Here is a 72,089-nt window from a genome sequence, read left to right as displayed (position 1 = left end):
TATTACTGATTAAAAGATTAAAAGGAGTTAGTTAATTTTTAAAAAAGATCATGATATCATGATGAAAAAGACTGTTCCCCAAAAAGGGCAATGGTTAGGAACCGATTGGCTGAGAATGAATATAGCTGATTACATTTCTTATTTATATCCTAAGAAATACACTACTCTATAAACAGTCAAGTTGATATAGCTGAAGGTATCAACAAGTTTGGATGCTTACAAACTCAATTCAAATTTGATGTTTGAGCTCTCAGAATTCACCACTTTTCAGTAGGATTTATATCAACATAGGTCTTGGATTCAATAGAGTTTAATAACAACATCAAGTACTACTTCAAAACAATTTCAAAAATCACCATCAACTTCACAATCATCAAAAGTACTTAGAGGATGAAATTCCGGAATCTTGAGATAATATGTTTTAACTAACAGAAGTGATGATAGATCAATGACAATAATTTCAACTTTCAATATTCAAAATCCAATCTTGATTGGGCAAAATATTTCAGATTGAAGATATTGGATCATTATGGTTTTGGATTTTATTGCCCTGCTTTGATTTAAACGTCATGGTAAATCAATGATATGTTAAAATATAAACAAGAAGCAAGCATTACAAAAATTTAGAAATTGAATCAAAAGCTAATACAACAAAAGGTTATAAAATTGGATCCACTGAATGATAATTCACCAAATATCATTAGTAAATTTCAAGCATGGATATTAACAGATCAAATTATTCATAGATTGGTGAAAGATATTGAATCGAATTTAACAGATTTAACAAATCTAAAGAATTCAACTGATTTAAATAAATAGGTCTTTGAATTGATATTTATTTATGGGTAAATAAGGTTATTTTCTTATAAATAATAAATCAATATTATGTACTTGTTGTTAGAAATTATTTGTATGATGCCAAACTACTGGTACGTGGTGCTATATCAATTCCAATCAATGTATATGGTATAAGTTTAAGCACAAAGACCTTTGACACGAAATCTAGAACAAAATCTACAAATATTAATTTTTAAAATTGAGAAAATGATATTTTAAAAGTATAGAACAAATGATCAAAGATCAATATAGAAATCCATACTAAAATCATTCATTTATTACTGATATTAATCTTTCAATATATAAACAATTGGTATAACGATTTATAATATGAACAAAAGACTTCAGCTAATATTGCAGTTATATTTGATCAATTGATCGACATATTGGATTTATCATCAACAAAATAAGAATAAGCTACTATGAAATATTATATGTATCATTAATCAGCACATTAGGGGGAAGGTTAAATCATAAGTATCCATATTATAGTATTATAATAATTTATAAGTTTTTAAGTATATACTAATTGACAATTTTTAAAAATTGGGAGTTCTTTGTGACTCTAGGATATGCATATAATTTTTATGATCCATATTACGTTTTGCACACAAATACATAATTATTGACGGCGGCTAATTTTGTGGTTAAAGCATGTACAATCAAAACTGATCAGATCACTAGTGTCAAGTTGACTGAATATTAATGGTTAAGTACTAGATCAACTGTTTATGGCTTAATTATATGAGATCTATTATATAGCCAGTTTGTAGTTATCCACTTCCATAAGTTGATTGTAGATCAATAAACTACTACTTACATACTACAATTGATGGTTTATAAAATGTAAAAATGATTTTCATTATAGATCGACTTGATGTTTCTTCAAGTACTCATATCTATAAATCCAATCAATCATTTATTCTAATTAAACATGAAACGGCCAAAATGTAAATACCTAATCTATATGGTAAAGATCATTATATTAAAATCCATTTTGACTGTCAGTTAAATCATTAGATAATCAGATATCAGGTAACAAAAAAACCACTAGTGAACAATTAGTAGTAGTACTTAAACAACTGTTGATGATGCAGGTAACAAAAAAACCACTAGTGAACAATTAGTAGTAGTAGTTAAACTGCAGATCTGAGCAGATGATGCTGGAGACGGCAAATGTTTCAACAAAATCTTAACAATCATTAATAATAGAATATGAATAAACTACTAGAATTAAATAAATTATAACTATTAGATTGCTTTATATACTAAATATATTATACTCATGCATAACTTTGTATTTGTGGTTGGAAAATTGATTTGAATTGTAGCTCTATACAGTACTATGGCGCCAGCGGCTAATTTATTAATATTGAATATGATACAAATTGTATAGCTGGACGTAATATAATAATGGAATCAATTTATAATCACAGCGGTTGATAAATTATTAACATTTATGTTTTCGATTAAATAAAGCTGATTAATATAGAATGTGTTATAATGTTAATCTACAGATTGAACTCATCAACATATCAGAATGACAGTGCATCAATCTTTATAAAATTGTAGTATAAACAAAAACGTCAAAATCGATACATTATATATTAATTTGATCAACGTTTATTGAATTACTGATATTTATATGTAGAGTAAATGAATTTTTCCTATACTAGCACTACAACAAACATGATCTATAAAAATTAAAATGATCTTCTTAATATAGATTATGACTTAATGGTTATTCAAGTTCACAATATCTATAAATCCAATCAATCATTTATTATATATTGCAAAGTACATTAAACATTTGATCTTGCTTTCAATAGTGTAATTATACTAAAACAAAATACACTTAAAAATGTAGATATTGCACAATAATTAGTTATAAATATAAGATATTCTGGATACCAACAACTAGAATGGATCAAAACTTCCAAAAACTCAATTCTGAAGGCCATAAATACGAAAGATTCAGATGCAAATTATGGTGTATGTGGTAGTTAATATAATCATATATATAATAGCTTGATCAGAAGTCTCATGAATTAGTTTTGGAATATTAATTTTCAAATTATTGAAATTGACTTTGTGGTTGAGCGGCTAAGTATTTGTATGGAAGCTAATCTCAGCGGTTAATGATTTGATCAATCATATAATCAAAGAAATTCTAGTGGAACATAATTGATAATATAGAGCAGAAATAGTGTGGTGATCATCTACATCTTAAATCAATTGAATATTATTGAAATATAAACTGATCTTTATTATTATAGATTGATTGTAGCAGTAACCAAAAACCAAATCTATAACTTGATCAGCATGTATTGATCTCTATTTGAATGTATAAATGATTGAGTATCGACTAACCACCAATAACTCAATCTAAATGATCAAATTGTTTATATTTGGAGCATATTTGGAACAGTTCCAAATGAGTGGAAGTCACACAGTTGAAGCACTTAAACACCAACATTTGAAGAACATGCACTAGTTGAAGAGCAATTAAAGATAAATCAAAGTGTGTCAGCACTCTGCTGAAGAGCCATTAAATAATCTTTTAGACAAAGTTGTGGAAAGGATTATGTTTTTTCAAAAAATACATGAAATATTTAGTACGTTAGTAAAAATTGAATTCAGAAATTACAAGGCCGTAATTAATATTATAGAAATCATAACATCACCCCAAAAGGGAAATGGTTAAGAAGCGATATCAGAATCATGGGTTCAAGACTTCAAGACTTTATATTGAAGTTGAAATTAAATCTGATTCAAAATTTCTAGCATAAGCTATTAAGATCAACTAAAGTAAAAGGGCAATTTATAAACAATCAGTAACTTTATTGAAGATGCTTTTAGGTGAATGCTCATCTTATCAATCAAATTTAATTTTTCATGACTCTTACTCAAATTTCCAGGGGTTATAAATCAATAGTAATGATTCATATTCAATGATTAAATAACATGAACATCAACTACTACAATTCAAAATAATCTCAAATATCACAATCAACATGACAATCATCAAAGGATCTATAATACTAAATGATGGAATCCAAGAATCATGATATAATAGCTCTTTAAGTATTGATGATATTAATGATAGATTCAAGAATCAAAAATTGAAATAAAAGTTCAACAACAGGAATTGGATCGTAATTCTGCAAAGATTAACAATGATACTTGAAAATTTACATTAACAAACCAAACTATTAATAAAGATATTAATGATATTCACTCAAAATTTACAACCGCTCTTGGTTTATATCTATTTATTATTAAATAAGGTTATTTTTTTATAAATAGATTGATATTAAAGAATTAGGGATCTAAAAGACCAATCTCATATTATGAATTCAATTCTTTCCAAAAATTCATCCATTATTTGAATCTAAGTACAATAATATACAAATCAGAGTTATGTGAATCATTAAGATCTTGAGTTATCAACTTGTAAGTTCAATAATATGGTTAAACAGAAGGTATCAGCTTCAATGGAAAGTATCTTTATGGATGTATTGATATTGTAAGTATATGAACAATTACACCTCTAGCTACAACTACAAATATATTTCAAAATTTAAAAGTGATCCACAAGTATAGACCAGATGATCATTAAAGCTCATTATAAATCCATACCAAAATCATCATTTATTATAATAAAATCTTTTGAATATATAAATCAATGTATAACACTGATGATATGAATTCAAAACATCAATTGTACTAAAATCCACAAAAAATCATTAATTATTTTTATGTTGATATATCTATATAATATGTTACAGGTTTTAAACTAATTCAAGTAAACTTACTGGAGCCAACCATATTGATAAGCCGATAGAACATTTATCAAATATATATAAATTTGAAATATATCTTAACCTTTATATATAATTTTTTAATAATTTGACGTACACAAAAAGATCGATGGCGGCTAATCTTTCAATCAATACCCACTTCAATCAATTATAGAAGTTAAATTAAAATGGAAACAGTGTAATTAAGATATTGTTGATTAATTGTACATGATTAAAGAATTTCTTATTTCATTCATATATAAGTTGAGTGTAGATCTATAAATTAATATAATTACTATACTACAATTGATTATATATACTTATAAAAACATCATGATTATCAATATAGATTGACTTAATGGTTAATCAAGCTCATATCTATAGATCTAATCAATCATTTATATATTTGAGATTAAACATATTTCATTAATCTTATAAGGAGGTTAACCAAAATGTAATTAATTTTAAATGTACAGCTTCAAATAATTAATTCAATATCGATCAATTGTATATGAAGTTAGATCAACAAATTTAAACTTAAAGGGATCACATAATTAATGCAGCTATAATTCATGAAAGTTTGATTAAGACGCCATAAAATTTGATCCAGAACTCGAAGTATAATTGAAAGAGGTAGAAATTGGTTAATGCAATAAAATATATAAGTATATTAAGGGGGCACGAATCAAAAATTATAAATTTGATTTTCATTTTGAAATGTTGAATTTTATGGTGGAGATAGTACAGCGGCTAATTTAATCTGATTTAATTTAACCGTGGAAACTAGTATCTTAACTATCAAATACATATGGCTTTATTATATTAATAAAGCTATTGAATGGTATTACAATTAATGAGATTCAATTGACTTAAATATATATCAAAGTGATAACTAGGAGATCCTTATAAAAATTGAACTTTAACTGAATCATAATCTATGAAACTACGACGTTGCTAATTGCTAATGATTTAGCTAGTACAAAGCTAATAATACAATAAATGGCTAACATATAATTAAATCAAATTTCAGAAGATAATCATGTAAGTAAGATCTAATAACAATATTCATGATTATAAGGCTGAACGTTTAACAAATAACAAAACTCCTCTGAAGAAACAAGATATACCAATGGTTAATTATATCGACATTAAATTCTTGCCTTTATATATGATATAATAAAAATGAACAGCTAACGTATAGCGAGGGCCCAAAGTTATTAACACTATATAATGATCAAATTGAATCAAAAATCTGATCAGTTAACTTTTTCAAAAAGACACACTGATCCTTGTAACCGCTATGGATGTATTGATGGTATAAGTGTAAGCTGTATGAAAATCTTTCATCTACAATGGATTACTACAGATATATAATTAAAATTGGAGAATGATTTCAATGTATAGATCAATTGATCATGAAATTGATCAATATAAACCCATACCAAAATCATCATTTATATTTATGATATGTTCCTTTGATATATAAATCAGTGTATATATGACACGCTATATAAGTAAAAAGGGCATCAATATTTATATAGAACCTCTCAATCATAGTGTTCAAATACTCATTCTCTAAGTTATGTCATTGAATGAATATAATGCTGCCACATGCTATAGATATATTGATATTGTATCAAAATATTTACCAATAATTCAAACCAATTGAAAACAGCTAATTATATTTGCAATTAATAGACAAGACCAGCGGATGATATTTATATAACTATCTAGAAAGTATAATTGGGATATCTTAGCCTTTTATATATGATTTTCCAAAATTACTTGTACACAAATAGTTTGATGGCGGCTAATTTTATAATCAGGATCATCATCAAAATGTTAACAAATCATACTTCAAAGCGGTTGGTTTTATATTATGGTTGAATATGTGAGCTATTTTATACCAGCTATTTGTTATTTAACCAACTTCTATGTATTAAATTGTTCTTGTAGATTATAAGTACTAGCTGGATATAGCTTTGAATATTGTGCTACAATTGATATCATATTTATAACTAAAATCAGAGATGATTTTCAAGATAGATTGACTTAATGTTCCCACAAGCTCAAATCTATATCTGTAATCAATCATTTATTATAATTAAACATTAATTAGTTTCTGATGCAATATGAATATAACCAAAACATACACGTACAAAAATGTAGTCAACATCTTGATACTAACGTAATAACCCATCAAAAATATTAAGAATGTTCCATTAATTTGTGCTACCATATTAGTTGAAATACCTTTCACAACCATAGAATACAAAAATGGTTCAAATCTAGAGGTTCTTCCATCATTAAACAAAATGTTGTGTAACAGTAATTGAGTTGAGTAATTTTGTTTTTGGAAAATTATATCATGAAATTTTGACTTCGTGGTAATTATACACAGCGGCTAATTTGTTATATTTTAAGAGTATGCTGTTAATGCCAGCGGTTATAATATGATTTTCATTATTTATTTGAATACAAAGAGGCTCTAATGAAATTATAATGAAGAGCAGAAATGTTGTGATGATAATCTACACCTTTCAATAACTTGTTCAAATTGGAATTGATCTTTTATATAGATTGAATTGTAGTAGTAAACAAAAACAACATCTATATGAATGGATCAACATTTATTAATCTCTATTTCAATATATAAATGATTGATCGTATAGACTAGCCACCAAAAACTCTCAATCAAAAACTGAACGATCAAATTATTTGCAAAAAAGGTTTGGAAAACCAGATGAGTCTAGCAGTGAAGTACCATTTGAAGCACTCATGACATTTCAAGAACTAACAATATTTGGAAAACCAACAGTTGAAGAACACCAGCACTAGTTGAAGAGCAAATATTCATCAAAAATAAATATCAGCTTATCAGTAATTAAGCTGAAGAACCATTAATGAACCTTCTTAACAATGTTATCACTTGTGGAAAGGATTATTTTTTCAAAAAATACATGAGATATTGAGACGCAATTAATAATAAGACACAGTTCCCTAAAGCGGTAATGGTTAGGAAGCGATTAGAGTTATTTTATATTAATGAATAAGGAATTTAAAATAAATTTATCAGCTTATACAAGGTTAAACATCCATTAAACAATCCACGGTCAAGTTGCAGTCATAACTTAAGGTGAACAGTAATCATGCTTATCTCATCAATAGAAATTTGATTAATTTTAGACGTTGTTAATTTTCCAATTCTCAAAATTAATATAGAACTAGTATTATATATTAACAAAGAATTTTCAAATTCAAATAATTCAATAATTACATCATGCAACAACTAGCTATTCAGATCATTTATTATATTCAGTCTCAACTCTCAACATTGGCATCACAGTAATGTTTTAAAGTGATACCTAACGATGTGATTCAAGAGCCATCGAATAATAGTTGGCTATTAATAATAAGTATTACATGATGATAAGTCAATAACGTTCAATATTTGAAACCCAATTATTTGAGCACTATATACATTAAAAATTAGGTATTATGGTTATGACTCTTATTATCTTTTCCCTATTTTTAGAACTCATGATAGAACACTGATGCAAGAATCTAAGTATGAAAAGAAGGATTACCAAAGTTATAAAACCTGATTTTAAATGATGATTTACCATTTATTTATAAGCACCATGTTAATTCAAGAGCTTACTATAGCAAATCAAACTATTATTATACCAATTGAAGATATTCAATCAAACTTATTTAAAAAACTTTTAGATTCATATCAATTTATCATCAACTAAGGTTATTTTTTCATAGAAAATTTAAAGCTCAATTATGCTCTTTAAACAATACAGATGTGATTTTCATTCATCAAAAATATCAATCATGTGAATGTATTGATGGCATAAGTATATAAGTGCAACTACAGTTTGATGTTAACATCTAGAAACATCTACAAATAAATTTCAAGATTTAAAAATGATTCAATGTATAGATCAAATGATCAATGATCAATTATAGAAATCCATACCAAAATCATCATTTATTATAATAATCTTTTAATATATATAAAACTTAATCCAATAATGAATTCGAAAGACATTAATGATATATATAAAGTATATATACTAATCAAATATCATAGTTTTATAATTTTGAACGTCAGGATAATAATTTTCCTAACCTCCATTAGAATATGTCAGCAATTCACATCTGATCATCATGAATCAAAAAACAATATTAATATTGGTATTTCAAACCCAATCAAATTACTTTTTATGACTCAACAAATTATTATTATCAGAAGAATTGGGATTTCTTCATGACCTTAATATACTATTTTAATCCATTAATAAATCTTTACACAAATACATGATTGACTGCGGCTAATTTTGTAATTCAAAGGATCAGTCTAGTAATATCACCAAAATCAAGACAAAGTAAATCAAGGTGGTTATAATGCCATTGATTCATAATTGTCAAGTACTAGTCCAATTATTCATGGTTTATAACTTAGATTATTATTACTACAATGCGTTAACGATTTATAAAATTGAAAGATGATTATGATTATAGATCGACTTGAAGTTTATTCAAGTACTTATATATCTATGAATCCAATCAATCATTTATTTTAATTATTAACATGTAATCAACAACAATGTAAATATCTAATCTACTTATGTGCTTCAGGTCATTGTATGAAGATATAAGTAATTATGATATAAAAACACAATATGCTAGATTGTAGATGCAAATTATCAATAGATTCAAATTCCAATTTTGCAGGTTACCAATACTTTTCAAATCATTTTGTTTACAATAGCTATGTGTAGAATGAACTAGTACTACTTGGTTTTATAGAAAGAAATGCAATAACTGGTCAGATGTCTATATATATTTCTGATAAATTTTCATTAATTTGATTTTGTGGTTGAACATTTGTTTTGTTTGTACACAGCGGCTAATTTGTAATTTGAACATCAAATGGAACTCAATCAAAGCGGCTAACGACTTTAATTAATCCATTCAAAGAAATCCTTTCGAATACAGTTAATATTACAACAGAAGTATGATGATCTACACCTTTCAATAACTTTTTAAAATGGCAAATGATCTTTTATATATAGATTGAATCTGTAGTAGTAAACAAAAACAAAATCTATAACTTGATCAACATTTATTGAATTATAATATTAATGATTATGTGTTAACTAATACGATTCAATAACTTGAATATGACAAAAATGAATCAATAATCAAATTTGTTGACAATATAAGTTTAGTCTAATATAACCATTAATTGATTCAAAATTTAACCCCTTAGCTTTCAAGAATTCATAGAAGATTAGCACAGCAGCTAGCGCATATATCAAAGTGGTAAATCACTTTAGTTGAAGAGTCATCAAACAAATGTACAAAGAGGAAAAATTCTCAAAAAAACTTAACCATGATAAAGAATTTAAACTGTATCAAATATCAAATTAACAAAGAAGTGGTTGATTAAAAACTGAATTCAGATTTTTTTTATAAGAAAATCATAAATCATAAATCATACACTTCTATTCCCTAAAGGGTAATGGTTAGGAAGCGACTGGATATATACTATAAATAGAGATGAATGTAGCTGATTACATTTCTTATTTATATCTTGAAAACATACACTACTTCATAGACAGCCAAAGTGATATAGCCGAAGGTTTGAACAAACTCGATGCTTACAATGTCAATACAAACTTGGTGATGTTTGATTCTTAAAATTTCACCACTTTTCAATAGGATTTATTTCAACATATAATAGGTCTTGGATTCAATTGAGTTTAATAAGAATATTAACTACTTCTTCAAACAATTTCAAATATCATCATTAACTTCACAATAAACAAAGGTTTGAATGCTTTAAATTCCTATAGGATGGAATCTATGAACCATTAGATCTATTTTCATAACTGATGGTACTGATGAGAAATCAATAAAACTTTCGTGACTTTCAATATTCAAAATCCAATGTTACTTGAGCAAAACATCTTAGATTGAAGATATTGGATCTTTATGGTTTTAGATGTTATTGTCCTGATTCAATTGGTAATTAAAGTTCATGATAAAACAATCATACATAAGAATATAAATAAGAAGAAAGCATTTTAAAAATCCAAAAGTTGAGTCAAAAGGGCTAATATAGAACAACAAAATGTTTTAAAATCTAATTCATTGAATGATGATTAATCAAATATCATTGGTAAATTTCAAGAATGGATATTAGCAGATCAAATTTAACAAATCTAACAAAGCCAACTGATTCGAATAATAAGGTTCTCTAGATCTTTATATTTATCATTAAATAAGGTTATTTTCTAATAAATAAGAGATCAATATTATGTATCTGTTATATATTAAGAATTAAATCCATGATTTCAAACTGCTGGTACGTGTATCTGCAATTTCAATCAAAGTATATGGTATGAGTCCAAGACATACAAATACCCTTGATATAAAGTCTAGTGCAATATCTACAAATATGTATTTTAAAATGGAAAAAATGACTTTAATGCATATAAGATCAAATGATCAGAGATCATTATAGAAATCCATACTAAAATCATCATTTATTATTGATATAATGAATATCTTCTAACAATGTATAAACCATCATCTTAATGTCATTGAATTTATTCATAAATCAATCAATTTAATATACTAGCTAAGCTATAGAATACTTTATATATCCAGATCCAAAATGGAGCACAAGAAAAATACAAATTCAGTTAATGTTGTTACAATTGTTTGCGACGTAATATATAATTAGTTCAATTGTATAAATTGTTAAAGATTAGGGATTTCTTTATGACTTTTTATATAATGAATATATTTTTGATCTATTACTTTGTACACAAATAGATAATAATTAACGGCGGCTAATTATAATTATAGATCTAATATAGTACAATCACAAAAGAAAAATTGATCAGAGCTGGTAATTCAATTAGCATGGACTATGTCCAATACTGATAATGGTTGATTAGTACAGTTGATCAATTGTTTATGACTTTATATGAGATTTATTATATAAGTTAGCGTGTAGTTATCCACTTCCAGAAGTTGATTGTAGTTCTAATATATGACTTTATACTTGTGATTATTATTACTACAGCTAATTATTTACTAAAATTAAAGATGATCATCATTATAGATTGACTTGAAGATCTCATATTTCAAGTTCATATCTAAATCAAATCAATCATGTATTCTAATTAAACATGTAACCATGAAATGTAATGTCTATTGTTCAGCTTCAATATTCTAAGGAAAAAAATTCAAAGCAAAAAACAACATATACCACTAGAATATAACTGGTAATGTGAAGTAGACCTAGCTTTCAAGCTGTCACTTAAATCAAAGAAATTCAAGACCGAAATCAGCTCATGATGTAAGCTTTAAGAATTATGAAGACCGTAGTGATGGGCATCCAATCAAATTAAATGAAGTGTCATGTATTTATAAAACTTTCATATCAAATTGATTTTGTGTTTTATGTTTTTATACACCTGTAGTACTTCAGCGGCTAATAATTTGGTTGCAATATCATTCCATACACAGCGCTTAATTATGGTTGATCAATTTGATTTTATGTTGACATGAGTATACAGTGTATATACAAATCACAAATATATAAATCATCATCCAGTTTAATTAAAAGTGTATCATTATGAATATTGTACTGATGGTGTAAGCTTATATGAATAACTACAGATATAATTTAAAATTAAAGAATGATTCGATGTATAGATCAAATGATCATTGAAAGATCAATATGAAGCCATACCAAAATCATCATGTATATATATAATCTATTGATATATAATTGATATAATAAAACACAGCTAATGTATAATATATTATATCAAAAGACATCATGAATGATAACATGTTAGATATAAAGATTTGGCTTTAGAAAGAACATAGATTATTCAAGGTTTGATAAAACTGTAGGACGCACAGCTTGTGTTAGCTTTATAAATCCAACCCATCCTATTAACAGAACAGAAATTAATATCATGTTCGTAATTATCAATTAATTATAAAGATTTAATTTCTAGTAGATGTAGTTTATAGAAATTCATGGGATTTCTCAACCTTTATATAATTTTCCATCAACACGGCGGCTAAATAATTATTTGCAAGAGTACCATCAATCTATTAACATCAAAGGGATTAATACAAAGCTAATAATTTGAACTCATTGATATTATTGACTATGTACGCTGAAGGTAGATCCATATTAATGTGATTAGCAACTATACTACAATTGAGATCTGATTTATAAAAGTTAAAGATGATCTTCATTATATAGATTGACTTGATGTTTCTTCAAGTTCCTATCTAGATTTCAATCAATCATATATTCTAATTAAATATTAATTATCCAAACCAAATTGCAAATATATAGTCTTTAAATATACTTTATTATAGTATGGTGAAGGTTAATATTGAATTTCAAATTGACTGCTGCATTTGATTAAACAAGTATATCATTCATAGAAAATCAACAATATCTAGTTGACCAAAGGATCAATAATAAAACATATATCATTCAAACTTCTACTATCGAATTATCAATAAGATTATCAACATTAGCATAAATAAAGCTGATCGAATTGGAGATATTATAAGATTGATATGTAAACGTCTAAAATTTTGCTTTTGTGGTTGATCAAATTCCCGTTTTTTTGGCATACAGAACACAGTACACAAAATTGAATCGTATAATAATTGTATTGGGAAATGTACTCACAGCGGTTAATGATTTTGGTTATCTAATAGAAGGATTGAAGTAGACTAATAGGACTATAGATCAGAAGTTAAAGTAGTGATGTTATATATAATAGCGCTACAGAATCAGTTAAAACTAAAATGACAAATGATCTTTAAATATATAGATTGAATTGTAGTAGTAAACCAAAACAATATCTATAATCTGATCAACATTTATTGGGTTATATCTTAGTGATTAAGTATCAAATAAGATACTTTAATAACTAAATCAAAAACTAAAAGATAGTGCATGTCTGAGTTCACACTCAAAAAGATTTCACAATCAAATACTAGAGACGTCATGAACAAAACGTTATGTAACCTATTAGGAAATCCACAATATGAAAAAACTAATTACCATTCACAGAAAATATTAAGAACAACACTAATAGTGAACCTGTTGTGTAACAAACATTTTGCTCAATGTTTTTGTATCAAATTAAAAGAAGTTTAAATTTGAAATTTAAAATTTAAAATCGAAGAAATTTATAAATCACTGCTGTTTCTTAAAAAGGCAATGGTTATGAAGCGAGTGATTAGATGTGTTCCTAAAACTGATAATTGCCTGATTAGGTAGTTATCCTTTGGTTTTATTTAAGTACGTGATATTTTCTAATATTACAAAATCGTTAATAATAAAGGTATTTGGATGGGGAAAAAGAGTTGGAAGGTAAGTGATCATTTTATATTTGAATGGGAGGTCAAATTCACTAGGTTACGACCCCCTTCCTGTATTAAATCATCAATTTCCTATTGTTTCATGGTAGCTTAAAATTCTGATCTAAATTTTGCGCGATTTCTGTTTACACAATTTAATTTATAACGGAATTTGATATATGGTCTGATAACGTCTACGTTTTATAAGGTCAACATATCCAGATCAACTAATACAGAAGGGCCATTTATAGACAATCAGTAATACCACTGAACGAGTAACTTAGCTCAATGCTCAATAACTCAATCAAATTTTGGTTTTGGCTCTTAATTTTCCAATTTTCAATAGGAGTTATATCAACAGAGAATATTAATAATGATACATCAACTACGTCAATAACATCAAAACAATTTCAAATACCATTAACTTCACAATCATCAAAGTCTAAAGTACCCAAAGATGAAACTTTTCAGCCCAGAACAAATGATATTATAACTGATACTGATGTTCAAGAAGATCAAGCAACAAAATCAATACATATAGAATATGAAATTAGTGTATCAACTAATTCATTACAATCATTATCATCTAAAGAAATAAGTTATTCTTCAAGTGAATCTATAATATCACCAATATCAGAACCTATAATATCATCAAGCTCAGAAGTTGAATCAAATTTCATTTTAAGCTCATTAATTTCCAGTGAAACTTTATTAACCTCATCAACTTCTGAAGAATTATCAAAACCTACATTACTTAGTACAAATGTTTCAATACCCATAAACCTAGAAACAAATGAATCAATTGAAACAAATGAGACAAATCAATCAATTGAATCAAATGATTCAAATGCTTCATGGTCAGATACAACAAACAACAGTATAGAATTTCAAGAGGAAAATTCTGATAGATTTTTATCATTTGAAGAATGGAAAAAGAAAAAAGGTGTTGATTCAAATAATCAAAATGAATTAAAACCAGAATTAATACCCAATAGAGATTCAAAATTGATCCCCAAAGATTCAATTGGTGAAGAAATGGAAATTGATATTTCAAATTTTTTCAATTCAGAAAATCCAGAATCAACACAACAAGAAGAAATACCAGAACCTGAGGGAAAATTATACAAGAGTAAATTTAATTTTGCTTCATTTGATTGTGCTGCAACTATAGTTAAAACAAATTCTGAAGCTAAAAGTGCAACATCAATTTTATTTGAAAATAAAGAATCTTATCTATTAAATCCATGTTCTGCACAAAATAAATTTGTTGTTATTGAATTATGTCAAGATATCTTGGTTGATAGTATTGTTATTGGTAATTTCGAATTTTTCAGTTCAACTTTTAAAAAAATTCAAATATCTGTTAGTGAAACTTTTCCTGTATCATCACAATCTGGTTGGAAAATTTTAGGACAATTTGATGCAAAAGATATTAGAGATTTTCAAACTTTTAATATTAGCAATCCAATGATTTGGGCAAAATATTTTAGATTAGAAATATTAGATCATTATGGTTCTGAATTTTATTGTCCATTATCTATTGTTAGAGTTCATGGTAGAACAATGATGCAAGAATATAAACAAGAAGAAGCTTTACAAAAATCTAAAGTTGAACAATCAAAACAGGAAGTTATTCAAAAGAAACAAGATATTGATATAGTGGATTCATTAGATTCCAACAATATAACAAATCAAGATTGTATTTTAACAAATCAAACTGTTAATAGATCAATTAAAGATATTCAATCAAATTTAACAAATTTAACACAATATGAATTAAGTTATGATTGTCCCGTATCATTACCACAACTGAGTTTTGATTCATTATTTAATAATACTCAAAATGATTCAAAATGTGATCCAATTGATAATTCAAATAAAACTGTTTCATCAACCACCCAGACTCAAACTCATCATCAACAACAACCGACAACAGGGACCCAAGAATCTATTTATAAAAACATAATGAAAAGATTATCATTATTAGAATCAAATGCAACTTTATCAGTTTTATATATTGAAGAACAAAGTAAATTATTATCAACAGCTTTTGGAAATTTAGAAAAAAGACAAAGTTTAAAATTTGAAAATTTAATTGATAGTTTTAATTCATCAATATATTTACAATTAGAAAATTTATCCAAACTTTATAAATCTTTCCAAACTGAAACTGATGATTTATTAACTTTACAAAGATTAAAACATGAATCAATGTTATCTTATGCAAATCATAAAATTGATTCACTTTCATCAGATTTAAAATTTCAAAAAATTATAAGTTTTATAAATATGTTGATATTATTCCTTGTTTTAATTTATGTGATCTTAACAAGAGATACATATATTGAAGATCAACCATCAAGTCCATATAGAAATACCCCACAACATCAACATCAACAACCTGAAGATTGGGTTCAAATTTCTAAAAAAAGAATTACATCAACTGGTTCATTATTAAAAGCGAATTTGAAAAGAATATATAGTACAAATGGTGAGGTTCATTCACCAAAGAATCATGGTACATCAGATGAAGAATATGAAAATGATAGTACGACATCAACAACAACCTCAAATGAAAGGGGAAAAATTAATGGTAAAGAAGGTAAGAAACCATTAACACCTGATAATAGTGATGATGAAGAATAATATATATAGATTAATGAATAGTAATGTTTAATGAAAACAAAGTAGAACTACATATATTTATGCCAAAAAAGAATACATTAAAAACTTTAGCTATAAAATGATTAAACCAGATCATCTTAAAAACTCTATAGAAAAAACATTAAACAAATACACAAAGCATTAAACTTGAAGAAAGGAAAAAAAGACTCATAAACACATTAAAAAACCTTGAACATTTAGATCATATCACCATATTTAATTTATTTTGTGATCTTTGAGCTAATGGACTACTACCAGTTTCTTCATCATGATAATTTCTTGATCTTTTATTACCAACCCCAGAATTCCCTTGATGATCAGAATCAATATTTGATCTAATTTTAATAAAACTATTATTTCCTTGACTTTGTGAATACATTGAACTTTCAATTGGTGAAGTATTTGGAGTTGGATTTAATGAAGTTGAAGAAAAATTATGATATAAATGATGATCATTTGAAAAAATTGATGATATAGTGGATGATGCTGATGGTGGTGTTAATGGTGATTGGAATGTACCAAATGGTGGAGGGATTTGTAAATTTGTGAATTGTGAAGTTATTGGTGAGTTTAATGATGAGTTTGATTGATAATGATGATTGGCTTGTGATTGGGATTGTGATTGTGTTGAGAATCCAAGGAATAAATCAGTTATTGCAATTAATTGAGTTGGAATTTGATATTCTTCAATTGTTGGGATTGAAGTTGGGATTTGATTTGTGAAAATTTGATATTTTGAAAGGAATGATTGAACTAATTCAATTATATTAAAATCTTCAGTTTTATATTTATTAATTAAAGCTTGTGATAACGTCTTGAATGAATTTATTAATAATATAGTAATTTGACGAATTTGAATTATAGTTTCATCAGAAAATCCACTAAGGAAAGGTTTTATAACATTTGGATAAAGATTTTCTAAATTTTCATCAAAAGTTTCATCATCACTTAATTCATTTGCATAAAATTCATTAATTGATTTTTTAAAAGATTCTAAAGCAGAATTTGAATTCATTATATTACTTGCTAATAAATGTGATGTAATTGCAATTATTGAACTTGGGAATTGTAAATAATTACGTTCATATAATGAAACTTCACAGAAAAATCTTGTTAATTGAGTAATTTTTTCATATTGATCTGATGATGATATAAATTTATTCATTGTAAATTTTTTTGGAGTTGATGTAATAAAATTTAATGAATTTTTCAAAGAAATTTGTAAACAATCTTCTAATGAAGTATGAGTTAAATTCCATTCTAAAGTTGATAAAATATGTCTTTCCATTTGTACAAACATTTCTTGATCATAAACATTTCTACACATTATTGTTAATTCTTTTAAAGTTGGAACTCTTGATTTTTTATCTTCATATTTAGCAGCTAACCATAATGAAGTACAACCAACTAATTGATAATGTCTTTTGAAAACAACTCTCTTAGAGCAATATTTATCAATGATATTTATGGCTAAGAATAATGTTTGAGGATGTAATCTAAATGATTGATGAATTTCCACAATGAAATCTAATAAATAAGGTCTCATATACCATTGAATTTCTGGTTGTAAATCAATCATGGAACAATTAACAATGGAATTATTTTCAATTATTGATAAATAATTTGTTATATCTTGATCATATTCTTGAGTAGCTTTTTTATTTGCTTCAGTTTCTAATAATTCTAAAGTTGGATGATATTGACGAGGTTTTAATTGTTTTGGAGGACCTAATTTTTGTACTTTTGGAGTCCACATGATGGTATTATATTAAATGATATTATGATATATTAATAAAAGTTTGAAATAAACTTGATATGAAAGTTATAGATGGGTATTAAATGATTAAGATGATTAAAATAACTTTTTGAATCTATGAATTGAACATGTAAAACTTTTTTTGAGTATAAAAGAATGAACTTGTATAACGAATGAATGTGAATGAACTTGTGTTGTATATGAGTAAGAACTGATGTGTTAATAGTTTCCTTGTATATGATGGCTATCCAAGAATCAAAGCTCAAGTTGAATTTTGGGAAGTTAAAAGTATAAATATGAATATCAAATCTTTATGGACCTTTGAGAATTTGTTAGTATTCAAATGGACATAAACTTTTTTAAGTAAAGACGCGGTGAGTTTTTGAGCTTACTGCTTCATCAAGTAATCTGGTGAAAGGGCCTTTTAGGAAAATTGGGAGGAAACTTCAAATGCAAAGCGTTTCCAACTTTGTAACAGGTTTTGAAGACCGTGATTTTCCATGCATTGAAACAATTTTTGAAAAGTTTAGGTGTATAATTTAAATTTTTCGTGTCGCGCGCATATCTGATTTTTTATTTTCATTTTTTCCTGAGAAACGCGACGCTAGGCAGGGAGGAAATCTGAACTCCCAGCCTAGATCTCAACGGGAGCTGGGCAGATACTGAGCCTAAACTGGTAAATCTAGACAGAGATTTCCAAAGGGGGTCCATTTGACGCGGTTCACTGCAAAGAGACAAAAGGTTCTTTGGAAGGGGTCCCCAGCTCATCAGCGTGGAAGTTGTTCACTTTGTGCTTTACTGAAAGAAGAAAAAAGACTGTACTGTTTTAGAAGGATTGTCGCAGATTATGGTTTAGTGTATTAAGGCTCAAAAAGTTTAGGTTTACGTTGTGTATTTGATGCGATATTATAAACAGTAGTTCTTATTGTCTTGTAGACATTTCCATCTTTGAATCAAGAGATCAGAAGCTTTTACCTGTTTGAGCTGGGAGTAGCCCCATTTTCAATACACAGGACCTAGAAGCACAACAAATATTATCATTCTCCATTAAAACACACCACCATTTTGTTTACACGAACCACAATCTTCAAAATTCAAACCACAAAATGTAAAACTTGTTTGAAACGCGATCTTTGAATCGTGAAAAGTTTTGTTGAAAACACGCTTTAATGGTCTCCAATTGACACGAATGCAGTGACAGAGAGGTATAAGGGGATCTAGAAGGAGAATTGAAATATTTCATATACGGTGAAGAAAGTTAGAGCAAGAGAGCAAGTGCGCCAGTGTGCATTGGGTAAAGCCAAGGGTAAGTTATTGTTTCACCGTATCACTGGGTTCAATGTTGCCCCATAAAGCCATGTTCAATGCTCATTCTTGATGTTTTCTCTTACAGGAGATTGAACCTTTGATCGTGGTAGACTTAGGTCCTAATTGTTTCTACAGCTCGTTACGACAAGTTCTAAGAAAGTATAGTCGAATATTATGAAAATCGTTAATCAGTTAGCCTTATACAAGCCATACAACTTAGCGTAATAGTACCAACACAATCAATGATAAATCAAGATTCACGTACCTTTAACATCTATATCTTCGCGATGTTTATTATTTTTTTAGATCGCGTGTAAGATTGCTTAAATATGAAACATCGGCAGACATATACAAACCACAAATTACAATATACTTAACGTGTAACTTCTTTGGGTTAAACGTTGCAAAGTGACATGGTTCATTTTTAGAGTTTTACACATCATACATATAACCATTGGTAATAATCGTACCAGGAATCAATATTCCACCTAGATCCTTGAAATTATACTACCTTCGACGTTCACTTCATAAAGGATGTTTAAAAGTCAAATCTGAAGTATCACCAGGGATGATAAGATCCAAATACTCCAACTCACCCAACTCATTCAACTGTTTCAACTTTCTTGCTTTCCTTTTATTACTCCATACATATTGAAATCTTTGCAATACTATAATCACATTCAAACATACAAATAATACCAAAATTGCAATCCAACCTTTAGGATAATTTGGTGAATCATTTGCTCTAAATATTTGAGCTCCAGGGATAGCTGCTGCATTTGCACTCATGAAATATAAAGCTAATACAACAGATCTTCTTTGTGAAGTAATTTGATTCTCTGCAATCCATGCTGCATTGATATTATGCCATGATGGTGCTATTTGATATATGGTATAAAGGGCATAAAAACTCCATCTTTTATAAACTTGTGATTTGGTTTTGATGATGATTGCTAATATCCAAGACCATATGGAACCTATCAACATTGGTAATGAACGATCTTTGAATTTATCACTTATTGTTACCAAGACTAATGTTGTTATTAATCCACCAGCACCCCATGGAATTGCTAATAAGTTTGAATTTATGGTGCTAAACCCCAATTGCTTCAAGATTAGAGAACCATATGTTGTTGTTGGTTGGAATGCTGGTAATCCTGTTAATGCCATAAGGAAATGTGGATATATCCTCCAATCTTTCAAAGTTTCTTTGACATCACCAAAAGTTATTGATTTTGATCTTGATGATGTTTGGTCACTGTTGTTTATAGCTCTATCTTGAAGTTTCAATTGTGCTATAAAACATTCAGTCTCATCATTATTCAATAATTCACCAAACATTACAGTGCTACTTTCATCTATAGATTTAGGTAATAACAAAAATGAAATCAATCCAATGAAAATTGTGAAAATACCTTCAATCAACCATAACCATCTCCAACCTGGCCAATCATGATAACCTCTCATTTTTAAAATCCCACTAGCAATCAAAGGACCAAACATCCCAGCAAATCCATTCCCATAAAAATATAGTACAACTCTTTTCCCATATTCTTCTCTTGTGGTATATGAAGCTAAAAATGCCATTGAATTAGGTATGAATCCACTTTCACAAAGACCCAATAGGAACCTAGTCGCAAGAAATTGTTGCCTTGTCTTGATGAACGCTTGGAATGTTGATACTATCCCCCATAGTATAACTTGTAAAGGGATCCAATATTTAGCACCAATTTTAGATAAGATGATATTTGATGGAATATCACCAATACAAATCGCACCCCATAATATTGCAACAGCTGCATTTGTAACATTTTGAGTTATTTGAAGATCTTCAAGAAAATTATCTGTTAATACTTGAGATAAATTTGCTCGATCTAATGAAAAAACGAAAAATATTAAGGATAATGTTGGTAAGATTGTAAAATCTAGTTTTTTTAAAAGAGTTTGACGTGGGTATAATGATTCAGTTTGTGATAATTGATTTTTATCCTGTGAAATATTGAGATCTGAGTCTGAGTGGGTTATAGATCTTTCATCAATTGTGGGTTCCTTGACAATGTTAGACATGCTGAATTTGATACAATCCAGGAGTGTTAACCCTATGATTTCAACAGTGAATAGTAGACGGCTGTGATGTTATATAAATATAATCCTCAGTATTGATATATTGTTTGTCAAATCATATGGTTTTCAATAAAGGTAATTGAGCCTCAGTTATTTACTGTAACATGAATTTGATGACAAGCAACCAGGATAAGAATCTAATCATTAAAGTGGCGTAATTTCGACGCGTGTGTCTCTGAATTCATCCGCTTTTAGTTTTAGATTGTCTGGTTTTTTCAAAGTCTATTAACGTATTTTATATCATTATTGTTCATTTAACCGGTGAGGTTAAGCCACAATAGAGATCAAGGCAGAAGATCAATACAGTCATGATAACATCGAAGAGAGATATGGATGATAATAATCAAATGAATATAATAGGTTGTAAAGAAACGATCACGCCACAACTCTAGCTCTACTATCTCGTCTTTCGTGGTTCTTGGATCTTTCCAATATAAGAGCATCTTACCCCAGAATAAATCACACAAGAATCTACTTATTTATAGTACACCAACTAACATATCATAATGACAATAAACCCACTTCCAACTTATTTTATAGCACATGGTGGTGTTGGTGTTCTTGATCTTCCTCAAAAAGACCCTTATAGACTACAGCTTCTTTCTATAGGTGATGAAATCAAGTCTCTTAATCCAAAGGGTATAATTGCAACATCTGGTCATTTTGAAAGTCCTTATCAAGAAACAATTCAAGTTAACATTAAAGAAGATCTTGATGTCCTATATGATTATTTTTTCAAACACGATGACCCTAAAAGATATCAATTGAAGTTTAAACATTTTGGTGATAAAGCTATTGCTGGTGATGTTGTTTCGGTATTGAAAGATAAAGGTATACCAGTAGAAACTGTTGAAAAGGACACAGATCATGGGATTTGGGTGGCATTGAAGCTTTTATTCCCAGAAGAACAAAGTGAATTAAAAATCCCTGTTATTAGTGTCTCGACATTCAAACCATCAACTTTCAAAAAACAGGTCGAATTAGGTGAAGCATTAAGTTCATTAAGGAATGAAGGTTTTGTATTGATACATTTTGGAATGCCTGTTCATAATATTTATGTTGGTGATAGAAATCAATCGAAACGTGTTGTCGATTCTTTAAGAAATGATAGTTATGATCCTGTGATACAAATCACAAACCCAAACTATTCAGAGGATTTCACAAAGGAATTAGAGATATTGAATACTATTAAGGATTATGAAGAGAAAAAGAAAGCAGTAATCAGGCTTGAAAATGATAAAGAGTCAAATATATATCAAGCGCATCCAACATTGGAGCATTTCACTCCATTCTTGGCTTATATAGGATCTTCATTGAGATCTGATAGCGGGTATAATTACAAAAGAACAAAGATCACATCAAACATGAGTTTCTCAAACTTTAAACTTGAATCAATTTGAATAATATAATATACATGCACTTATTTCTCCTTTTCATCTTTCAACTCGGCTGATATTTGTTCATTAACTTCTGTAACATCAAGTAATCTATTTTGATTCTTAACAAATCTTGCAACATAATAAGTAATTGGAATTTGTAAAACACCCAATATCAACGAGACAATATAAGCAGCTCTATAGAACGGATATTGACTTGAAGTACTCCAAAGTACAATAGTTGCCCAGATTAAATTTGCAATAGCAGAAGCTTGTGCAATACCTAATGTAAATTTAGCTTCAAATTCTGAACGTCTAAGAAATTCTTGAGTCCAACTAATGAAAATTGGTCCATATGCCCAACTAACACCACTAATCAAATAACCAAACCAGACACAACCTTCAGAAGGTGTAATCAACAGGAAAACACAAGAGACAGCGTTGAAGATCAAAGCAATTTGTAATACCAAATGACGACCTTTATAATCTGCAAGCCAACCAAGAATTATATTACCAATCAATGCAACACCTTGAGCAGAAGTTGGAATGTTGTTAATTTGACTGATGGAATAACGTTCTAATGATTGGATATACAATGTGAAATAACCTGTTGCATTGGTGAAAATCATATAACTAGTGTATGTGAAAACAATAACATAAAATGGCCAATCCAATAACATTGTTTTGATTTCTGATAGTTTAAATCCATGAAATTGAACTCTACTTTTAACAAATCTTCCTTTAGCCACTGTTTTATTTTCATCATTTAACCAAATAGACCAACAATTTGGTTTATAAGGTGTATTTGGAATTGCAATAAGACCCCATAATGCCAAAGGTAATGTAATTGACCCACAAACAATGAATAACCATTGCCACCCAGCACGACCACTAACACCATCTAAATTTTCATAAACTGCACTCTGTAAATAACCAGAAAACATTGAACTAATATTTGATGCACTATATAAAATACATGCTCTTTTAGCTAATTCCTTTTCTGTATAGAAATTTGCAAAAAGGGATAATGCACCAATATAGAAAGGTGATTCAAATAACCCTAGGAAGAATCTAATACAATAAACTTGATTCAAATTTTTTGCAGAAGCTGTTCCAAATGTTAAAACTGCCCAAATGATTTCAATTACAGGGAACCAAACATTTGGTTGGATTTTCAACATCAATACTTGAGAGGGAATGATTCCAACAACATAACCAGCTTGCCATATTGAAAGAGCATAGTTATAATCATCACCAGTCATATTCAAAGCTTGTTTCATACCAGAAACATATGCATTTGTGAAATTTGATTGATCTAAATGACGAATAAAATATCCATAACAACCCCATGTAAGTAAGAAAAAATCTAATTTTGTTACAAGTCTCTTTTCAGGTTCTGGTTTTGGACCATCCCATATAGTTTCTTTGAATTTTTGCCATTTAGTCCTGGTATCTGGTGTTAATGTATCACTTTGAGTATCACCTTTAGATTGGGTATCAATTTCAATTTGATCCTTGGTTGACATTTTGAAACCTTGAATGGAAACTTTCAGCTATTGAATTCGATCTCACCATTAAAACTGTATAGACGATGAGAATTTGTGACACTACTGAACTTTTAAGTAGTCTTTGAAGATCACCATGGCTTTAGCTATTCCAACGGTTTTTTTGTAATTCTTAATTGTCCACATATATGGCCATGATGCCACAATAATGATTTTTTGAAAATCTCAGACTCTTTATTCTGCAGTTGAGTTCTGGGCTCTGGAGCTGAGTTCTTGATTAGCAACCAGCTTAGATGATATCAGGTGTTTACCGTTTTAAAAGAAGCATTATCTTCAATAGTTGTTGTCATCAAATCTCAGGGGTTGTTGTTTTAATTGTCGTGGTCGTGGTGATGTTTTTGGGTCGCGAGAAATTGTTAGTATAACTGAGGCTTTCGAAACTTTATGGTTTGAATAGATTTCTTTCAACGAGATTGCTCAAGAACGTTGAGATTACAATGTGATTTGGTTAGAAACAAGCTTTCGATAGTTGGTGGAGATTACTTGATATAGACAAGCTTTAAACCGGCTGAATGATTCAAAAAATAAACGGATGTGTTGTATTCTTGTGTTGTTATTGTCAATGCACTGTGAATTAATGAAATATGCCACAATCATAAAGAGTCAATTAACCTTATTAGCATCGGGAAAGAATAGAAATACGAATATCAGTCCTAAATTTATCAACTCCTTGAAGGTTCATGTATTGGTATAAATATGTTGTTTGCTTGATATTTTCAGTTCTCAAGTTTTTTTGGCACATAGAAACAGAAGATCAAAGATGAGCACCGTTGATACTTATAGATATTATTCAGATTCACCAGGAACATTGTTGTCTGGAGATGAATGGGAAAAATTAAATGAATCCCATAACCCTGATCCAAATGTATCATTACCAGAAGGATGGCCTCAAAAGCTTGAAGGTCCACTAGTATGGACTGCTGAAGAATTACACAAAGATCCAGAATCATATTTATATATCCTTTCAGAATCTGATTTGAAAGAGATTGATGTTGCTATCAAAAATTATGACTCACCCCTTGATAAAGTTAATAAAGATACTTTTTCATTACCAACATTAGGGCCAAAACTTGAAGAATTTTCATACAAGCTATATTTCGGTAACGGTGTTCATATAATCAGGGGATTCCCAAGGTCAAAGTATGATGAACGTCAATCAGCTATTGCGTTTTTAGGTGTTTCATCATATATTGGAGACTTAAGGGATGCACAAGGTTTGAATAGAGCACTTACACATATTAAAAGTATTGCTCATATTCCACGGAGTGAGAGGGCACCAATTGGAGTTTCTCAACAAACTACTGATCCACAAATGTTTCATAATGATTTTGGTGGTGATGTTGTTTCATTATTTGTCAATGAAGTCCCTAAACAAGGTGGTGAATCACTAGTGACTAGTGGGTATACTGTTTATAATGAACTGGCTGCTAAGAGGCCTGATTTATTGAATGTTTTAGCTAAACCGAATGCGTTCAAATTTAGAGGATCACCTGAAGATGGATCTTCATTAATTCATTACGTTGATGGAAGGTTTTTCACACAATTTTCAACCAGATATTTTATTGGATTTGGTGAGTTAGAAAGAGATACTTCAATTCCTGAACTCACAGAAGAACAAAAAGATGCATTTGGTGCATATCATTGGATAGGATTCCAAAATGCTTTAGTTCATAAATTACAAAAAGGTGATATTGAATATGTAAATAACCTATTCTTACAACATTCTAGACTGGGGTATGAAGAAGATATTACTCAGGGAAGACATGTATCCAGATTATGGTTAAGAAACTCCAAATATTCAGCTCAGATCAAGAAACCAAAAGTTACGCAGGATAAATATGATGCATTTTTCCCTGAAAAGTATGAGCAGAAAATCCCATTGAATGAGATAGAAGAAGATGCGATTAAACTAGAAGCTGGTGCAGATTCTCTTGATAAGGTATATTCCAAGCCAAAGTAGAATAAGACGCTTAATTTGGACACAAATATTGGTTTTCACTGTTTTGTAGGTAACTCATTATACTGCTTAGTAAGAATCATATAAATTCGCGAAGTTATATGAACTTCATCAACCGCCAAAAAGTTGATCTTGAAACCAATATTTCAACTTTAAAGCTCAACTCAGATCTCATATCCCAACTCTCAGTATGGTCAAACCAAGAAGCACAGAGTCGAAATTTGTCAGAACAGTCCAAGCTCAGTTACTAGGGGATAAACAGGATTATTTGATCACAGCATATACGCATGATCTTGAAATCAACAAAATTTTAGAAGATGGGAAAATCCAATTAGTACGAAGAATTAGAGTCAATGAAGGTGCTATTACAGATATTACTCCAGTGAAAACAGGTTGTGGTAAATATAGAGCTTGGTTGATCATTGCTTTCAATGAAACTCGTTTACAATTCCGTGCTTTCAAAACTATTGATGATGATTTCATAGTTGATGATTTCCCAATGAAATTTCGTGGTACGATTCACCATCTTATTCCAGGTTCATTAAAAGAAGATTCACATCATTATTTCTTTACTTGTTTTGCTAAAGAAGGTTGTGTTTTCATATTCCGTCAAATTGGTAGAGGTTTTGCTAAAATGCAAGCACATCCAAATTTCAAAACAGTTATGAAGACTAAAGATTCAACAGGTTTGAAATTTTTCATAAGACCTGAAATATGGACATATAGTATGTTCTTGTATGATAATGGTTATGATATTCTCACATTTGATATAGCACCATCAGATGAAAGTGCATTTGTGTTCTCATTGGTTAGAAGGAATGGAATGGGTCAATATTTTTACTCAAATCCGATGTGGAAAGAAAAGATGTATGAATCATATATTGATAATTGTTATGATGATCCAGTATTGGAACCTGTTGCTCCAATATCTACAGTGTTAAACTGGGAATGCTCTTTACTATTCAGTAAAACTTCAATTTATCTAAGAGGTTCACCTTATAATCTTGGGGTAGATCAAAATTTTGATATAAATTCTATTAAGCTTCCAGAAAATGTCGAAATGGAGTTTCATGGTGCTGAGCATATCGAAGGGTCATTTTATAGATTTGTGTTTTCCAATAGGGAATTTGATGTTATTGCTACAGCTCCATACCTAGATAAAACTTTAATTATTGAAAGAAATGGTGATTTGAGTTTATTAACATTGAAAATGGAAACTGACAGGGGATTTGATGGTGCAAAAGTTGAAGAATTGTCACTTTCTAAAATTGAAGGTTCATTACCATCTAATATCCAGTTTTTAATGCAATTGAAATCAAATGTTTATATAACAAGATTGGAAAATTCAACTACATTAATTTTTAAAATTGATAATAATAAATTGGAAATTATTCAAGAATTAATTGATAACACTATTATGATTGATGGTGAATTTTATAAAAGAGAATTACCAGAATATAAATTCCATTCAGTCAGAAATCCAGATGGGAAATCTGAATATATTGCTATAGAGAACAAGACTGGGAATGTTTTCATACTTAACAAATTCGAAGTTGAAACTGATCATTTTGATAAAAGATTCAAACGTGTATTGGACTATAAAATCATTAATGATCAAGTCTGGGTATTACAAAAAAATAAATTAATTCAAAATGCTGAAAGTGAATCACCAATAAAAACAAAATTGGACGTCATACAAGGGAAAATCTTGGATAATGGTGAGATTACAACTTTATCAAATGGTTTAATTAAAACTGGAGATAATGAATATAAAGTTTCATCATCTTCAATCTCAGTCATTGATTCTTTAAGATTTAATGGTGTAACATATGTCGTTTCTGGTCATTGGGATGGTTCAATTACAATTTATTCACCAACAAGTGTTATTAAACAACAATTCTCCATAATGTTTGTAACAGATATAAGATTATTAGAAGCAAATGGGAAACTTTACATCATTGTTGGATCTCATAAAGGTGAAGTTGGTATTTTTGATGATTCAGGTCGTATTGATTATATATTCATAGGTGAAGAACCAGTTGTAATATCACCTGCTAAAAATAATAAAGTCATTGCTAGTACTGTTGGAAATGCATTAGAAATTGAATTTAATGAAAATGGATTGAAAAAGACTTATTTGGATATTCTGTATGAATCGTTTTTGAATCGTTCTGCTGAAGGACATGCCTATGCTGAAGGTGATGATTCTGGAGTTGTTGGGTTTGATGGGATAACTCATGAAATTCAATTGTATAAAGAAGATAGAATTCAAAGATTTGACTTGGTATAATTTAAATATTGACATAAATTTGATTGAATCATTTTAAGATATTGTAAATTGTATATTGTGTTAATATTGCGTGTCCTACTCAAGATTATTCTTTTTTTTTTTTTTTTTTTTCTTATAAAAATTTTCTAGCTGCTTGTATTCGACTAACTTCTTAATAATGTCAAGACGTTAGCAACTTCTTCTGCAGTTTTTGTGTTCTAATGGAACGCCCATGAAAAACCTACTAAAATGGTCTCGTATGTGCAGGATCCATTTTAAATTTATGGTAATTCTGCGGAATACCCTCTCACATCAACAGGATTTAAAAGACTTATCCGAAGTAAAAGCATCAAATGTATTACATTCAATCGGCCAAATTGCATAAGAATGAATTTGAGAATAATCAGTTTTGTACTTAACAGGCATCTCTTTTGTTTTATATTCAAATTAAGATTTTGACGTGGATGTCAATATTTTATTTTGGTTTAAAAAAAAGGTTATATTTTAGCTTCAAACATTCTTTATAAAGATGCTTCAATTGTTACTGGTTCCTGGTTATTTGGAATAGGTACTTGAGCTTAATATATATAAAGATTATTATTTTTCATATTAAAAAGAATTGATACTTGACGTAGAAGAATCCAAGCTATACAGAATTATATAAATTTGATTATTTGATGATAGATTCTGTGGGCTACGCTGATATTATTCCTCATTTGTCATGAGGAAGTAAAATTAAATAACTCTGCAAAAGGTTGAGCTATAACCATATAATCAAATCGAATTTAACCATGAGCTGCTTAGCGATACATGTTGAATTGACTCTTTTTTGATATAGTCTAAATAAATTTTCAGAATAGCTACAACACAATGTTTTTATTGAAAAGAACGATAATCTTTATGTATTAGAGCCCACGTACCTATCTTCTGTTAAAAGACCAGCAACAATTCAGACTCTCTCTATAAAGATGTGATTATATATCAAAGATTCTTAAACGATTTTGATGATATTTGATGAACAGATACCTCCGTTAAAATTTTCATTTGAATTTCTAATGAATATTATAATTTCTTTTGGAGATACTTCAACTTTCAGACGTCGTCTGAATTATTTCTTCAAGTTGAGTGAACTTGAAGCTCTCATAAACACATATGCAAGGATATAAGTACCAGGGAATAACTACCCCAAATGGATATCTTGTAAGCTGTAGTTAATAAAAACTTTAAAAATTACATTACTAGTTTAATAAGTTCTTAATTTTTTTTTCACTAGTATGCAGGCCGAAAATTTTAACTAGATGACATAATCATTATATTATACGTATATATTTTTACGTATATTAATTAGGCAACTAGTAAATCAGCAAATTTGACAACTATATTTTACCAACCAAATGGATATCAAATGTATATTTTGATCGAATAGTATCACTGCTTGCTTGTAAAGTATTAAATGAGATACACGCATATTTTTGACCAACAATATATGGTTTAAAAGCTAATGAAAATCCTGGCGTGTCGATTAATAGTCACAAACTGTACTCATATATGATAATTGTATAGGTTATGGATTATATTATAGGTTTAATAATAAATGATGATACGCTAGAGGGATTATATTAATACTGAAGCGTCTTATGGATATTGTTTCTTTTTAATAACTGAATATCTAGCATGTAAATCAAACACACTTTAACTAGTATAAGATTAATAATACACAATGTTTCTAATATCATTGCCATGTAACAACGAAGTTGTAATAAGAAGACAATATATATAATCAGCTACGACGTGAAAAAACCCCATATATGATTGATATGTTGAAATAACAACGTTCATTGTATTAAAATTGAAAAACGACAAACCCCAATCATCACGATTTCAGTACCTATCTAAGTTCAAAAGAGCCAGTAACATGAATAACATGTGATTGAGTTATAATTAACAACATAGCTAAGTTAGTCTATAAATGAAAAGCTAATTCACATTAAAACAACTTTTCATGTCATGAAAAAATCCTTGTGTACTCGTGCGCTATTAAATATTGTAGATTAACAACAAGCATCTATAAAACACAAAGGACCCAATATACATTAAGTATATAGAATAAAAGAAAAAGAAACCCGGCCAGGAAAGCCTAATTTTGAGAACAAAGCTTAAAGAATAAATGTACAACGCGTATAATAGGCTGCTTTTCATACCATAATGAGAATATCTATAATATTGTACAAGTTTTCAATTGTTCAATGAATTGAAAATTATTGTAAAATTTTGCACTACAAGAGTGGACTTAACAAGTCCATCCTAAAAGTTATAATGATACACTGAACTCAATATGTTTTATAACTAAACGTCATTCAAATATTACTACAATCTAACACTCATTTGGTGAAAAAAATAATTGAATCTTTATGTATTTGAACTTGAACGTACCTATCTTTTTTTCCAGAAGACCAGTAACAATAATAGTTCATCTATAAAGATGATTAATATTTCAAAGAACTTTATTTGAACTTGATAATATTTCATAAAAGATATTTCTTGTGAATGATAACCTTTGAGATACCTTCAACAATCAGATGTATACTTTCAATATCCGAAGGTGCTTGAAGTACCATGGAATAAATTTCAAAGTATACTATACTTTGCAAACAAGTATGTTATTTTGATCAAAAAAAACAATTGTTAGGAAAAACATAGACGTTAGTGCCCTGGCTTTGCAAAAGTACAAATGTTTATCTAAAGGATACTAAAATTGATCAATATGAAGAATCAAAAGTAAAAATTTTCAAATTATTATGAAAAAATATTCGAGAACTGTATAGTTCGCGAAACCGATACGCATATAATTTACACTCTGTAATAATTTATAATTTACTATAGCATCAAATTATATTCTGAGTCGACTGACCGTCAAAATTACAATAGCGAGTACTTAACAATGAAAAGCACAAGATAGATATAATAACATTCGCTTTAATTAACTTAAATTAAATAATCAAGCAGAGTAATTGAAATCTACACGCGTCGATATTCGATTGATATGCTGCCTAAACGTATTCTGCAAAATTGTAGCCAAAATTATATAATATATTATAACAGGATCATAAATTGTCCTTTTTAATAACTTAACTAATATATAATATTTTATTAAAGTTAACTACGTTTTTTTTGATATGATCATTACTTGAATTAGCTCTATAACTACGACAAATACATCAAATACTTGGTAGAAAAGAAAGATAATCTTCATGTATTAGAGCCCACGTACCTATCTTCATTCAAGGTGACCAGTAACAATGCAAACTCTCTCTATAAAGATGATTTATATATCTCAATTCTTATATGATCTTGATGATATTTGATGAATAGATATCCCCGTTAAAAATCTTCATTTGTTGAATTATGAAGATTGATAATCCCTTTGAGATACTCCAACTGTATCTCTGAACTAATTCAAAGGTTAATGTACTCTGTATATAAACATATTTATGGATGTATCTCAAAAACCATTTCTAACATTGGTTTCCTTAAGATAGAAATCAATAAAATAGAACACATCGTTGTCAAGTAAAAAAACCATAGCCACTGAACACTGAACATTGAACAAAGTTGAACAAAGTTGAACACTGAAAATTTATATTATAAAAAAATTTATTCGAATGACATAAGCATTATATAATCAGATAGCAGCTGTACGTATTTTCAACAATTCCTTATCATTTAAATTTTGACAACTAAACATTAATTTATATTATAAATATGAAAGATGATTGATCCAAGACTAGTACTTTAACGTACATGTTATTTTTTGTGTGTATAATACGTCTCAAAATCATATAGCTAAACCCATTGCATTTAAATAAATTACTTCAAAATTTACACAATTTCAAACCAACACAAGCATATCTACACAAAAAATAAGATATTATACCACCAACATTCAACATCCCCGCATAAATAATCATCTTATTATAACGATCAATAGATCCATCACCAATAACAGCACCACCTATAGGGATACAAATAAGCATCACCAATGCGACAATTAAATACATTGTACTAAATCTTTTACCAAATTGATCAGTTCTTGATATTTGACCACAACATACTGGTGATAGGGATAATATTGAACCTGAACAGAATCCGTATAGTGCAGCATATGAATAAAGGATTTTTAAGTTATAACCAAATGGAAGCCATAAAATAAAACTTACTAATAAACAACCAATTAATGTTAATATGACAACGTTAAATCTACCTAGGAATTTATCTGCCATATAACCTGGAATATAACGACCTAAAACACCCGTTGTATTAACAATTGTGATTAATAAATATGATGTGTTTTCACTAAACCCTCTTTTAATTGCATATGAAGGGAAGTTAATGATTATAACCATAAGTGAAGATTCTGATAATGCAACAGCTAATGTACAAAATGCAAATTTTGCTTCTAATAATGATTTATAATCAAAGATATCCAATAAATAGATCTTTATGAATTTTCGAAGTTTTGAGGATCTTGTTTGTGTCCCTTCTTCTTCATCATCAATTTTATTTGATAATCTTTCCTTAACAAGTGTTAAAGAAAATGCAAAACAAAATAAACATATAAATGATAAGATTCTTAAAGCCCATTTAAATCCAACTTTAGGATATAAAGCTCTTAAGATCAAAGGAAAAACAATACCACCTATAGAACCACCAGTAGTTGCACAACTAATCGCTGTAGCTCTATTTTTTTTAAAATAATGAGATACAACACCAACAAGAGGACTCATCATCATTCCTAACCCCAGACCATTAACAACCCCAAATGCTAAAACGAATTGATAAACATTTTTAGCATTCCCAGTGGCAAATAATCCTGCAGAAAATAAAACAGCACCTATTGACATTGGAGCTCTTGCACCATTTCTATCGAAAAATGAACCAGAAAAAACTCCAGAACTAAAAGCAATAAACACATTAATGGAGAAAATCCATGATACTGCACTTGCCCCGACATTAGCTAATTGATGTGAAGAAACATATGCTTCAATTGCACCTGCTGAATTAACCATTCCAAAAACTGGGACAAGACCCATAAATGAACCGAAAACAACTAGATTAGCCTTTAATCCACCTTCAGGGAATTCTAAGTCTTCATCTAATAGTGAAACAGTACTTTCAAATTCATGAATAGTTGGTTGTGATTCTGTTAGGCCTCTATCATTTGAATGAGTTTCTGTATTTCTTGTATGTAAAGTAAATCCTGAACCTTTTGCAATATTATTATTGGTTTGATGTGATGTTCCAGTAAGGTTTGTTAATTCGATAGTTGTTTCTTGACCATCATCATCTTTCTTCAAAGCTTTTGGAACTGGTGATATATCAGTCATCTTTGAGTATCACAGGTATTGATGACTACTTAATGAATTAAATGTGATGAAAGAAAGGATCTTTGAAAGATTTATTGAGATCACTGATAAAGGGAAAATAGTTATCAATGGTTATGAGTTATGAGTCAATGGTCGACCGTTATTAGGTGACGGCTTTAAATCACTTTTGAGGGTTGTTAATCCGAGTTAGAAGGTAACGACGAAGGTAATATAGGCCATCTGAACATCTATGATCTGAACTACAATATTATTCTAGTATTTGAAAACTATTACAACATGGTTTTGATGGATCTTATAAAAGAATCGTTTAATATTAACCTTTCCATGTATAGACGATCTACGACTTGAACAAATATTGTAATTTGTTGAGATAACAACGTTTTATTAAAATTGAAAAACGATAAACCCAATCATCATGATATCAGCTGTACCTATCTAACTTGAAACCAGTAACATGAATAACATGTGATCGAGTTATAATTAGCAACATAGGTAAGTCAGTATAATATGGAGTGTATTTCATATTATAAAAAAACACATCAATTCTTTGTTATGATAAAAACTTTATACTCACAATTATACATCATGTAGATAAACATCTTAATTATCTAGCGGAAGAAAGAGCTGTATCCAATAAAAATTAGTTAGTACAGGAATGATGACAGCTTTGACTATAGAATGCCAGAGTTTCAATCCACACCATTAATATTAATAAGGAAGCTGGAAATTTCAGATCTGATAAAGAATTAATTAAAATACAAACTTGAATTATCAAATTAACAACGAATGAAGCCATAAACATTGTCGTAAAAAACTGAGTGTAAACCCACTGAACATTCAGAATTCAATGAATGAATCTATTCTTCTAGTATTATCCTTCGAGATCAATTAAATGTGATAAATTGAAAATTGAATTATAAAATTTTGCGCTTTGAGAGTGGGCTTAACAAGTTTATCTTTAGTATAGTGCTAGTAATTCACTTTTAACAGCTTATCAATGACCATTATGCTATCATGATTTATAGACTGTCTTATAGAACACTATACTATACCCACTTTATGTCAACCATCTCAACTGCCAGTTCAGTGTTCATCGATAATGACTCTACTCCAATGAAACACAGCTCAATTATTGAAAAAATGCTTAAATCTTTATGTATTGAACTTACGTACCTATCTTCTTTTTAAAAAAGACCAGTAACAATATATAGTTCATCTATAAAGATAGTCAATATTTCAAAGAACTTTATAAGAACTTGATAATATTTGATGAAAGATATTCTCTTGAATGATCATTGATGTATCATCATGAATGTAATTGATTATCTTTGAGATATCTTCAGCAATAAATAATTTACAAGAAGAGATGTATAACGCAAAAGATTCCAAACATGGAGTAAAGTTCCATTCAATTGTACTACCTAACGGATTTATCTTCATAACACTCTAGTGATATTGTTTAAAGAAATGGTAAAGAGAAAAGAAGGTAAAATTTTTCAACTTTTTAATAATTATGAAAATAACTACTGCTGATGTAATCAATGTGTAATCAGTACATAAAATTAAACACAACCACAAGTGACAACAGAATTAATTGTAAGTCTCGCCAGTATTTTTATTCCTATGTAATCATACCACATAACTTATAAACACCACACAATTCTAGTAAATTCTTTAAAAAGACCCTGAACAATCATCGGTCATTACCGCAGTTTGAGTATAACGGAATCCCAGTTCCATCGCGCAACTTTTCTTTTTCCCACCGTTTAAAATTTTTTTTCTTTGCGCGATTCAATTCAACCGTTTGACATTTAAAATTATGGCTTAATGGTATAGACATGAACAACTTGAATATTGGATTATCAAGGGGTATAAGATCATTTATTCAATAGATTTTTAGATCAATTGAATCTCTGATGACTCATCATGATGACTATAACTTTGCTATCTTAAAAACTAATTGGATTGACATGATATTATCCACTTACAAAAATGCTTCTATACCGTATAGGTATATGTGTCGCTCATTCATACTGTATACTGCAGAAGGCATCAACTCAGAGTCATTTTGTTAAATTAACAAAATCATATATAAAACTAGTCATCTTTCCACTATTTCAAGTCTTTATACTATCTTATAATTGACTACACCATACATACAATTAAACTATAGGTATGACACACAATGATTTCACTCCTACTCAATCACCATTAGAAACTTCCAAAACAGTAGTTGACTCACAAAATGATTATTTTGATCCAAGAAATATAAATGATATAATCACTAATCCAAATGTTGGTTCAAGTTCAAGAAACATAATTAATGAAGATGATGATTTGAATTCACAATCTGGCCATAAATCCAAAAAACATAATGATATAAATGAACATGATATTGAATTACAATCAATTTCATCAAATGATACAGTTAGAAACCAATCACCAAATACTCAAGATGATAAAAATGATTCTAAAGAAGCAATGTTTGCCAATGATGATATTGATTATCCTGAAGGTGGTCTCCAGGCTTACTTAGTGGTATTTGGTGTATTTATGGGTCTTACACCAACTTTTGGTATATTAAACACATTAGGTGCTATTGAAACTTATATTTCAGAAAATCAATTAAATGATATTCCATCATCAACAACATCATGGGTTTTTTCAGTTTTCCTTTTTGTTAATTTTACAAGTTGTATCTTTTCAGGTACATTTTTCGATAGAAATGGTGCAAGAATTCCATTGATTGTTGGTACTTTATTATTCTGTGGTGGTCTTTTCGCTACTGCAAATTGTAAAACAGTTTGGCAATTCATCCTTGCATTTGGTGTGCTTTGTGGATTTGGTAATGGTACAACTTTATCTCCATTAGTTTCAGTGGTTCCACATTATTTCAATAAGAGACGTGGATTATTTATTAGTATTGCATCTACGGGGGGTTCTGCAGGTGGTATTATCTTCCCCATCATGTTAAGAAAATTATATGATACCGTTGGGTTTGCATGGGGGATGAGAATTTTTGGATTTGTTTGTTTAGCATGTCATTCAATTGGTATAGCATTTGCTCGTGAAAGATTACCACATCAAAAATCCAACAAAACAACTCTACAAAAAATCTTAAGTTATACATATGCATTTGATATTAATTCATTTAAAGAATGGAAATTTGTATTTGTTGTACTTGGTTGTACATTTGCTGAAGTTTCAGTTACTACAACGGCAACTTATTATACATCATATACAAGAGTCCAAGGAACATCATTATCAACAGCATATTTATTAACAACTTTGGTTAATGTTGGTGGTATTCCAGGTCGTTGGATAACTGGTTATTTATCTGATAAAATTGGTAGATTTAACGTTATGATTTTCACATTAACATTTACATTCACTGTTGTATTAGTCATTTTATTACCATTTGGTCATCATCAAGGTGCATTATATGCATTCTCACTTATATGGGGGTTTGCCACAGGATCAATTTTTTCATTATTATCAGTTTGTTGTGGACAAGTTTCCAAGACTGAAGATTTTGGTAAAAGATATAGTACAATGTATTTTATTGTTGCATTTGGTACAATGGCTTCAATCCCAATTGGAGGTGCTATAATTGGTGATCGTTCTGTAGCTAGTTTTAATCATTTTATGATTTTTAGTGCTTTAACTGCTTTGGCTGCTGCTATTTTTTATTCTATTGGGAAATTTGTTTGTGTTGGGTTTGGTTTAAAGACAAAGTTTTAATTTTGGTGAAGCTTTTGTTTATACGTACTATAAGTTATTTTTGGGGTATCAAAAGTTGTTTTAATAGATTTTAATAATTAATATATAATATAGAACATTAATATTTAGCGCTGTCGTATGTAAATTTATTTGGAGTCAAAGGATTGACTGCTTTAATCTAGACTCAATAGATTTTGAGAATTGGATTCAATTAACCTTTGAACTATTTTTCCAAAGATTATATCAAAGTAGATAATAATATCACATTAAGGAAAGTCAGATATTTGGATTGACAGCCAATCTTAATATCTACTCAACTACATTTTTCATATAGTCTGTATTATAAGGAAAAATAATAAATCATCATATTGATATCAGTACCTATCTCTATATATTTGGACCAGTAACATGATTATCAACTCAGATGACTTTGTATATGGTGATTACCTAGTCGATCAACCCAATTTCATTCAAACGATATGCTTGGAATGTTAAAGGTTGAAATAAAGTAGAATTGAACATTCATGAAATGGAGATTTTTATTGACTTTACCAGAAATAAGAGACAGAATCCTATTTAGTCCATTGCGTCACAGACAAACTTTTGCACTATACCATATCCTTGTTAGTAAAGATTCTTAATCAACACGTCATGATCAACATGATTAAATTGACTTATGAAATTAAACATGAATGAAGTCAAGATTCATATCTGACCCCTTAACTTACTAGTGATGTACGCTGGAACTTCGAGGAACACTATAACTATAACATGATAAGGGTGATAAATTCAACTCATTTGAAGAGTGCAGGGAAAATATTTTTCATATTCTTCGACATCAAAAATCTAATGGTGTAGTAACCTGATGAGTTGTAACTTGTAAGTGGTAACGACTATTTAATACTAATTAAATTACTTTTTTTTGCCCTGTGTATCGTGTATGTACCAAGTATGAAACATCTGATACAAAAAAAATTATATTAGAAAACATATAAACTGAATGTACTTTTGATAACTGATGTCTTCATTAACCTTTGGGATTTCTTTGTACAGACATGTGTTTAGTACCTGGTGTCTTGCTATTACAATATACCGGTTTCTTTTTGTTGAAACAGTTCCGTTTTTTTGTGGCCGACATTTTTACAATAGTTGCATTTTAAGACTTTTACTGTTTGAACTTCATCATACATTTATCAAAGTTATACAAATATTCCATTCATTCATCTCAATAATAATCATGGATAATCTAAAGAGATTTTGATGATGAGAACAGATAATGAGTATAACTATTTGAATAGACATAAAATGGATTTCAAAAAAAAGTATAATTGTTACTGGTCCAAAAGTTAATGCTGGGTATAAAAACCTGATGTTTGTTTAAGGATAGGTACTTAACTTTTCGATGAAATCTTTCATATCTTTGATTTAATGTTGAAGACTGGAATTTGTAGTATTGTAAACTCGACTGTTACTCTCTGTCTGAAGTCCAATTATGAGATGCACAGCTAAATTAAGTCTATAAATTCATAAATTCTAATACTGTGTTAATACAAGTATAAGTCAAGCTCTGTGAGATTTCTACGATAGAATTACCCAGATAACAACATGAAGTATTCTAATATTCAATATATCAAGTAAAATTGAAAATTGATTACAATTTTTGCGCATCCAAATTATATCATTACGTCGTTAACAAAACTTGAGCAACATTAATTAATGTGAGCAAATTTTACAATTAGCAGTACATGATTAATCTACTATATTGTGCATTGACTACAAGTCTTCATATGGTAAAACATAATTAATCATCATATTGATATCAGTACCCATCTCTATATTTGGACCAGTAACATGATTATCAAATCAGATGACTTTGTATAAGCTAATTAGCTAGTCCATCAAATCAATTTCATTCGAACGATATGCTTGGAATGTTGAAGGTTAAAATGAACTAGTGCTAGACACCTTTTTTTTGACTCTTTACAATGATTATCAAAGAACAAAACACAAAATTCTTTAAAGCCAATGCGCCACGGAAAGAGCTTTATACTATATAATATTCTTGTTAGTAAACATTTTAGTAAACCTGTCATGATCAACATGATTAAAATTGACTTATGAAGTTAAATCAAATAAAGTCAAGATTCATAGATCTGACCTCCTTAAACTCACTAGTGATGTACACTGGAACTTCGAAGAACACTGTAAATATAACATGAAAAAATTCTGAAAATCAAAGATCATGAAGCAATCATCCAATCAAAATTAATTTTTATAAAAGAATATGTTTACTGCTTCAATAACCTGATGAGTTGTAACTGGTAACGTATATTTAATATTAAATACATTGATTACTTTTTTTTACCCTGTGTATCGCGTGTATTTATCAAGTATAAAACATCCGATATGAAAAAAAATTGTATTAGACAAAAAGAAACCTGAATGTACTTTTGATAACTGATATCTTCATTAACGTCTGGTATTTGTTTATATATTCAGGTGTTTAGCATTTGTTGAGATGTGATTACAATATACCTGTCTCTTTTTATTGAAACAGTTGCGTTTTTTTGTGGCCGACATTTTTACAATAGTTGCATTTTAAAACTTTTACTGTTTGAACTTCATCATAATTTTATCAAAGTTATACAAACATTTCATTTATCCATCTCAATAATAATTATGGTTCATGTAATTCAAAGATATTGATGATGAGAACTGATGAGTATAAATATTTGAATAAACATAGAATGGATTTCAAAAGAAGGTATAATTGTTACTGGTCCAAAATTTAACATTGGGTATAAATGCTTGGTGTTTATTTGAGGATAGGTACTTAACTTTTTAATGAAATTTAATTAATATTGTTTTGAGTTTAAACCCATTAGTATCTTGATTTGAATTAGTAGTGCGTATATTGTACGTCATGATTGTCTATATTATACTTTCTGTCTGAAGTTCAACTAGGATATGTCTAGAGTCTAGATGTACTCCGGCATGGATACCGTGGACAAGTATAAGTTAACAAGCTCTTAATGAAATCGACTCTGGGATGAAGTTACCAATGGATAATAACATGAAGCTGCTGTAGTCTATTCAATATCAAGTGTGAAAAGATCCAACTCAATTAACTCAAACTTTCGTACGTCTAACAAAACAGCTTGAGCGACATTGATTAATATAAATCAACATGGTTGACAACGTACTTAAACCATGGTTTTAAATCTCGCAGTAAATTAAATATCCACAGTGCACTGGGGGCCTATTTTACGCTTGGCAGCACATTATAAACCTACTACATTATAATATGACTATGACGTCTCTATATGGTAAAAATAATTCATCTTTGTATTGATATCAGTACCTATCTCTATACAGTGGACCAGTAACACGATTATCAACTCAGATGACACTGTATATGCTAATTAATAATTCCATCAAACCAATATGCTGGGAATGTTGAAGGTTGAAATAAAAAAATATTAATCAGTTCTTGACCTTTTGGTTTCAATACCAGGAAAGAGAAAGCAAAAGATCGCATATTGTTCATTCCAATACGTCATAGAAAACTTTTGCACTATATCATATTCTTGTTAGTAAAGATTCTTAATAAGGATTTCATGATCAACATGGTTAAATTGACTTATGGAATTTGTAAAACAAATAAAATCAAGATTCATATCTGACCTCCTTAAACTCACCACTGATGCACACTGTAAATTAGAAGAACACTACAAAAACAACATGATGATTAGTTCAGTCCAACACTAAGAATGAGGATGTAATCCCAACAATATTTATGAAATCATATGTTAACTGATTCAATAACATGATGAGTTGTAACTGGTAACGCATATTCAGTAAATTATATAAATTAATATTTACTAGTTTTTTTTACCCTGCAGTATATATCGTGTACTTAACAAGTATAATTAAAAAAAAAATTATATTAGAAAAGATGAAAATTGAATGTTTGAATATTATATAACTGATTCTGCGTTACACATGTGGATTTTTGTTATAAAATGGAATTGTTTCTGAAAAATTATTGTGGTCAATTCTATGATTGTTAAACATTTGGGAAATTCATCGACTTGGAGATGAGAAAATAAACCTTCCCAAACTTTATAATATTACGAAACGTTGTCAATATACTTCAGTTTCTTTGGATATATTTATAGCAATTGTCTCTATCATGTCTTATTTTTTTACATTAATAACATAATTCAATACTTTAACAAATGTGTTTGTTATACATCAAATTTACACTAACATTTCTTTCATCCATTCATCAATATCAATCATGGATTATTCAACTGAAAGATTTTGATGATAGGAACTGATGAGTATAAATATTTGAATAGACATAGAATGGATTTCATAAAAAGTATAATTGTTACTGGTCCAAAATTGAATTCGGGGTATAACCTCCTGGTGTTCTTTTGAGGATAGGTACTTGACTTTTCTAATGAAATTTCTTTAATATTTTTCTGAGTTAATCCCCTTTTGATTCTTTTGAATATCGGGATAAGTAGTATATTGTACCCGATTGTTACTTTCGACTTTTTGAAGTTCACTTACATGAGATGTCTAAGGTCCATATGTTCTCTAGTGTAAGTATAAAGCTATATTATTTAGGATCAAGCACTATATGAGATCTCTACGATAAAATTAACCAGATAAAATGGAGTGTTCTGTTCAATATCAAGTACTAGGTGTCAACGTGTCAGCGTTCCAGTTTTTATTTCAAATATCAGCACTATAGATTAAGGGTACATGGTTAAACTACTATACTGTATACTAATTGTATTTCCTCATATGGTAAAACTAATTCATCATCATATTGATATCAGTACCTATCTATATATACTATAATGGATCAGTAACTTGATTATCAAACCAGATGACTTCATGTCTTATGGAGAAGCTAAGTCTTTTTGCATTAAAATCACGGTAACTACCTTCATATTCAGTAGCACTGTTTAATAACGTCTTGGACAATCTCTCAAAGAATCATATCTGTACAAATTCTAACACTCCATTCCCACAAGATTGGAAACCTTTCAAATAAAAAATCATTTAAGATGGAGTAGAATGTTCAAAAAACACAAAAGGCTATGTGAGTCATCTCTTAGTATAGGTTCAAATGTAAAACAAGTCAATACAAGATCAAATAACAAGGATTATATTGATATTATCTGACAGATTGACCCCAAAACTAACTCACTGGATATGTCACTATGGAAAAAAAAATCCAGAATATGAGCACAGAAAGCATCAAAAAGATTCAACATCAAAAATCAATCCAATGAGGTAAGAGTGAATATAAGCTAATAATCTGACATTGAATCTCAATGTATCTGATTCAAGTCATGATGTTAAGTTGTTAAAGAGCACGCGTGGAGATGTTTATAATGTTTTTAGAAAAGTTGTTGAAGAAGCCTGGAAATAATGATTTTGAAATTATTTATATTTACCGCGAATACACTAGTAGTAACAAGGATTCTATAAAGCTCTTTGTATTGGTTGATTTGTTGATCATCCATTAACTCAAATATATAAATGGGTTAAATCCCCACTAGATATTCTATATAGCTATTCTTTACAACAGTAACGGATTTCCTAATAATGGAGTAAACACACTTTCCTATATTATAGTATTACCAACTTTGTAGTATATGGTGTGGTCCAGACCGCCTTTTGTTGGTTTTCTTCCCAATTTTCAAGAGCATTCAAATGATGTTGACTACATACACAAGGTGTTAGTTTCCAAATCTATATCATGGCCTAGATAAGTAAATTTGGACTGAAATAATTTAAGCTTTTTGATATTTGCAACTTTGACTCAGATGTCCATCTCATGGACTTTCAATTACGTTCATCAAGTATGATTCATCTATATTATTTTTGAAACAAAATAGAAAGTGTTTATAGCTTTTGTATGATTCGTTTTAACAAATCAAGTAACCCAGTGGTATTGGCGTATTTTCACCCATATTATTAAAAAGATTGCTATCAAGATATTGTAAATGTTTTATTCATTTGTCTCAAGAATAATTATGTTTCATTCAACTTATAAAGATATTGATGATGGGAACGGATGAAATATATATAAATATCTGAATAGACATGAAATGGGTTTCAAAAAAAAGTTTAATTGTTACTGGTCCAAAAAGATGAATTGAAGGTATAAATGCCTGATGTTTATTTGAGGATAGGTACTTAACTCTTCCATGAAATCTTTGATATTTTTGAATATATATTGGGATAAGTAGTATTGTAATTAGCGATTGTTTGTTTCTAGATCTGACGTTCAGTTACAAGAATTGGTCGATACAAATATTATTTGCAGAAGTCAAATTAGCTTTATAAGTAATTATACGTCTAGAGTACTCTAGACATAATCCGAAACCGTGTCAGACTCAGCACTACAACTTTACTTTATGAAATTTCTACAATATATAAAAGTAATAAGAAACAAAAACTCCAATTCTTAATTCAAATATCAGTACCTATTCCAATTATCTCAGAACCAGTAACATAATATTATCACTAAAATTGTATATCATCTAGATTTATGTCACTTTTGATAAATTGTCCTTCTTAGTCAAATCAAAAGCTCTTACCCCTTCATTATCTAAAGAAGAATCATAAAGTAACAAATCTATTCATAGTTTAACTAGAATAATTGGTCAAAAACAGATTCCAATAAAAGGTGTCCCTATTATCAAACCTATAAAATGCCCAAAATGCAGCTTTACCACTTATGGTTCATTAATTTTTTTCCTATTCAATTCACTAGTTAGTTGTTATCAATATCATCAAATTGTGAGTATAAATATTCCAACTCTTCTCAATTAGTCAACAGATTCTCTATACTCAATTTTTTCCATCCACATTATCTTATCAACATACCCATTGTAGATTACGTATACGCCAACAGAATTTCCCGATTTGAAAGTACTTTTCATGTGTTACAAGATTTGAAGATTAAAAAGTAGATTGAAATCAGACGGGGATTATAATTTATATCCCCTAATCAAATTCGCGGGTGGTTTGAGAAGCATCGCGAATTTTGCTATCTATATATCAAAACATAAGCATAAACAACAACATCTTAGAATTGTCATACTAAAGTCAATTCCTATCAAGAGATTGCCGCTGTTGCAAGGAAGTGGGATGGGGAAAGACATTCAAGCTGATAAGTGCTTGATCTAAAGATGGAAATATCAATACTGGTGTAAATCATCGTGCGTCATAAATTATGACTGGTCATATTGTTGAGATTATACATTGGACTTATAAATGTATCGTATCTCCTAATTCCAAAATGTTTGATGATTCATACAGATACAAGTTGAAGGTTATTCCCAGTCCATATCAACATGATTCATTTATTACTGGGATTACCAGATGAAGTATTACTTCAGATTCTTGGACATTTGAGACCACATGATATCAATAATTTGTGTTCAATCCCTATAATTTCACAATCAATTGGTAAATTCATCACAGTTATAAGAGAGGGTGATTCAAGAGACAATTTTTTCAATAATATACCATCTGAAGCTCATGTTATTCACTCAAAAAGGTTCAATCATTATGATAATTTGGAGTCATTAGTCAGACCTATTATGCTTTTTGAAATTACAGATTTTAGAAATTATACTGAATTTATATCTAAATTACCCCCTACAATAATCGAATTCATTTTTTATTCAATAAATTCAAATGATATAAAGGAAGGTCTCCGTCAAATCTCTCGTGATATCGATTTGGTGAACTCTACCCATGGTTCAAGATCATTAAATGACGCAAAGACCATACATAAGCTTCTTACATGTCCTACAAGCTCTGAAAGGGACTTGTTCGAATATTTTGGTGCAAGAAAGGTAAATTTATGGAACCGTCACGATAACTACTCAAATTCATTTCATTTCAGCTCAGAAGTTGAACAACTTAGCCTTGGTTCCTTTGTGAATACCAATCAAATCTATGGAAGGTTTTTTTTTTGGAAATTTATCCCTTTTACATATTTATGCACGTTCTAGAGATGCTCATCCTATTATTAGTGGATTTGATTTTAGAAAACAACCTGTTAGTACTTCGGAGGTTATAGATACTTCTAATTTTAGCTTCACTGAACATAATTTCAACAGTATTACAGCTTTACATATTGAATCATATCCAACTCAAACTGCATCGGACGTATATGAAAAAGTTGAATGTACATTCAAGATTGATAATTGCTCATTCAATAATCTTAAAAAATTGGTGGTTGATAATGTTCGAACTGGGTTTATTAAAAACTCAAAATTTCCAAAGCTTGAGTATTTAAAAATTTCCAAAATTGGAGATCTGCCATTTGAAGATTTTGAGCTAAAAAATGTCGAATTTCCTGGATTAATTCATTTCACTTGGTGTTCCAATTATAAAGGTCCAATAATTCATAAAGATGTTGAATTCCCAAAGCTCAAAATTATGGATTTAGGTGTTCATGCTGTTAGTTCCAAAGATTTGAATTTCAGATTGTCAAGATATTTCATCATTTGAGATTGAAACCCACATTAAAATTGAACCTGAAATCCCAAAATATTTATTTGTGAATAATCTTTATCATCTTCAAACTTTAAAATTTTCCAATTTTAATAACCTGACATTTTTAGGAATCCGTTCAGTTGATGCAAAAAATTATGAAAATTTTCAATATTTGAAGTTTAATAATTTAAAGAAAGCCGACATCAACATTAAAGGATTGTTTTATAAAGATGATGCAGAAGGAGAACATTATGTGATAGATAGGCATGAAGAAGGTTCTTGGACATCCAGGGTGAAGTTTTTCGAAAATCAAAAACCAATTTCCCTTTGTTTGATGCTCCTTTATTACAACAATTAATTCTTAGAACATTTCCTTCAAATGGTGAAGGATTCCAAAAACAAATAGTGGATCATTTGAAGATTTTAAAAGAATTGTTACTGATTATTGAATATCGTTCAGATGAAAAAAAAATAACAATTCACAGTGACGAAATTCCAAATCAAGTAGAAAAGCTATCAATAAGGTCAGATAAATTGATGAAATTATCAATCATAGGATTTTTTGAAAATTTAAGATATTTGGAAATTTTGGAAAGACATTGCCCTCATAATTTAAATGATCCTTCAAAGTATAATCCTTTTGTTATTGGTTATTCAGATTTACCTGGGAAAGTGAGATCAGTAAGATTATTAATATACGGCCCAAAATTAAATGTTATAAAATCCAAAGGACGTATTTTTAAGAGTTTTACACTTGCAAATTGTCCATCTTTGGAAGAATTATCAATTGTTCACAATGTTAGTGTTGTGGATGATTTACCTTCATTGAAAATATTGAGAATATTAGATACCAATAAAGCATATGGGATTGCTTTAAAAGCATCAAATTTGAGAAAATTACAATATCCATTAAAAGCTGAGTTTTTATATTTAGATACACCATTATGTTCAACTTCTCATGATACAGAAGATGTTGAAATGTATGAAATTGGTGATTATGAAGAGATGAATGAAGATCCATCTGATGGAATTAAAATAATGTATCAAGATCTCTTAGATGAGTTTCCAAATGGATCTCTTATGAATATGTCTCATGGTTTTCCTTATTGTGGTTTTCAAGGTCCTACATTCAAATAAATCGTAGTGGATGTATAAAAGAATTTCATGATCAATATTTGAATGTGAACGCTACATTTCCTAATTAATCTTTATATGATACTTTTGTAGTTAATCTATTTGCATGTAGCTCTAACGAGAGATATAGCTTTAATTACATCGAAGCGCACAACATCAATAAGTCATCGAGATATTAAAATTTAGCCATGAAAATTAATTGTGTCCCGTTAAAAATTTTCAACTGATATTTTACAAATCACCACCATTTGAACGATCAGAAACATCAACATGCTAGGTTTGAATACAAAAGTACGTGAAAATGTGTTGTAATATAGAAAGAAACAACTGATTATAACATGATATTTGCTGTTTATGTTAAGTGAATCTTCTAAGAGCAATGGGATGTTGTGTAACTGATAATTATCGTTATAGTAAATTGATTTTGGACGTGGAAATTTACAACTAATCTGTGACGATGAACAATGATCTAAGATTTATATCCTAGGTTCAAGAAGAAGTTGGATAAATTTCAGAGAGCTCTTCAATATTACAAAAGAGTACATTTGAGAGTTCCAATATATATAGTATTATGAGAAAGCTATTGAATGTTACTGGTTTCAATGTTTGAAACATAAGTTTTGAAATAGAAATAGGTACCTCAGTTTTAATACATAATACACAATCTTTTTGTCAATCATATTATAGGTTGTAAGATTTTTATACTTGATACATTTAGACCAGATAGTTACTTCTTGCTGATTGACCTTCTTTTAGTCAGCTAAAACCCTGACACTGGATCCTTATTTCATCTTAACGATAGCGCTAATATTCGACCATTTTAGTACTGGTGAAGCAGAAACGTCTACGAACATTCCAATAAGAAGTCCATTTCATATCAGAAAAGACATTTATATATTCAAATCATTTTGAAATCAGTACCTAATTTCAAAGAGCTAAAGTACCAGTAACTTGAAACCAAATGATTGAAATACCTTATTTACTCTATGATAAACATTCAAACATGTAGATCCAAAAATACCAATAGCTCATCCGTACCTTTGATATAAAATAAATCATTAAAAGTATGATAATGAGCCGGCCAGTTTCAATGAATATTTGAAAGAACGTCATAGATTTCTTTCATGAATAATTAAATGCAAGTTAATTAAAAGCTGGATACACACAACACTTTCAAGAATTCAGAAAGAATAGACTCAATTCATTCTGACCTCAACATATTAAGCAATTTGGTATGTCATGATCCAATTATCAAATTAAAATTTCTTTTTCACCATGTCAAGACTCAAAATAAAACAATTCAACCATCTTCATGATTCCATAAGTAAACAATCTTTGATTTTTCTTAATGAATTGTATAAAAATTACAATTTTAATAATTTTCTGCAATATTTTTACCCGGAATAGATGCGAAGCCGGGACTTTGGATGCCACTAAATTTTGATCAATTTTAATTATACATTCAGCCATTCAAAACTATACATTACGTTTGTACATATCCATAACGTTGAGACTTTTTTTCTTGAGCTTTTCAGCATATCGAACTTCTAATATACTGAAGTTTTAGGTGAGTTCATATAGTCATAAGGTCTACTTTCTTTTTTATGCAGAAACATATCTGCTGCGTCTTCCTTCTAATATTACGGTCCTTGGAGTACGCGGTAGAGAGGGTTTTAAATCAACACTAGATGGACAAATCATTTGATAACAGAGTATCAATCAATGAATGTTAATTCAAAATTTGGTTTATCTGATTGAAACATATAATGATTCTATCTTGTGCATAATATATCAAATAACAACATTGACTTAGTTTTTTTAGATTCATTTGGAAACTTATCTAAACAGAATAATTGAAAGTGATCAAAGCTAAGTATCAAATGTTTTAATACATATTCTGGATAATTAAAATACTTGAAACATTGATTGATGTAGTTATAAAGCGATTGTAATCAACTTTGATTTGAAGAGATAGATGAAATGGAAAGATGGTTGGTGAAGATGAAGATGTTCAACTTGTATTGAATTGTGAATATCCAGTTATTGATGAACTACAGTAAAATAATGGTCTATAAGCAACTGAGACGAGTTGAAATTTGGGCAAAAATTGTATATTTAAAAAATCTTCTTCACAATCTGATTTATCAGTACCTATCACTTTCAATTCAACATAAAAGGACCAGTAACATGAAAATAATCAGTGTGACAGGTATTTCAAAAAGGCAGCTAAATTTGTATCCTGGAATAACATATCATAATTAATTAATATGCACCCCCAAAAGATCTAAAGCTCCTGGAACTTAAAATTATGGCCGTTGGAAGCTAAAAAATACAAAATGTACACACAAAAATCTTTGAAAAAGCAGAAATTTTCATAGCAATAAAATATTTCATACAAAATGCGTCATTCAAATTTCATATATATAAATTCAAATTAGGAAGCAATTTGTTTATAGAAATGAAAATTTTGACGATGTCGTGCGTGTCGCTTGTCAACTGTTGATCATGATAAAAAAATCATACGCGAAACTTTTTCTATCAACTTTAACTTCACTAATAATTTAATTCACCATATAAGGATGACACAACTCTTTTTTTGAATAGAGAATTTCATATGTTTCTAGTTTCCAAATATTTGTTTAAAACAGTTGTGCTTATCTTGACTGCTAATTTTAAACCCATTAAATTTGATATGTTTAAATCATCTCATTAAGACTGAACTTTTTAAATGTTTTACGTCATTTTTTTTTTCATACCAACCATCACCTTGAATTTGAATCAAAGATTTCAATTGAAGGCTAATGACAGCTTTATATGAGATTAAGGTATAATTCAGATGATTTGGATATGGTTACAATTACATGATCTTCAAGAATGTTTCAACGTTACTGGTTCTTTATAAGAATAGGTACTTGAACATTTATTTGAAATCGTATATATTTTACTTGATTATTTTAATAAAGGTATTCTGTTCCTATTTGACCAATCAATTATATGTAGTGATCGCCAACTAATACTCATTCATGATGATATCGATGTCAGATTAATTGAAATTTTAACTATATCTTGTAACTTGTAAGTTGTCAAGCTTCATATTTTCGTGGCCTAAACACTAATTTATTAATTGTTAAAGAATTTTTCTGCATGATTTTAATTTTATGAATTCTTGTTGAACTTTTTTCGAATTAAAGTTTATTCAATTGCCTCTTTAATGGGTCTGTATGTCTTGTTACTCCACTAGCCTTTTGTTTAGCCAAATATAATTGGTATATTCAACTGAATTTTCAAAATTCTTAACATACTTAAATCTGAGCTTCATATCTGTTTTTGAGTCGATGGGCATATAATAGTATGAATTCACAAAGTGAAAGTATTATCTCAGTATGGCTGCTGGCCATTTCATTCTTTTGTCTTTATCAGCTCCTATAGATTATTGAGATGATTCAATGAATGATTGAATCTACTGCTCTTTTAAACTGATAATTCAAGCTGTTGATTCAATTCATGTTAATGGTATTACATATATGAAGAATATATTTATTGTTACTGGTTTCTTAATTGAAATAGGTACATAACTTTAGTATATGTGATTATTAATTATACTCATTAAAAGCTTGTAGCTGTATTATATATTAATATCAATACAATACTTAAAATCAAAAGCCAATTGAAATATATAATGTCTTCTAGATCAGTGAGATATATCAACAAGTACATATAGTAAACGCTTTCAGTTCATTCCGCTGTATTCAACAACTTCTATAAGTACATTCTTAAAACTACATCAAACTATAATATACTTTACGATTGAAGCTTGAAACTTTAAATAAAAAAATTGTATATTTAAAAGATCTTAACCCCTATCACAATCTAATTTATCAGTACCTATCACTTTGAACTCAATCAAAGGACCAGTAACTTGATAATCAGTGTAATAAGTTTATATAATTGACATTCATAAGTTTATGAAAAATCGAATGAAATAATTCACAACCTAAAAGTATTTATGAGCTAAACCGATTCGTGACTTCTAAGAAGAACAAATTAAGGAATGGACGTCATAACACAAATTTCAAGATATGATGTATTAGTTTCTCGTTTCTCACATGAAACTGTGACAATTTAAGAGCCCTTCAGATATAAAATAATTATAAAGAGTTGGAGAGAACAATATTAGATGCTGATACAATAAGATCTGATTTAAGCTGATTAAAAAAGCAAATATCAGATATAAAGTACTGAGAAGTAAATGAACATGTTTTGACGCGCGCGTGTTCAGTAATTAAAATTTTTAAAAAAACTATATACGCGAAACTCTTTATTATCGATCACGCGCGTTTGATCTTTGTTAAATATTTTTATTAAATACTAGATGCTAGCATCAGACTTAGCGTCTGACTACAAATAGCTATGTCTTCTTTCAACGAAGTTATTCTCCCATTTATCCTTAAGGTGTTGTGATATTGTTTACAATTTATGCTTTTATATGTGTCATAGTTATTCATTTTATCATCAAGTGATTTTTCGTTAATAAGGTCTCAAGGAGCAGTTTTTTCATACCAATATCATCAATTCAAATAATTCAAGTGAATAATTCCTTAATTGAGCTTATATCAACTCTATGGGATTATATATCATGATATACTTTAGATAATTTGGATATGATTATATGTACATGATTTTCAAAGATGTTTCAACGTTACTGGTTCTTTAAGAGAATAGGTACTTGAACTTTTGCTTGAAATCATATATATTTTTTACTCAATCATTTTAATAAAGGTATTCTATTCCTATTTGATCAATCAATTATATGTAGTGATAGTTAACTTACACACATCCAAGATATCGATGTCAGATTAATTGAATTTCAACTATATCTTGTCAAACTTAACATTTTCGTGGCCTAACCGCTAATTTATTAATTGTTAAAGAATTTTTCATTTTAATTTTATGAATTCTTGTTGAACTTTTCTCAAATTAAAGTTTATTCAATTGCCTCTTTAATGGGTCCGTGTGTCTTGTGATTCCACTGGCTTGCTGTTTAGCCAAATATAATTGGTATTTTCAACTAAAGTTTCAAAGTTCAGCATGGTTAAATCTGAACTCCATATCTGTTTTTGATCAGTCGATGGGCATATAATATGAATTCACAAAGTGAAAGTATTATCTCAGTATGGCTGCTGGCCAATTCATTGTTTCGTTATTATCAGCAGCTATAGATTATCAACATCATTTTATGAATGCTTGAATTGGTTACGTTTTTAAATTGATAATTTAAGTTGTTGATTCAATTCATGTTAATGGTATTACATATATGAAGAATATTTTATTGTTACTGGTTTCTTAATTGAAATAGGTACATAACTTTAGTATATGTGATTATTGTTTTTTCTTATTAAAATTGTAGCTAAACTATACGCTACATTATTATAAATGAGATCGATTCGAATCACTATATTTTTTTACTTATGCGTCAATTCATTCAGTTGTATTCAACAACTTCTATAAGTACATTCATAAAACTACATCAAACTATGATATACTTTACGATTGAAACTTGAAACTTTAAACAAAAAAATTGTATATTCAAAAAACCTTAATCCCATCACAATCTAATTTATCAGTACCTATCACTTTGAACTCAATCAAAAAGACCAGTAACATGATAATTAGTATAACAGGTTCATATAATTCACATTCATAAATCAAATTAAATATTTGAATGAAAGTATTCATTTCCCAAACGACTCAGGTGAAGGTAAACAAAACCATGGTAGGCTCATAAAACGCAGCTCAAAATCAGACGAATTTTATTAAACGTCTCAAGTGATAAAGCTATTCAAAAGCAAATTTATGAAATAAAGCTAACAATATATGGAATTGTTGACGAGTTCATGATATTCTCTATCGTAAAGTTAGACCTTTTCAAAAAAAATCAAAAAAAGAGTAGGTGTATATGATATATTATTATCCAGTGATATGTATAGGGATAAACAAATGATCACTGGTAAGATTTAAAATAACCAAAGTCAACGTCGCGCGCGATTGTGGAATTTATGATTATCTAATATTTATGTAATGTACACGAAAGTTTTTCTTTATAAACAATCGTTTAAATCTTCTTGCTAATTTTATAAACAGTACTACCATCAGACATACATAAACTCTGTGCTTTTCTCCATTGGGGTATTGACTTTAATTAATCTCTATGAATTTGTTCTGTCGGCTGGAAAATGTTTGTATGGTATATTTAATAAGACTTTGACGTTTTGTGTCTATGATACAATTAATATAGGTCTACAAATTTTGTTTTTCGTACCAATCATCAATTTGAATTTAAATCAAAGGCTTTAATTGAAAGCTTATTTCAGCTTTATGAGATACAGATATAATTCAGATTATTTGGCTATGACTTACTTACATGATTGATTCTCGGAGATGTTTCAAAGTTACTGGTGCTTTTATAATAAAAGGATAGGTACTTGAACATTTATTTGAGATCATATATAACTTTTTCAATATTAAACATTAATAAAAGTAAATTCAATTACTATTTGATAAATCAACTCATGTAGCTCAATAATAACTAACTTCTATTGGATCAATTTCATTTATAACGTTATATAAATTCTTATCAATACTCATGATTCATGAATGTACTTCATATTTTCGTGGCCTAACCACTTCTTTAAATTTTTGTAAACGCTTGTTAAAAAAAATTAAATTTTTAAGGAGTTGATCAAGAATCTTTTATATGTACAATCTAGCAAAATTCAACAAAATTGAAAGTTAAACAAAAGAATGTAATACACATGTACAGATGATTTTCTTTTAAGAAATTGAATAATTGGAAGCAAATATCCGTTCCTAAGTATAAAGTTTCTATATGTTTTCATATTAATCATATCTGAAGCTTTTGCTGGAACGTGTAAAAATAAAAAGAAAAGGATTACTAGTGAATATAATTGAAACAAATAGTCTTTTATTGGTAATTCAAGCTAATGAAGATCGTTTTAATTAATATTGTCAATTTATTTTTCAGCTATATAAATGAGGAATCTTATTGTTACTGGTTTCTTAATTGGAATAGGCACATAACTTCAATATTATATAACTATTATCTTTCACTATTATTGTAGTACAAAATTAACATATAAAAGAGATTCGATTCAATCTATACTACATTTCTAGCCTTTAGAATGGTCAATTATATATTAAGAAGTACCAATCTCTTTCAAAAAATCTATATTCACTCTCAATTTAAAATCAGTACCTATTTTAGTTATGACCTTAAAACCAGTAACATGAATTCAATTAGAGGAATTGTTATGTATTATTGATCAACAAATCTTAATATAAATCTAACTTGTATATAACATTGACTGATATGATCATGATATAATATATTAACAAGTTTGAATATTTATTTAGTATGTGTATCTCAATTTCAGATGTACTATGATACTAAATTCACAGTTAACAAAGAAAAGTTTGGTGCGCTCACATATAAACCAGAGTAGATCTAAAAGTTTTCAACTAAAAGTATCCGCATTTATCAAACAAAATTTAGGATATATGACAAAAGAGGCAACTCATCTTCATCGTTTGGTTTAAGAGTAAAATTATGACAAATTACAAAAAGTTTGCGTAAAAAAAACTCGTGTCCGAAACGAAGCGAGGAACCGCGAAAATACCTAAAAAAATACAAAATTGTATAACTGAAACAAACAAACAAACTTATCCATTTCTTCAAGTAAGTTACCAGCAATTCAACACAGCTATGGTCGGTCATCATAGTGAGTGTTTCAAAAATTTTGTTTTAACTAAGCTAGAACAGTACTAACTCCAAGACAGGCAAATGAAACGTTTTTCGTCTAATTTTTTTTTTATTTTAAATAAGACTTGGAAGTAGCACGTTAATGTCCGGTTTGGGGAGAATTTTGTTGTTGAACTAAAGTCTTAAGTCATGGCTTGAATTGGACAATTTCCTATGGTCTATGGCTATTTGAAACTATATGATTGATAGGTATCTAAATGATCTCGTATAGGTGATATTTATACTTTTATGAAGAAAATTTTGAATGTTACTGGTTTCTTGAAGCAGATGTTTTTTAGAATAGGTACTTCAGTTTCAATCAATAGAAGTTATCACTTTTCTCTATATCAATTTGGATTCTTGGTGTATGTAGTATTACTTCTTAGTAACTTTACTTAAATGCCTATAATGTTCTTTATGAGGTGTGGCTCATCAAATTAAAGGGTTACAACTTACAAGATGTTTCCAGCTATATTCCTTATATCTTCGAATTATAACAATATATTTTTATAATAACTTGAACTACTGTAATAGAAATTTACAACTTACATAGTCTAATTATTCGATTGGCCTAACATTCTCATAATAAATATCATTAAGATCTAAAAATCATAGTTTAAACTTTATTATAACGTTATCTTATCAATTTCCGGTGCACTTACCGAGAACGTTTAATAATCATTTATACCCCCTGAATAAAATTTCATCTTGTTTGAAAAACTTTATTCAAACTCATATAACAATCTTTATCATATGAATAACTTGTTTCAATCACCATTAGTTTGTTTACTTTAATTGCCATGGTTTTGACACCGAAATTTAGCGGAATTTGTTTTGCGTTATATATCATGTTGGTGTAGTTTATTTTGATAATGGAACTACAGTATTGTCAGTTAGTATATCAGGTTGAATCCCAAGTAGGTATTAAATTTTAAACATTACAAGATAATATGACTTGATAAGCTATAGTACACTACCCGTTTATATTGATATTAGTCATTTAAATATATATACACTCAATTGATGTTTAATATTAATTCATGGAGACTTTCAATAGTTTTAGTGATGATTTATACAGAAAACATTGAGTTTGACTTTTTTAATATTGTGTTTGGATATTGTAGGTATATACGCTAATATTAATGTGTCTATCTAACAACCTAGTAGACTTGAATCCAATAGTAATTATAGCTCTATACATATCATATAGTTACTTATGGGCCTGTCTGCTTCAAAAAAACTTTTTCGAGTATGGAGACCATTGATGTAGAATACGTAGTAATCTGTAGTTACTTTGACAATATTTAAATTAGATTAGGTATTCGAATTACTTGTTATCGTGTATTGATTATGCACGTGGAATCTGGAGTAGCCATGCATAAGCGTAAATATATATACATAATAATGACATAAAATTTAAAGAATTCGGTAAGAGCATCTTTTGAAGCTTAATCTTACAAACTCTTGGGATTTACTATACATTACTATGCTTTAAAATGGTAAATTAATAATATCTATTAAGAGCCAATCTTTTCGAAAAACATCATCAACTCTCAATTTGAAATCAGTACCTAGGCCTATTTAAAAAACCAGTAACTTGTTTTCAATTGGGAGAGCTAATATCATCGATCGACAAACCTTGTAATATCTAATGGTTTTTGAAATATACATCTTGATAATATCAACAAGTTTGATCATATATGATACATGTATCTCATTACTACTTCTAATTTAAGTCTTTCGATCAAATACACATGGAATGGACGTCAACATCGACTTCAAATCTGTATAAAATGCCAAATATCAAAAAACAGTATCAAACCATATCAAAGGTGATATTATATTATAAATTGCACAATAATTAAATCATGTTAAAAATATGTAAAGGAACTTATTTTTTAAGGGGTTGAAAACATTTGGAACCTATCTTGATATGAAAGTCGTGCACCAATCGGTAATCGTATACCCGTAAAACTTTGAGTTCAACTTTTGACTAATTTGTATTTTTAATAGTACCAATTTGAATAATTTCTTTAGTTGGTAATTCTAATAAAACTTTACCATTTGACTTGACTGAGTTAAAACAGTCTTGTTCATGTAAGTGACTTCAGTTTCAATTTCAAAAGTTGAAGTTTGGTTAATCAAGTTGAAATCATTTTCTAAGTTGAGCCATTCATTTGATCTTCAAACTGCATTATCTTTAGCAGATTTAATACGTTATTGGAATGGAGCTTCAGTAACTTCAGAAAAATTGTTTTAAAATCACTATAATGACCACGGTATAAGAATGATGATAAAATTTCCATAACTGGTTTACCATCTCTATGAATAGTAATGGGAGTACTGTATCATGATCGGGGTTGATTTAACTTTCCAAATAGGTATATGAAATTTTTAATTACAGGAGAAGATCAAATTATACTTCGATCATGTTAGTCTCGCCCTCAAATTTAATATACATGACTCAATTGATGTTTAATATTAATTCATGGAGACTTTTTAATAGTTTAAGTGATGATTTATACAAAAAACATTGAGCTTGAATTTTCTAAATATAATACACTTGGAGGTCTTGTAGGTACATATACGCTAAAACTGTAACTAATATTAACAACTTTGAACTCGATTTCAATAGAAATCACCGCCATACATGATATAGTACGTTAGTGATAAAATTAGGGGTCAGCTTCAAGAAACTTTTTCGAGGGTGGAAAATTATAGAAAAATTAAGGGATGAATTCAAATCTTCAACTTGAATTATTTTTTTTTTCAAACCATAGCTAGATAATGGTGAGAATCCAAACATATTTGGTTTTGAATTATACATTAATGTGGCTAAAATGACCAGTTTTGACCAAGGGACAAATTTATATTTCATTATGACCTTGACGACGCTTAACACGTTCTTTATGACCTAAACCACCTCGACGATGTTTATCACGTCGATGATTATGGAAAAAAATTGATTTCAACAATAGATATTTATCCATCTGACATTTATCAAAGTCTTTCAGCCGTTCATTGATTGGTTGTTTTACATTAGAAATGAGTATTGAGCTGTATCAGATATGGATTTAAATTCTTGTATGGATTATATCAAAATCCTTACTCAAATTATATAAAGGATTGATTCATGGAGACTTCAAGTTTTAATGATCATCTATATTTTTATCAATTAATCTTGAGATTTGTTGTCATAGAGTGTCTTACAAGACCATTGATGTAGAGTTTGTAGTACTTTGTAGTTACTTTGACAAAAGTTGTCATCATGTGCTGAATAGGTGGAATCTGGGGTAGCCATGCATAAACATAAAAATCACTTTAGAAAATAAATTCGGTATAAACAACTTTTTGAAGCTTAATCTTACAAAATCTAAAGTTATACTACATTCATATGCTTTAGAGTGGTAAATTAATATATATTAAGAACCAATCTCTTTAAAAAATCTATATTCACTCTCAATTTGAAATCAGTACTTATTTTAGTTATGAGTATAAACCAGTAACATGAATTCAATTGGAGGAATAGTTACGTATTATTGATCAGCTTAAATCTTGATAAACATAAGTTGTAACTATCTGACTTAAATTTCAATCAATATAAATATACACCCTGATGATGTTAACAATTTCATAATCAGTACTATATTCATTGCAATATCAATATTACAGATGACAATACTAGCAGGTAAAAACTATGAAGCTGATTTGCAAGAAGCACTGAACCTTTTATAGAATATTTTGGTTTTAAGCTTTACAGATTTTCACATTAATTAGCAAACCAGAGATTATCAACTAAACAATTAAATTAAAAAGAGTTGAAAACTTGAAAACTTGAAAGTTGAAACTAATTTTTGGTAAAAGCGTGTCCGAAACGAAACAAGGAGCCGCGAAAATATAAAATAAACCCATATAATTTAAACAAACCTATATATCCTTTTCTTCAAGCGATTTATGTGACTAGTACTTCAATTGATTGTGATCAAGTGAGTGGTTTTTATAACCTTTACATGATTGAACTGGAACAGTACATTAACTCCAAGACAGGCAAATGACTTTTTTTTTGTTTTTTAATTATACATATTTGATTACATACATAGTACTTGAAGAGAGGCCGTCAAACTTCTGTTAATCAGTTGTTGAACTAAAGTCTTAAGTCATGGCCCATGAAGCTATATGATTGATAGATTAATATCTAAATGATATTGTATAGGTGATGTTTATACTTTTATGATTAAGAAAGTCTTGAATGTTACTGGTTTCTTAAAGCAGATGTCTTTTGAAAGAGGTACTTCAGATTTAATCAATAAAAGTCATTATTTTCTATATCTATTTGGCTTATTGGTGTAGGTAGTATTACTTCTATAGTTATATATTTACTCAAATGTTCATATATATTCTTCAATATACATGTGGCGTATCGAAGGGTTACAATGTTACAATATGTTTAATCATTTACCCATTGCAACTTAGGCTTATAATAAGCTAGTTCCATAAAGATTTGAACTACATCAATCGCAATTTACAATTTACATAGTTTAATCATGATTAATTTCTCGTTAATATAATCATTAAGATCTAAAAATCAAAGTTTAATTAGCTTATATAACGTTATCTTATCAATCCTGTGCACTTACCGAGAACGTTTTATAATCCAATTATACCCCTGAAATAAATTTCACCTTGTTTAAAAAAAACTATTTAAGCTAAATACTATTCTGTTAAAGTCAAAAATAATTGAGATAATTCCCTAATCCTGTGTCAAGAGTATTTAATTGGTAATTGATTATAAAGTTTTCATCATTGTTTACTGCTGTTGGTAATTTCTATATAATTGAACGGGAGTAGTATATCATGATTTGGGTTGATTGCAACTAGTAATTTCCAAATAGGTATATATGAAATATTAAATTACAAGATAAGATCAAATTAAACTTCGATCGTGTTATAAGTCAGCTCGTGTTCAAATTTAATATACACTCAATTGATGTTTAATATTAATTCATGGAGACTTTCAAATAGTTTTAGTGATGATTTATACAAAAAACATTGAGTTTGAATTTTTTGATATTGTGCTTGGATATTGTAGATATATATGCTGATAATACATCTTGCTAACAGCTTGCGACTCGGTTTCAATAGGAATTAGCGCTATACATATCATATAGGTAGTGATCAAATTAGGGGCCGGTCAGCTTCAAGAAACTTTTTCGAGGGTGGAAATATGAAAATCATAAAAAGTTTAAGGGATGAATTGAAATCTTCAACTTCAACTACGTTGATTCTAAAAAGCATAAAAACATGGGTAGAGTTGAACATGAATTTTCTCTTGTATTAAATATTATTCATCCAAAAATGACAGTTTTGACCAAGGAATGAACGAATCATAATATCACTTGTTTTGATTACTTTTCAGGAATGTTATAAAGCAGATTTTGATACACAAGCAATTATACAGCTAAAACCAAAGTATTGAGCATAACAATTATTACAACTCAATCTGGTATACCTACAAAATATAACAGACTTATCAATCTGATATTATCAAAGTCATTCATTCTTTCAATTTATTTGTTTCTATTGGAAGTATACAATATGTTGATTTGATCAGATATGGATATATTCTAATTTTTAACTCAAATTATATAAAGGATTGATTCATGGAGACTTCAAAGTTTTAATGATCATCTATATTATCAATAAAATTGAGATTTGTTTTCATAGAGTGTCTTACAAGACCATTGATGTAGAGTATGTAGTAGTTTGTAGTTACTTTGACAAAATTTGGAGTAGATTATATATTCGAATTGGTTTCCATCATGTATTGAATAGGTGAAATCTGGGTTAGCCATGTATAAGCATAAATATTAATACATAATAAAGACATGACTTTAGACAACAGTAAGAACATCTTTTTCTGAAGCAAATATTACTTAAGTTTTACTACATCTTTATGTTTTATAATGGTAAATTAATATATATTAAGAACCAATCTCTTCAAAAAACATATCCAACTCTCAATTTGAAATCAGTACTTATTTAAAAAACCAGTAACTTTATTTCAACTGGAAGAAATAATTTCATCAATCAATAAACCTTGTAACATCTAATGATTTATGAAATATACATCATGGTATCAACAGGTTTGATCATATTATAGTATAATACATATCCCATTATAACAACGTCATAGATTCTGAATCAAGTTTTCCAAATACACATGGGATTATGTGATGGACTTCAACATATTGTCGAGTTCAGAGAATATTTATAAAAAGATATTTCTGCAAAACCATAAAAAATTACTTCAATGATGATGATTTATTTCAAATTCAACAAGTAAATAAATGTTTAAAATGTGTAAAGGAGTTGATTTTAAGGGGGTTGAAATTTGGAAATTATTTTGATTTGAGAGTCGTGCCTGAATCGTATACCCGAAAAACTTTTGTTCTGGTTTTTGTTTTAATTTCATTTCTGATACCATTTTAATTGTTACTTCTTTGATAAAAGCTTTATTCCTTTGGAGATAGTTTTTAAATTTACGAATATATTATGTTCTCCAATGTAAACTTAGAAGTTATGTCGGTGTTATAAGATACATGTTTGTGCGTATACGAATGTATATGCTATAGGATTGATAGATTGATTCAATTTAGAATAATCATCATATATGATCATATTATAATCCATACTTTTATGATGAATTCCTTGATTGTTACTGGTTTCTTATGAAGCAAATGTCTCTTGAAATAGGTACTTCAGTTTCATTTAATAAAAGTCATTTCTTTTTCATTCTTATCTGAATCATTCATGTAAGTTGAAATAGTTATATAGCTGTACACCTTTACTAAATGTATTTATGAAATTACTTTTTATACATTCCTTATCTACTCATATATCAAAGTCTTACAAAAATTTGAGATTACCTAGTTTGAGGTTATAAGTTATTCGTTGTAATAATTCACAGTAAAACTTCAAATAAGTAGGAGAATATATTAGTATATCATACATGCAATGTCGATGATAAATCAAAGCGATTGAAACCAAAAAATCTGTATTAATTATAGACATTAAGTCGAACGTGGTTCATATATGTACTGGGAAGTATTTGAAGCTGTACCTAGATACTACCTGCAATTAGACAATTGGTGGTGGTCTGTGAGAGCAATATCTTATACCATGAAATTCGATTCAGCTTATACTACATTCATATCCTTAAAAGAATGATAATTAATTATTAAAAATTACCAATCTCTTCAAAAACATCTTCAGTTCTCAATTTGAAATCAGTACCTATTTTAAAACCCAATAACATGAATTCAATTTGAAGAACTAACATCATCATTATATTTAATAGAACTTGTAGGAGTCGTTTCAATCATATATATAAAACATATCAATTGATGTCAACAAGTTTTTAATATTGTGGAATAATATACTTATCTCATTTCAAGTATAAAGTACAAGATGGTTCATATCAAAATAAATCTGCCGATTCAACAGTGATGTGAAAAATACTATGACAACATGAAAACACTATTATTTCTACTATGTGAACTTCAATAGTGATTAATTAGAGAAATTTTCAAAACATGTAGAAAATTATTAATTTTAAGGGGGTTGAAAAAACTACTTAAATCTTAAAATCGTGTCCGAAACGGTGATCGTATTTGAATTTGAAAACAATTATTTATTTGTTGAAAGTTCAGAAACCAAATAGAATTTAAAGATACATCCATTATCTTCTAATGATTTCATAACCACCGAATATGTTTTGCTTCAGGAGATTTTTCTGGCTGAAATAAATGGACTATGGTCTTATGATCTGTTTCTACAGCAATTCTGTTGACTTTTGTTGATCATAAATAACTCATACTGCTTATTTTTTGGAAGTCAATATGACTAATGGAATAATTTGTTAAATTCATATACAAAATCATCATATATGATCATATTTATATACTTTTATGAAGAAACTTTTGAATGTTACTGGTTTCCTAAAGCAATGTTTTGTTTTTTTTGAAATAGGTACTTCAGTTTCATTAAATAAAAGTCATTATTTTCTTTATATCAATTTAAACCATTCGTGTAGTAGTTATAGGCATCATTGTAACTTTCTTTCTATATTATAATTAATGAAAAGTTTTCGATGTACACTTTATATTTGTATATACAAAGGGGTATAATAACATATAATATGAGCTGGTCACTATTGGTTCAGTAAATTATATAGACATGAGTCACGACTAGCTTATCAAAATTATCGAATCCAATATACTACACATTTTAATATAATATAGAATGGAAAAAATATTATGTATTTTAATACTTTAAAGATTCTGGTAACAATATCCCATAATTCCAAGAATTGGTAACTTGATAACACAGAAATCTCAAGTATCAATATAGTTAGTATAACATAAAATATGAATATCATTTAACAACACAAACGTAATAACTTGTTATGTTGTCATGACTTATATTCATTTATGTATAACCAATGTATAACAATTGATTGGCATATGAATAAAGAAAAATATATCAAATCAAATTAAATATAGTTACAAAATCAATTTGACCAATGGAATGCTGTACAGTACCAAATAAAAATCACGATCTTATAAAAGCATTTTTCCATTGCTTATAACCAAAAGTTACCTGAGGTTAATGAAGTTTCTGGGAGTTCATTCTTATTCTTATAAGATGCTAAAGATTATGGATGTTGACTTGAATAGTACCAGTAATATGATTAATGCTGTTGCTTTCACAAAACACAAAGCATTTCCTGTTGGAAATGTAACATCAAATGAAATATAAGTGAAAAAAAAAAAAATAAAGGAAATTTTACAAAACTTATATCAAAAATGCTGCTCTTAACATTTCTTAGTAAACAATTTCGCGATGTATTCATATTTAGAAAAAAAATTTATTAACTCAGCTTCTTAGATTATTTATGAACTTCTGCATTTCAATTCTCTTACTCAAACCACGGTCTATCCCTTGCATAGCATCAATGCTGCCAGTATACCCAATTATTACTAGATTTGAGAGAGATAATGCCCGAGAATATGTTGATGTGTGATTTTACCCTTTGAGGTTTGAGAACTAATGAAGAACTTATGATCCTTGAGTTTTAATGAACTTGAGAAGGAAAGACATGTCAATAAGATTCAAGTGATGATTTTACAAATCTTCACAACAAAATAGTTTGTATATGCATTAGATTTATTCATGGAAGTTTTTTATGGAACTTTAGTGATGATCTTTTGAACTAATACAAGTTTATATTTTTCACATTTATTTCTTGTATTAATTTCAACTTGTAACAAGCTGATATTCGAAATAATTCCTTTCAATCACAATTAAATGCACACTATTACTATAATTAATGATTGTTCAATCTTATCGCTTTATAAGTTAATTTTCTAATAATTATCAATCCGGTGCTCTTACCGATGTCGATAATATTTTCATTTTTCATTTTACCCCTGACTTAATTTTTTAAATTTTCTTAAACTTATACAATAATTTGAGTTTACTAGATCTTTTCATGAATCTTATTGAATCTAATATATCAGACATGGCTACCCAGTCCAGAGCTAGCTGCACTGTTTGTATTTCTCTTAAACTGCTTATATTTAGTTTGCATAATTTATTGCTGATTGCTGATCTCTTAGAGCTAGATATGGAATTTTCTATATCAGCCCTGATTATTACAAGGTATGTATGAAATTTTGAATAACAAGAGAAATATGACTTGATAAGATATACAACATTTGATTATATTGATATTAGTCATTGTTTTTAACTAAATATACACTCAATTGATGTTGAATAATAATTCATGGAGACTTCCAAAGAGTTTTAGTGATTAATTTATACAAAGCATTGAGTTTGAATTTTTTACATAATGAACTTGGATTTTGTAGATATATGAGCTAAGAATCTATTTGTAGTCTTTTTCGACTAGATTGGTACTATATATCATGTATATAACTCTATTGATATTTGTACTAAGAGTGATAAATTAGGGGTAATCGCGGACTGGGCGAAAAATTATAAAAAAATTTAGGGAGATAAAAAATGTTCAACTTCAATATTTATGTTTCAATTCAAAACAGAATTTAGATATAAGAGTGTCTTTTTTTGTGGTTAATATTGTGAACAGGTATCTTGTCCATTCGTGAACTACTTACGGTGATGTACCTGAAGCCAGTGTGACTTTTTAGATTCAAGACGCTTAGGTCTTAATTCTTAAACAGTGTTTGAGTACAATTACTTGAAAAGAAGTTGGTTCCAACAATAGATATTTATCCATCTGATATTATCATACAGTTTCAATCTTTGAATACAAGTTACAGCTAGTCTCTACTGTGCTATATGATATACATTGAGCGGTATCAGATATGGATATATATTCTTGTATGGATTCTAGTATCTAACTCAAATTATATAAAAGATTGATTCATGGAGACTTTAAAGTTTTAATGATCATCTATATTAATAATATTGATCATCTTTTCATAATGATTTATGTAGAGTATATATTACCTTCTTAGCTATCTTGGAAATATTTGGACTTAACTAGATATTCAGGTTTTCAAATCAGTTTGTGTCATTTATGTACTGATTATATGTAAAATCTGGGGTACGCCCGGGGCTCCGAAAGTGTCGGAATATTTAATTATACCATAATATCCATAAACTAGCATAAATATTCAATTTTTAATACATATTAATGATATTTAAGCTCTAAAGAGTATCATTGGCATCTTTTTGAAGCCATATCTCACAAAAAAAAATTTCGAATTTTTAAGTTTTTGTAAATCTGATTTTAATTTTAAATTAATGAAATACACTTTTTAAAAAACTTTCAAATTTTTGTTTTTTCAAACGACTTAAAATTTGCTTTAATAAAAGTACCAGAAATTTATAAGTATATAGATAATATTAAACTCAATCATTAAGTAGCAGTTGAGTCATTTATTTAGTATTTTGAACTTTTATTATATTTGATTATGTAAGCACGTACTAGTATAACTAGTATATATTTATTTATTTATAGTGGAGAGCCTTACATCAGTTAATCTAATTAACGTACAGCGTACAACAATAACAGAATATGAAAAAGTATTTTAATCGACAACAGGGGAAATGGTCAATCACCGAATAATTGGATTTAACGTTATGATATTTCATACTATATGTATTGTCGATGGACTTGTAGTGATTATTCGATACGATTGAATGAAGCTTAAGGTATACCTTTCTAATCTTTCCAGAATATTGGATACCACTACACTGTAAATATGATACATAAAGCAGTACTACTAATTATCAAAACAGTGATTGAAGCAAAAAATAAAGTGTCTATTCACATATTGAAATCTGTACCTATCTATTATATCAAATAGAACCAGTAACGTAGAAGATCATTGGAACAAACATATAATCAAACATTTAGGTAAAATATTCCTTATGGCTAGATATAATCATCTTGTTAATATATAAATCATATGAAATGGAAAAACAGATAACCTTTTTAACTCAAAATTCTAAATGAAAACACAAACATGATACAGGTTATTCTATTCACAAATTTATAAAATTGTCAAATAAGAACCAAGAGCAATATATTACACTATCATCATTTTAGAGATACTCAAACTGCTTATTACTTAGCAAAAATTGTCTTTACCCATCTTAAAAATGAAATAAAGTAAGTAAATTGTAGAAAACTGTGAGTATAAATTTATAAACTTTTAAAGCTTTCAATACAATTCGCGGATCACTCACAGGGTTACACTTACAAGCTTAGTCAGCATCACGCGCTATCTTTAAAATTCAATTTTAATTTTCAATATAACTTAACTTATAACAGTTTTCATTATCATATTCCAAATTGACTTTTTTGGTATATTTATTACCTTTTTCTGTGGGCTTACTGACATGCATTACATTTCTTTTAGACAAATAACTTGTTAAGGAATTTGAACATCAGATATACTGTTGTTTGTTGAACTTTGCGAGTTTATTCTCTATTCTAACTCTAACTTTGATAATAAGCTTTGTTGAAGGTTGAAGGTTAAATAGCATACGAAGAATAATCTTTTGATTATGTTCTGATTATATTAACTCCATCAAATTTATAAAAAGATTTATTGAATGTTTTCATTTGTTACTGGTTTCTAACAATGGAATTGGTTATATACTTTTCCATTGGATGAAATAGGTACAATACTACATAATCAATAAATATATCTTTCTTTTCAAACTCAATTGTAGAATTTCTCATTAATATTGAGCAAATTGATTATTCATGAAACAATAAACCATATAAATTCTAGATATATTGTCATGATTATACAAACCGTTGAATAAAATACTATGTATAATTAATAATTAAACGTACCACGAAAATTTTCGCCTAGCTGGCGTTTTCGGAAAAGTAATTTTTCAACAATATAAATGCATCTAAAGATGATACAGAGTCTTTTTAAAAGGTGAAATGAAACCGTTCTTCATTGGTACTTGATTGTAAGCTTTCTTTAAATCCAGTTTTGAAAAAAATGTTGAAACAGTCGGATTCACAAATGGGAAATTGGTATATTTTGATCCTTTCAGTATTCAAGTAAGTTCGTTGAGAAAATTAAAGTTTAGAATCATATAGACTAACTATAAACTAGTAGTATTCAGGTTGTGAACCTTTTATTTAATGTAATCATGGAATCCATTTGTATTTACATATGATTCAATACATTCAATGATTCAAGATTTTAAATTTGATTCAAGGTTGGTCTATAAAGATCTTGACTTTGATCAATTTAATTGAGATTCATTTAAATCTTTTTGCCATAGATACTGTATTGTTCAATTGTAGAGTTTATTTATAGTAGGAATAACGCGTGGTGTGTGGTGTTTAGATCTTTTGTATGAAATTAGTTATATAATATACGCGCTACATCTACATTGACCTTAATTGAAGATGATAAACATCCACATATATTAATTCTAAAAGAAAATGTCAACTTTTATCATCAAATTCTGGTATCAGTATCCACAATTTCAACAATTGGTAACCTGATAACCAAGAAAAACAGAGTAAAAGAAGTATTATATAGCATTAAACCATAGTTCAATTACTATTTCAACTGTATCATAAATATGAATTAAGAGTTCAATTAGAAAGATCGATCAAATTCAATTTATATGATCAATAATTTATATTTTGAAAGACATTCTGCTTAACAACGAAGTTGACCTCTCAACCAAACCTTGAGTTTGTAGGTGACTGGGACGACCATGCACTTGAACATTAACAAAAGATCTATTAACGTATCTAATTAAACATAAGGTTCCTAGTAGAGTAATAAAAACATTCAGCAATGATCCTAAATGGGACGAAATAATTGAAACAAATTGGCAAATTTCTCTACTTTTATACGAAGTTTCATGTTTTGTATTTTATTTTTTCCCTAACGTTTAAAATCTCGCGACCACGTCAAAACACCTCATTCGCGGGTATCATCAGATTATCAGGGTCACACAGACCTACTGTCGATATTATTCCTTAAATTAACCAACTTTGATCTCAAACGGTTATGATCTAAGTATCTACTATAATTATAAAGATAACCACTTATTGATGGTGATAATTACTGCACTTACAGGTTTCTCTTGTAGAGCATTTCACACCCGATATTCAACACAACTACAGCATCTAATGATCGTTTGAAAAAATGATAATCTTTATGTATTTAAGATTGAGTACCTATTTCAACTAATAAAGTTAAGAAACCAGTAACATTCAAAACTTATTCATAAATATTAATTTTGATTTGATAATTCCTTATCAATCCTTGATCAATATATATCAATTGGAAATGACCTTCATGAAATGAATTCAAGATCCTATAACAAGATTATATTAACCATTAATTCATGAATTACCGTTATTAGGAGAAGATGTCAACTATAATAATGTGTACCAAAGGAATTTACCTGGGCATAAATCTAGCCAAACAAAAACATATGTACATACAACTTCATTTCAAGAATAAACAAGTTATCAAAGAAAATTCGACGACTTCAAAAATATTCAACAAATAGAAGAAAAATCGCGACTGAACATTCGGCCATAAGCGGATATAGCCTAGTACTCAAATACAAATTAGTAGTTCAATCAGTTATAATTGATTGAAACTCATGTGTAAACCTTTGTGCTCAGAGTCGCATAAAATATAACTAGAGTAATAATTACATACTACAAGAGTAGAGTGTGAAATATTAAAATGGGTTTCATTTAGATTGATCAATCAGTTTCATTCATTATATGAAATCCATGAATCATAATCTAAACTCTATCACGTATGTATTGAAATAACAAATATCAACAGTATTTTGATCCATCTGAATCATTCAAGTGAATATCAATTGATCTTATGACTATATGTGTGAATGATATATAAGCACCAAGAATCAGATGCAAAGATGGATATAAATTATACTAGTACAGAACAGCGTCAGAGCTTGATTACATCCATAATCAAACTGATTGGTGGGAATCAGCAGATACAGAATGCAGAAACAGAAACACTCAGCAAATAAACATGATAACCATGAATTATGAAGAACATAGAAATATAAAAGTGTTGTGGGATCAAGGAGAAATTAATTTTGCAAAATTGATTTTTTGTTCTCTAGGTGGAAATTAGGGTAATTCAAAAAGGGGGTGCAGCAGCAACAGCCAGCAGCAGGATCATGATTACGAATTAAAAGCTAATTACAGAAATTTGTATATTTTCAACCCTAGTAATATATAAATATGGATAAAGAAAATCTCAAACTTACAACCTACCTATCCCCTATCAGGATTATTGACCTTTAAATAAAATGTTCCATTCTGAGCTCAAGATATTTTGTTATGTTACAGCCGGGTACCGTCGATGTATAAGTTAATGTTTTAATTTTAAATTGAAATGGTTTTCTTTTTGGATTGTTTTACAAAGACGTGCTCAAACTCTATTAATTTGCTATTATTCAATGTCCTTATAAGAGATCCATAAATATCCTTTTGGATTGTTAAAGAGCATTGAATCATTTATGACTTTCATACAACAGTTTATGGTTTATCAGGTTAACTTTTTTAATGTGGATACTGATATCATGACTAGTTTCGGTTGAAAGATTTTGACTTTTTTGAAAATATACATATTCAATAATACGAATATTACCAAAACAATATTGTAGTAATATCAGATCGAAGATTGAAATAGATCATAGAATAGAACAAGTATATTATTCTGAAGCTACATTTAACATATATTATTCAAAAGAGAAAATCTTCAAGATTGTTTATTTCTAAAAAATGTGTAAGGTATCATTTAGACAATTGAAGTACCTATTCATGCTCAGAACCAGTAACAAATTCAAATGAATATTGAAAACCTGTGTCAAAAATTGGAATATTGTAAGAAAATTCTATTCACCAGCATGGACTTGATTGCTTTTAAAGTCCAATGATTGATGATGGAAATAAATAACGGTTTGGTCGATGCCAAACAAGCCTTCCTGCAGACCAACTTAGACAAACCAGTTTATGCGAAAATACAAACACCATCAGGACTAATTAATTATAGCATATAGTGTAATTTTTATGTTCATGAAAAAATTGCGATTTATGTAGATTTCCAGCACCAGTACGGGACACACCAGAACATTATAGAGGTAATTCAATTCCAATACAGAGCTCTATATCCTATCGATCAATAAACAAGTCTACATAAACAAATCATTAAAAAAAGATATATTATGTCTATGTATTGTTGAATAATCGTACCTATTTCAAGATCATTAGATATATAACCTAAATCATAGAAACCAGTAACTGTAATTTAAACAACATTTCATGAACTTTGATGTTCTGAATCATTTAATCAATACATAAGGGCCAATTCCATGAATGATCTAGATAATTTGAAATGAATAACTTGATTAATATTGATCAGCTAATTTTCAAAAACAGGTTGTATGGATATTCTAACATTCAGGCAAAAAGCAATGCCCAGATATCAACGAGAAACATGCGGTTTTTTTGATCACAAACTGATGAAGCTTGATAGAAGAGATAAAAACGCAGAAAAAGTATAAGAATCAAGTGGTTGTTGAAGTTGTGGAAAACCTTTTCTGCCGATTTTTTTGATGTTTTGAATTTTAACTACCCGCGAATTACCTGGATGGAAATCTCAAATTTGATATCGATTTTAACATTTATTTACAACAATATAAACGTTGCCTGCTAGATTTCACGAAAGGTACATGTTGATGAACTACAATTTACATATAGTACTGTGCATACACTTCAATTATTTCAAAAGATATTAATTCAAATCATTTTGAATTCAGTACTTATACTTTAAAAT

General features: G+C 28.7%; 11 protein-coding genes across 11 annotated transcripts; 7 read left to right on the top strand and 4 right to left on the bottom strand.

The window, feature by feature from the left end:
- Positions 1–14,348: 14,348 nt before the first annotated feature.
- Positions 14,349–16,706, top strand: BN7_4430 (SUN domain-containing protein; the record flags this gene model as incomplete). The annotated part of the gene is made up of 1 exon (XM_011274990.1): positions 14,349–16,706. The coding sequence occupies one exon, from the start codon at positions 14,349–14,351 to the stop codon at positions 16,704–16,706; it is 2,358 nt and encodes a 785-aa protein (XP_011273292.1).
- A 220-nt stretch (positions 16,707–16,926) lies between these two features.
- Positions 16,927–18,480, bottom strand: BN7_4429 (cyclin family protein; the record flags this gene model as incomplete). Its single annotated transcript, XM_011274989.1, has 1 exon — positions 16,927–18,480. One exon carries the CDS (start codon positions 18,478–18,480, stop codon positions 16,927–16,929), a length of 1,554 nt encoding a protein of 517 aa, XP_011273291.1.
- A 1,833-nt stretch (positions 18,481–20,313) lies between these two features.
- Positions 20,314–21,855, bottom strand: BN7_4428 (uncharacterized protein; the record flags this gene model as incomplete). Its single annotated transcript, XM_011274988.1, has 1 exon — positions 20,314–21,855. The coding sequence occupies one exon, from the start codon at positions 21,853–21,855 to the stop codon at positions 20,314–20,316; it is 1,542 nt and encodes a 513-aa protein (XP_011273290.1).
- Positions 21,856–22,418: 563 nt separating this feature from the next.
- On the top strand, positions 22,419–23,312 carry BN7_4427 (DODA-type extradiol aromatic ring-opening family dioxygenase; the record flags this gene model as incomplete). Its single annotated transcript, XM_011274987.1, has 1 exon — positions 22,419–23,312. The coding sequence occupies one exon, from the start codon at positions 22,419–22,421 to the stop codon at positions 23,310–23,312; it is 894 nt and encodes a 297-aa protein (XP_011273289.1).
- A 20-nt stretch (positions 23,313–23,332) lies between these two features.
- Positions 23,333–24,814, bottom strand: BN7_4426 (Pantothenate transporter; the record flags this gene model as incomplete). The annotated part of the gene is made up of 1 exon (XM_011274986.1): positions 23,333–24,814. One exon carries the CDS (start codon positions 24,812–24,814, stop codon positions 23,333–23,335), a length of 1,482 nt encoding a protein of 493 aa, XP_011273288.1.
- Positions 24,815–25,613: 799 nt separating this feature from the next.
- BN7_4425 (uncharacterized protein) lies at positions 25,614–26,813 on the top strand (the record flags this gene model as incomplete). The annotated part of the gene is made up of 1 exon (XM_011274985.1): positions 25,614–26,813. The coding sequence occupies one exon, from the start codon at positions 25,614–25,616 to the stop codon at positions 26,811–26,813; it is 1,200 nt and encodes a 399-aa protein (XP_011273287.1).
- Positions 26,814–27,000: 187 nt separating this feature from the next.
- Positions 27,001–29,100, top strand: BN7_4424 (uncharacterized protein; the record flags this gene model as incomplete). The annotated part of the gene is made up of 1 exon (XM_011274984.1): positions 27,001–29,100. The coding sequence occupies one exon, from the start codon at positions 27,001–27,003 to the stop codon at positions 29,098–29,100; it is 2,100 nt and encodes a 699-aa protein (XP_011273286.1).
- A 3,851-nt stretch (positions 29,101–32,951) lies between these two features.
- On the bottom strand, positions 32,952–34,463 carry BN7_4423 (MCT family MFS transporter; the record flags this gene model as incomplete). The annotated part of the gene is made up of 1 exon (XM_011274983.1): positions 32,952–34,463. One exon carries the CDS (start codon positions 34,461–34,463, stop codon positions 32,952–32,954), a length of 1,512 nt encoding a protein of 503 aa, XP_011273285.1.
- A 2,175-nt stretch (positions 34,464–36,638) lies between these two features.
- On the top strand, positions 36,639–38,204 carry BN7_4422 (MCT family MFS transporter; the record flags this gene model as incomplete). The annotated part of the gene is made up of 1 exon (XM_011274982.1): positions 36,639–38,204. The coding sequence occupies one exon, from the start codon at positions 36,639–36,641 to the stop codon at positions 38,202–38,204; it is 1,566 nt and encodes a 521-aa protein (XP_011273284.1).
- A 7,361-nt stretch (positions 38,205–45,565) lies between these two features.
- Positions 45,566–46,733, top strand: BN7_4421 (F-box protein; the record flags this gene model as incomplete). The annotated part of the gene is made up of 2 exons (XM_011274981.1): positions 45,566–46,182; positions 46,340–46,733. 2 exons carry the CDS (start codon positions 45,566–45,568, stop codon positions 46,731–46,733), a joined length of 1,011 nt encoding a protein of 336 aa, XP_011273283.1.
- A 522-nt stretch (positions 46,734–47,255) lies between these two features.
- On the top strand, positions 47,256–47,855 carry BN7_4420 (uncharacterized protein; the record flags this gene model as incomplete). Its single annotated transcript, XM_011274980.1, has 1 exon — positions 47,256–47,855. The coding sequence occupies one exon, from the start codon at positions 47,256–47,258 to the stop codon at positions 47,853–47,855; it is 600 nt and encodes a 199-aa protein (XP_011273282.1).
- Between the last annotated feature and the right edge of the window lie 24,234 nt (positions 47,856–72,089).

Source organism: Wickerhamomyces ciferrii, contig 00158 (genome assembly GCF_000313485.1).
Source record: "Wickerhamomyces ciferrii WGS project CAIF00000000 data, strain NRRL Y-1031 F-60-10, contig 00158, whole genome shotgun sequence".
Classification (NCBI taxonomy): domain Eukaryota; kingdom Fungi; phylum Ascomycota; class Saccharomycetes; order Phaffomycetales; family Wickerhamomycetaceae; genus Hansenula; species Hansenula ciferrii.
The sequence above is the reverse complement of the archived record's forward strand: the minus strand, read 5'-3'. Positions and strand labels throughout refer to the sequence as shown.